Genomic DNA, 71,560 nt, shown 5'->3' with positions numbered 1-71,560 from the left:
ACTCGGTGCTTTCTTGTGCTTTTCGGGTTTAGGTGAATTCTTGTGAAAATGAAGGAGATGATGCTAAGGAGATGTTTTTAAGCTTTTTAGAAGTGTAAATGGATGCATAGCCCATCGAGTCAGCTTCGCAATGGTTCAAACGGCACTTAATTCCGAGTTGAAGCGAAGAAGTTATGGCCGTTTCGTAACGACGGCGTGAAAATGGTCTGCAGGGGTTTATTTATAATTATTGGCAGTCGGATGGGGACAAAGTGAAACGGAAGTTCGGATTTTAGGGACCTTAATGAAATTATCAGAAGTTACTTTACTGTACCGAAAGATTCCATTTGGAAGGCTCTGGACAGTCCAACTTCAACTTGAGATATCTTGGGCTCCCAACTCCGAATTGGATGAAATTTGGGTCTATTTTGTGTGATTTTTCCAAGGAACACAATGGTGAGACCTATATAAGCACCCCATGCTCCACGTTTTCTGAAGGACAGAATGGGTATTTTAGTTATTCTTGAAGGAATCCTAGTCATCACCCTTACTCTCTCTCTCCTCCAACTTCTCAAGGGCATTCGAAATTCTACTTGGGATAGATTTATATTTTCTCATCTATGGAAGGTTGAAAAATCAAAGATGCTTTGATTTTATTGCTTGGAGAAGATATCTACAAAGAAAAGGAAAGACTTAAAATTGGAAGTTTATTTTCAAATGAAGTTGTAAACAATCTTCTCTCTTCTTCTTTTATTTTTTTTTTTTCTTAGGATTCAGGCATTGTAAAGAGGAAAAGAGAAGAGAATATTCTCTTTTCTTAGGGAATATTTCTCCTACCTTCCATCTTCTCTCTTCTCCTCTCTTCCACCTATAAATACCCCCTACCTCTCTTGTAAAAATTGGCTCATTCACTTAGTGAAATTTCTTCTCTTCTTCTCCTTCTAATTTGTGATTTTTGGCTTTTCTAAGTTCTAGTTTGCTTTTATAATTTTTAGTTAATGCTTATAATAGGTTTAGTTTATGCTTTAATTTTAATTTAAGTCTTCAATTGGGTTGTAATTTCTTAATTCTAGTTTAGGTTTTAAGCCTTCAGTCTAAGTTCTTAAGTTGATGACAAGACTTGAAGATTTAGAAGAGGAGGCCATGGTAAGTTTATGCAAGTATTCAGCTTTTCATTTACATTCATGCAAGCACATCCAGGTTTTACTATCTAAACTCTCAATCTCATTCTCCATCTCCTCTATCTCTCTCTATCTTCTTCTTCTTCCCCCTCTATTTCTTTTATTTTAATTTTATATGGTTGTGGTTTATGGATGCATTTTTATTCCCTTATTTCTTTTTATGTGGTTAGTATGTGTGGCTGCATTTTTATTCCTTTCAATTCGCTTTAGTTCGATAGGTTAGATGCTCATGTGTTAGGACGCCGATTTAATCCCTTAATTTTGTTAGATGCTTATGAGTTAGGATGCATTGATTTTCGTTAGTTTAATTAGTTTAATTTAACAATTTAATTTGGTTCATTTTGCATTACTTTTAAGTTAGTTAAATAGAGTGGCGTATATCTCCTTGTGTTCGACCCGTAGCTACGATTGACCCGTACGCTTGCGGTTTTATTTTAACTCAAACAAGTACTTATTGGTAAAGTTGAGTTTTTCCTTACAATGGTTTGTATGTGTAGGAAAATATTATGTTGTAGACTCTGGGTATGCAAGTCAAGTTGGTTACTTAACTCCATTTCGAGGTGAGAGGTACCATATTCCAGACTACAAGGGAGCTGGGAGAAACCCAAAGACTGCTAAAGAGCTGTTCAACTACGACATTCCTCACTTCGAATGTAATTGAGCGTACATTTGGGGTTCGAAAAATAGGTTTAGAATATTAAGTCATATGACTAGTTACTCAATCGAGATCGACTTACATTGTGATGGCCTGTTGTGGGTTGCATAATTTTATTCGTGACGAACAAGAGGCGACAAAATATTTGCTTGGTTTAAGTGCCGATGACAAAGTAGTCATAGATCCACCGAATCCTGTACACTTGCCTTATGATACATCTATGTCTACTCTCAATCGAGAGAGAGTGCAAGAATCATGAATGGATTGCGGATAAACATTGCAAATGAATTGACCATAAGTTGTAGGATGGCGCAACTTACATGAGTTTCTTTTGTATTTGTTTGACCAAACTAGATATTCAATCAGAGAGACAATGCAAGAATGTGATTTGAATGAGTTTCTTTTGTATATGTTTGACCAAACTATGACTTGTTTATGTAACTTCTGTTGGATTTTATAGAGTGATAATTGCGGATGTGAATTTTTTCAATGGATAGAAGAAGGCATGACCTCATCTTCTAGCCAACAGACTAATGTATCGAGTGGTTTGTCCCTCGGCTCAACAGTATCCGCTCCGTCTTCTTCGAAATTTCCGAAGGTTATTGCAAGAGTGCAATTACATCCTCGGAGAATCATGCCAAGATGTTCAAAGACATCCTTAAAGGTCTTACCAAGTTAGACTTGAAGAAAGAAGAAAATTAAATCATGAGAGAGGTTGTCAAAGTTGTAATTTAATGACTTTAATTAACTATAAGTTGACATATTTTAATTATAGACATATTTTAAATTATGTTAAGTTTAGGAATTTATTAGATATTTTAATCTATGTTAAATAAGGAACTTATGAGACAATTTTAATTTATGTTTGTAGAGAAACATGTATTTTGAGGTAAGGATGGCATTATTGTAATTAACATCAAAACTGTTCGAACAAATTTTACCAAACACCATTTCCGTTTCGAGCAGCGTTCTGAGAACGTTACCAAATGGTTATTTTTGGTCTCGAACGCCGTTCCAGACGAAGAACGCAAAAGAACGTTCTTAGTCAAGAACGGGCGTTCTTTGTTCAGACCGTTACCAAACGCAGCCTAGGTTCTTAGCAACATGTAGAGGAAAGAGAAAAATTCACCAACCTAAAATTCAAAGAATTATCACTTAACATGAAACACTCTACCACATAAATGAGGATAACTGGGAATTCTTAAATCTCTAATTGGTTACAAAATGTAATGGGGAAATAAAAACAAGACATGCCTGGAATAATAGAGGTGTCTTCCATAACCCCAACTTCGATCGAAGCCGATTAAAGATTCAATTCGAAATCTCCTTTTTTTTTTTAGGCACAACCAGGGTTCTAAGATAAGGATGCTCCCCTTCATCAAGGAGACTCTCAAAACTTTGAACCTGTATCTTGATTAAAAATGGAAGTTCCCTTGTTAAAGAAAATCCCACTTCTACATAAATTGATTTGTTGGCTAAATAAATCTTCAAAAATGTTCCTAATAGCTTTGATAGACTTAACATCATTCTCTATTACTCTACAAAAAAATACGAGTATCATTGGCAAAAAGAAAGTAGAGAAAGAGAAAGAGAATTTTTAAGGCTTCCCTCCCAATTTTAATTCTCTTAAACAATTAAGATTCCTATGAACCTTGAGGACCCTAGACAAACCTTCCATAGCTAAAATAAATAAATTTTATGATTCAAGTTGGACTTAGAATCACCCTAGACAAATAAAAAAAATTAGTGTTTCTAAGCGTCACTATGCCTAGTGAAGTATAACGGTTCACTATTTTCCATTTGACAAGACATGGGTTAGTCCATGTGATAGAGAACACATATATTTCAATGACCAATTTTAATCCAAAGGAAGTAAAGAAAGTTGCTCAACTCCTACTCAAAGTTGTATTAAATTACCAATATACCATCAAATTTAGATGAATATAAAATACGAGTGGCATATTTTGTGATTTTAGCTACTTCCTCTACTCGTTTTAAGCTTAAATTATACAAATGAGATGCTTTCTTCGTCCTCTATCACATAGATTAACCCATATACTGTCATGTGGCAATAGTGAAGCGCTATACTTCACTAGACATGAATAAGGTTTAGCTAAAATGAATAAATTTGATCCAGTGATCAGGGAGGAAGAGAGAGAGAGAGAGAGAATTTGGCACCTCTTGCATCCACCAAAACCCCCTTTCTAGCTTACTATCGCTTCCCTTGTACCCTCACGTCCAGGGTTTTAAAACAGAACTGCGGATCAAATTGGGCAATACCGAGTCTAATTGGAATTGGATCGGATTCGACCTAAATCGGTCAGATCCAATTGATTCTCAACCATTTATGGGGTGAAAAAGGAATCAACTTAGGAATTGAGAATCGCTTTAGGAATCGGTTTGATTCAAGTTAGAATACGAAGAAAATGACTAAAGAATGGCTGACCCGATTCCAATTCAAGCACTAATGATTAAGATGGGTGGGAATCAAAATCGGTGTCAGTCGGTTCTGATCCAATTCATGATTCTTGAAAACCATGCTCACATCACCCGCATAATTATCACCTCCAATTCGCGGGCACCTCCAATTCCTCTAATAGGAGTGGACCCCACCTTGGGCAATGTTTTTGGGCAAAGGGTACGATGGTCAATTCTACCTCCATATGAGGGATTGGAGGAATTGGAGGGGGCAGCGAATTGGAGGGGATAACGATTCTACATCACCCCCTTTTGTTCAATGGCGAAAAAATAAGAGTTCAACGGCAAAGGTTTCCAGCAACAAAGACATGTAGCAAGGGCATAATTGACTTGCAAACTTGCCAGTGTCCTTTCTTTTTTTTCTTTTTTTTTTTTTTTTTTTTTTTTTTTTTTTTTTTTGATAAAGCAAACTTGCCAGTGTTCACTAATGTGATAAACATTATTAGGACCCTTTTAAAAAAAAAATAAATTGGGCAATTACTACCACTCCTCTACACTTGGCCTATAATATATACTAAAACTCTCCTACCTTAAACTTCTTTTCTGATACTTCCCTACTTTTTTTACATCTCCTTCTCCCCTCATGTTTTTAAATACTTAGATTACCCTTCTTTATCACCTGCTAATCTATTTATCCATTCTTGGTGAGTGGCTCACAAGTTGTTTTTACCGAATCAAGAAAGAACCAACCAGTTAACAAAATTTTAACAAGTTTGTTTTTACCCAACCAAGAAAGAACCAACCGGTTAACAAAATAATAGGGGAGAAGATGTCAAAAGACGTGTGGCAAGAGAAAAATACGATGATGTATCAGTATTGGTTAGGGATGAGACTAATTTGATATTGATTTTTATCATTTCTTCATTATTTTTTAGGGATAAAGAACGCCAACCGGTCAAGGGGGTGCGTCGATATTTCGTTCACGACTGTGTCTGGGCGCAGGTGCACGCCGCGCTATGCGACCAAGTGGCGTTCCTTTTCCCTATCTTTTAATCCCTAAAACCTCTTATTGCTACCTTATTAAATGTACCACCGATCCCATCCCAATACGGTTGAGACCGATACTGATCCCATCCCAATGCCGATCCTGCCATCGATTACTAAATCCATGATAATGGATGAGACAAAAGGAAAAAAAAAGAAGATAAATTGACGTATGTCCTTAAGTAAGTACTAATGCATTTAAATACAATTCAACCAAAAAAATAATAAATTAATCACATTAAAATACATAAGGGGAAGAACTACTTCGTTAGTTGGAGGAGTGTTAAAAATTTGTTAACCGGTTAGTTCTTTCTTGGTTCAGTAAAAGCACCTTATGAACCACTCACTAAGATTGGATAAATAGATTAACAGGTTATTAGGTAAAAAGGAAGGGCAATTTGGGTATTTAAAAACATGAAGGGAGAAGGAGATGTAAAAGTTTAAAAGCAGGGGAGTATTAGAAAAGAAATTTATGGTAAGAGAGTTTTAGTAAATATAGGTTAAATGTAGGGGAGTGATAGTAATTGCCCCTACAAAAATTAATTCTTTTCAATATTTTTCAAAATTTCCTTGTGGTACACATGGTATTTTGAAATATTTCTTCCCAATAATTTTCAAAATTTCCTTGTGCCATACATGGTAGATTGGTTGGGGCCAAGATTTAAGATAGCACCAACCTCTCTTGCTCATGTGTCAAATTTTGGCCCTAAAGATACTGCAAGGAAAACTTGGGACTATCAAGGTAGGGAGGTTTCGTGGTCTAAATGGACCACCATGATTTATCGAGAATAGTAACCACATGGTAGGTTGAATGTAGCCCAAATTTCGAGCAGAGGTAACCCCCAAGGGTTTCATGTTCGCATGTGGGTTAAATATAATTGCCAGGTGCTAAAATTAAGCATTTGAAAAGTTGAAAACTGGGAAGAGAATCCATGGACATGCATGTGAGAGTAGGTAATTACACAGGAAAGTAAATGATAAAATTAGGGACTAAAATTTGATATATGATCAAGGGTTTTCAAATTCAAAATATATTAGAGGGAAGTAGTTTTCTGCCCGGGAGTGTAGCCTATGCCAGCACTCCCATGTGTCTATCTCTCTCCTTCTCAAAATAAGGGGGTAGAGGTGTCTTTTCCAATGGGGAGGAGAGAGATAGACTCATGGGAGTGCTGGCATAGGCCACACTCCCGAACAGAGAATTTTCTCCCTACATTATATATCTAATAGTAGAATTACTACATCATCCAATGTGGCACAAGTAAATTAGTTGATAATAAAGTCGTAGACTATCACATAGGGAAAATCTTGTTGTAACTAAGGGTGTCAAAATTAAACCGAAATTGAATCAAACCGTTTAAATTGAAATTGGCAGATTGTTTGGTTAAATGGTCTGGTTATGGTTTTAGAAATGACACTGGTTATTTAATCGATTTGGTTCGGTTTAGGTCAATTAATTCAACGATTTCAAACCATGTAATCCAATTAAAACCGACTATAACCAAACCATCTAACCCTTTTAAAACTTAACAAAAACAAATTTTAAAAAAAATAAAAAGTCAAAACCTAACAAGTAGCAACTACTAAGCAGTGATGTTTATTCATTAATGATTTATTTTTTTCAAAAAGAAAAAGCTAATAACTAGGTAAGTAATAAGTATTAACTATTAATTAATAATTAGTATAAATAAATAGAATAGAAAATGTGTATAGACCCGTCTAACCAAAACCGTGTAAAATCGTGTAGAACCATTTAATCGAAACTGTTTAAAAATCGTTTAGCCGAAACCGTTTACCAAATGGTCTAGGTTTTGATTATGAGACTATTTAGTTAAATGGTCTGGTTACAGTTTCTACCCTCAAACAGTCAAAACCAAATGGAACCGAACCGTTTAATTGAAACTGGATAATTTAACACCCTTAGTTGTAACTATGATTTATTACGACAAGAGTGTAACCTTAATTTTTGTACTTATCTTATTCTTAAAAGTTACTTTAATTAGTGTTAGATAAGAGTTTTCAAAATAAATTGAAAATGACTTATCATTATATAAATTTCAAAAGTTGTCATTGTCCATGTGAAATGATAAGATTACTCCAAAATTAATTAATTTTTAAGGATAAAAAAAAGACAAAAAATAAGATTACAACTTCATAAGTCACTTACCTAGTGACAACAAATTGCATTCTTACATACGTCAATGTAGATCACGAAACCTTTCGTCAATGTGTAATAGATGGTTGATCACTTGATCATGAGTAACAACATCAACTTTTTGTCACCTAACACCATTCCATAGTGTCGTCTTCATCTTCTATCCCAATGGGTCATATTCTCCAAATGGACCTACCACATGGCAGAAATCAAAGGTGTCGGACCTGCTCTCCCAATGCAAACCTACCTTCTGCCCAATTAAATTAATTTGCTAAATATTTTTTGTATGTTAAGGGAATCTCGAGTTGGGCCTTAGTTGAGTTAAGAGAACTTAAGGTTAGGCTGGGATTTAAAAACCCCGCTCAATCCTATTTTTATTTTAGGACAATTTCTTTGACCGTAGTGAAGGAAAATCCATCATTATAGAGTCTTAAAACATCCCTCTATTTATGAATGGTTAAACATAATCCCCTAGGTTATGCAACACCCTATTGATACTAATCAAACATACTGGTTAATGGATGGTTGAAGGAAAACTCGATCTTTTATTTTATACAATATTTCAAAACCATAGCAATAAGTTGCATATAAAAAAACCATAATAGCAAAGAGAGATTTTTTTCAACCACCCAATATATTTTTGGAGAATCAGTGGAGAATAAAGTAATGGTTACTCACTGACTCCACTCATGTAGTATGAAGTGTCCAGAATGTTCTAAGTACAGTTTAGATTCTATCTTACATATATAAACATTCTCCTCTCTAACTATATGGATCTCTCTTGTTTATTAATTGTGAGACACTTCTTCTAGTGCTCATTGACTTAATATAGAAGATGCCAATACACATGAGCAACCGGTAAATCTCTCTCCCATTACACATGCCACCTGTGATCTGAGAATTTTGGCCTTGATGATTGATCAAAGATGATCCAGTCAGAGAGGCAGGTGAGTCTACAAATAACTCACCATGCAACCTTGTCACACTTCATTAGCTCACTTGGACCCACTAGGAAGCTTTTCCAACTCGGGTCATCTAAGTCGATTTGAGCGGGAACCCATGACCCATCGGGTGGTGGGTCCCACATTAAGAAGATGTGCCTCTCACAACTCACATTTATATATTTATTCTATCTATGGTAAATATAACCACCCCACATTACCATAAAAAAATAGAAAACAGACTCCCTTGTATTGTATGGCTGGAATCAAGAAATGTTGTAGTATTGCATCGTAAATGGGTCATTATTGGTCACCCGGGGTTTCTCAACCCATTCATCATATATGACAAGAAGGTCATGCAACACATGTCAAAGGCATCTAAATGAGTCATTGGCTTGGTCCTCATAGGGCCAACCCCACTAAAATAGTAAAAATCCCCAAAACAGGGGTGATCTGGGTTCCTCCGTCGGACTCGATGGGTCACAGCCAATTTGGTTGTCGGGTTCATCGGCCACACTTAATTATGCAGCCCTATATGTAAGTAAACAGGAATGGCAAACAACCGTTAGCTCGTTTAGCTGGCGGCATTGCAAGTTGGTGCATGCCCCCTAGGAGGTTAAGGGTTCGACTCTCCTGAATTGCATTTGTGCAAAAAAACGGCACATTTCTCCCCCTTCCCCACTAGTTGTAGATTGTGGCTTGTCTTAGCCTTTCCATTAATTTGTAGTTGGTTGGTTTGATCCAATTTTGATTGGATTGAACCGGTTTTTGGGTTGAAAATAGGTCAAATCAAAATCAAATCGTTAAGTCAAAAGTCGATTTTGGCTGTTTTAGTTTTGGTTCGTTTTTAAAAGTTAAGTTATTTTATATATTATTTATTTTATTATTATTTTTATTTATAATTCACTTTCTAATTTTTATTATGTTGACTTATTTTTTGCGATCTATTTCAATTGATTTGATTGATTCGGGCTGAAAATTGATATACCTAGCGTGAAGGATAGAAAGCTCACCAATGTGGGGTCTAATACACGGTCATCGTTGATTGATGTTCCATTCTAGAGTCTCCAGACTCCTGGTTTGTAATCTTGGATCGGATTGGTATCGATTGAGATTGATTCTGTATACCTGTACAGACAAGGATAAAAGGGTAAAACAATATTGTACAAAAAAGGGGCAAATGCATCATATCCAGCCCGATTATGAGCGATACCAATCCGATATCGATACGGATCTGATACAGAGATTAAAAACAAGTTGAGAGTTGAGACTGACAATAATAAACCCATTTACTACTTTGTGCTTTTAAAATCCCAAAGAAGGGTCAAACCGCAGCTACTTGAGTTGGGGAAGCCGAAGGAGGCCTGGAACTAGAGGAGGCATCGAATCGTGGGTCGTGGCCTGCGTGATAGAGATGTGCGAGAGTGACCATCACGATCTCTCCACCTCGATTGATCTCCAATTCTTATATTTGTATCACCACATTACCATTTCCCACTTTCTTCAAACTTCCTCAACAACCCCTCTCTCTCTCTAGCTTCAGGTTTATCAGAGCTTGAGGAACAATTACTATTTTCTTTTGTGGGTCTCTATCTTTGTCTGTGGGTTTTTCTGATTTTTGGTTTTTGAGGGTTGGGAAGAGAGGATTGTTGTTACCTCTATACTATTCATTGACCAGAGAGGTCTTTATCTTTTGTAAAGTACCTGTTTGTGTTTTTGTTTGACTGGTTTCTCCCGCCTGTTTGGGTTTGTTCTCACCCAGAGAAGAGACTCTTCTCACGAAGCTTTTGGTTTATTCCTTCGTGGGATTTTGTTTCTCTCATTGTTGGGTGAAGTGGGTTTTGGGTTTTACTGGTTTTGGTTGAACTGTTCATGAATTGTTGATGTCTTTGGTTATTGGAGTTGCTTCAAGTTCCAAGAACATGGGTTTTGATGAAAGAAAAGATGGTGAGGAGGAGAATCGTTTACCACCACCATCTCCAACGCCGACTGAAGAAGCTCTCGGAGGAGGAGAAAAGTACAATAGACAGATGAGTGAAACTTCTCTTTATGGTACTGAGGAAGAAGATGAAGAAGAAGGTAAAATAGAGTTGGGTCCTCAATACACATTGAAGGCGCAGATTGAGAAGGATCAGGTTGGTAAATCATATTGTAAGCAAACTAATCTGTTTTTCTTTTCTTGTTCATGAATATTTGTTCCTCAAAACTCAAAAGCAAGCATTTCTATGTTCTTTGATGAATTTTGTGGCTCAGGGAGACGAGAGTCTGCGGAGGTGGAAGGAACAACTTCTCGGGAGAGTGGATTTGGATTCCGTTGCAGGTAATCATTTTCTTCTCCTCTCAAGAATAGAAAATTTTTCTTAACAAAATTTTAATCTTCAAGAAAGAATTGTCATTCTTATTTTGTAATTTTACTCGCTACCCATTACTCCAATCGTTAAAAGATATGAATTAGTACAAGATTATCTTCCATTAGACTGATTCTCAGTGATGGAAAGCTTGAATTTTGACTGGTTTCTATCTCTCTGCCCTTTTCACTTCATGTTTGTGTTATCTTCCAATAAAAAACTGTGATTCTCTCTTCTTTTTTTGGTTATTGCTGTTTACTTTCTGAAAAGACGATATCAGTCTTTTGTGTTTTACATTTTCTTGTTTTTCCTTTGGTGTAGAAACTTTGGAAGCAGATGTTAAGATCCTAAGCTTTTATATCATCTCCCCTGGAAGACCTGAACTTGTTCTTCCGATTCCTGAGGGTGGAAATCCGAAGGGTCTATGGTTTACTTTAAAAGAGGGTAGCCGTTACAGCCTAAAAATCTCCTTCAAGGTCAGCAACAACATTGTCTCTGGCCTAAAATACACCAATGCAGTATGGAAAACTGGAATCAAAGGTAAGCTTTTCCTCCTCTTCCCCATTTCCATCTTCGTCTGAAACAACTTAGATCATTACCAATCTTTCACAATTTGGGTTTCAGTTTGTATAGTAATCTGTTGTTATACTTCTTTGAATGGATTAAAACATGTCCTCTTTCCCTCACAAATAGTTTGATTTCAGTGGACAGCACAAAAGAGATGCTTGGAACCTTCAGTCCACAGGCAGAGCCTTACACACATGAGATGCCAGAAGAGACCACCCCCTCTGGCATTTTTGCTAGAGGGTCATATTCAGCAAGAACAAGGGTAGGATCAACCACTTGACAATTCTTTTTCTCAGTTTATGATATTTGTTGATTTTATGGGAATGTAAAATTAGACACAATGCTTAATTTTATGTTAGTTGAGTAATTTGGCCCCATAACTGGACATTAGACCAAGGTTATTAAAATTGGATTCGACCCGTGCAGATTTCGATCTGGATCGGATCAGAATCTGCCGGAATCGGTTCCCAAAACCCTAGAATCAGCCGTCAGATATGAAAAGCCAGCGATCCAGTGACCAAAACCTTAGAATCGGCAGTAATTGGGATCGGTCTTGGCTAATTCCAACTTGGATCGGCTCAGAATCTGCCAGAATTGGTTCCAAAATCCCTAGAATCGGCCATCAGATATGAAAAGCCAGTTATCCAGTGACCAAAACCCCAGATTTGGCAGGAATCGAGATCGGTCTCCGCTGTTTCCAATCCGAATTGGCCATATCCAATCTGGATTGGCCCAATTTGACCGATTCGATTCTGATTTTTGAAACAATGCATTGGACACAATTGCCGGTTTCTCTGTTTAAGCTCAGATGATTGTCATTGTTTTCTGATCACCTTCATGTTTGGTTTCAGTTTGTTGATGATGACGACAAATACTACTTGGAACTCAACTACACCTTTGACATCAGGAAAGAATGGCCTTCCACTTAGCTGATTATTTTTCATTCTGCAACAGCAGCTTAGGCTCATTCAATTGCATTCTAATTAACCTCCCCACTCCCCTTCTTATTTTTCCTTCCAAATAGAAATTCAAAGAAGAAAAGGCCATAAATACATTGGTGAATATCTCCCTTTAATAAGAGAGAGGTTTTTCTTTCTTCTCTCCTTATTCTGATCGAGTCTTAAGCTTCATTTCTGTATCATGAGCTTGTTCACCATTTGTATAGGACTCTTTAAAAATGAAAGCATTTCAGGTGATGGGTTTGCTGAATAGCTGTTTCTTTTGGCTCCTTACTACTAAATCCGAGTCAATAACCATTTTTTTCAAGGGACCGAATTTCCCTCCACCCACGGTGCGGGAGAGGGCGGAAAGGGGGTATCGAGAGTGTATTTTGGAACATACTAAACCCCTAGGAGGGGTTTGTGAACCCTAGGATGGTGGGTGAACCCAAAACTTTGTCCTTTTTCAAGTTAGATCAAGCATTCTTTAACTTTTTTTTATCCCTTTTGGTAATCTTCATTTACTAAGATGAATGGCTACTTTCCTTTTGTCTGTTGAGTTCTCGCCTTTTCTTTTTTTACTTTTGGTTGCATACCCACATGAATCTTTGTTGTCTGTGACAAAATAGGATTTAATGTAGACACTTTCCTGTGAGGAATTTTATGTGACTAAAGGTTGTAGAGGGACCTGTTCGATAACTTTCGTTAATCACATGCCTCACACCTGCTCACAAGGATTCACATAAAGAGGCCACGATATCACGGTCAGTCCTAGTCGGTTTTGCTCGAGCCTGATTGGGCCACCTCAGTTCTATCACTCGCACCGTGATCACCCGTTTAGTTAATCAGCCCTGTATTGGAGAGACATGGTTCCATTTATCACGAGTCTTTAATCGGGCTAAACGGGCCTTAAACAAGCTTTTGCACTTTTATCTCTAAATGGGCTACTGAGCCTTTTATCTCTAAATGGGCCATGCCTGAAAATGAGCTATTGAGCAATTTTTCTACTTTCACCTCAGAACAGGCTCTAAATGGGCCATGTTTTTAAGAAATAGTTTCCTTCTTCATGATATAGTATTTTTCCAACTTCTATGCTTTTTAACCATAAAGTGGATTTTAATGATAGTAGATATATCGGTTAGGGGCCCTTTCGGTTTGGGACTTGCCTTTTGGGTTTGGGTTTAGATTAGGAAATTTAAAGGGACTGTTGGGCAGCACCCTTGCACCGGGAACGACTGGATGTTAGTCAGGCACTTAGGCCGAGCTTGAGCTCAACATGTTTAATAAATGAGCCAGGCTGATTTTGGGTTTTACTGGTCAGACTACCCAATGCGGGCCTAGAATTGACACCCCTAGTGGGGTACACTTTGTCCTATTTCGGGGGAAGATGGAATATATGATATGGGAAAAAGTTCTCTGTTTGGGAGTGCGGCCTACGCCGGCACTCCCATGAGTCTAGACGGGTGGTTAATTTCGAGATATGCCAATGTTATTGCAATTGAGCAAGTTTTGTGCTGGGTTGCTTACTTGCTTTATGATAAGATTTTGCCTTTCTTGAGATTCCATTGTTTCCTGTTACTTTCTTTGTTGTTATTTATCTAAAGGCTGCTTAAACACAATTCGGTGTGCCGGATCAAGATTCGGCATGGTGGATTATAATTCACTTTGGACGAAGGGTATTTTGGTCCTAAAAAATCCATGACAACGGCACAGTATCACTATTAACCCCCTCTGTTATAGGTCTGTAATGGTGGGGGTCAGTTAGTTATTAGTTTGCAATAGGAGAGGGTAGCAGTTGTTTGAAAGTTTTTGAAGGGGTAATAACAAATATGAAAGTTTTTGGGGTGGTAATTGTAAAAACCCCTAAAAAATAAATTTAAAAAGTTGAAAAAGTGTGAAACAATAAAAATATAAAGAAAGCTGCGTGATTGTGTGGTTCCTACACCCAGACACAGGTGCGTGTAATTACCATCCCACTCCCCTGTGAAATCAAAATTTACATTCATGTTGATGCTCTCCATGCTTTTATTGGCCCGGACTGATGCAAGGACCATGCAATAAGGCAGCGATCTCTTGCCCGTTAGTAAATTAACAAAAAAAGATACTTGCTTTAGCTCAAGCACCCAAAATCCTTAATTTGCATTAATGGCAGGAAGAAACCTTGATTGGGACTCAATTAGGGCTCCTCAACCTACCTTTAAAAACTTCTACTTTGCCATTGTATCACACATCGTGGAACTATGGAAGTGAATGCCAAGCAACTAGTTAGACTCTGATAATTTGATTCAAAGTCCCAATGACATGAATGAAACAAATATACTCACCGATAGAGTTGACATTATTGTGATCGGAAGTTGCTGATACTTGTGGAAAGGCACTGTCCCTTGCATGTTACTTCGCCTCCTCTACCGGTGTAAATAAGTTTCTCGGTATTACACTCCTCAAGGATTCAAAAAGGTAACCATTACATCGCCCCTTTACTATATGCTACCAGTGAATCCTGGAGTAGTGTGCCAAGAAACTTGTTGATAATTCTAGTTAGAGTATCGGGGGAGGTGAAATAACATGCAATGGCAGTGCCTTTCAACTCACATCAGATATTCAACCTATAGAGAATACAAAGTACTAGTTGAAATACTAGTAAAAGAGAAGCTGAGAAGAATGTTGCAGTTCATCCCCTTTATATAGAGAACCTTCGGATATACAATGAATGAAACATAATCAGAAAAAATCTTCAATAAATGATTAGATCTTTCCAAAAAACAAATTATTAAACTTAATAAATCTTTCTAAATATGTATTTCAAACCAATGGAAAGAAAATGGTAAAAAATATATATAAAAGGAAAAATAAAAACAAATAAATAAAAATCAAATCAGATCTCCAATCAGTGAATATATATGGACATTATAAATCCAACTTTATGAAAATGATCAAATATTTAAAACGAGGATAAGCATGAAGGATCTGGATTTTGGATCAATGACCCACACCAATTTCCACAACCTTGTCCATGCAATTAACATGTGTTTTAATAAACCAATGTTAACAAATTATATGAAAGGAAAAAAATAAACGAATATAAAAAAAATCGAACAAGATCTCCAATCATTGCACGATTAGATTCTTTTCAATATAGATGGATGTTGTAAATCTAACGTTATAAAAATGGTCAAAATATTTAAAACGAGGAAAGTTAGGGTAAGCATGGAAATTCTGAGTTTTGGATCAAAAGACCTGCACCGATTGCCATAGCCTTTGTTCACACAAGTTAACATGTGTTTAAAACCGACTGTAAAAAAAATTGTATGAATGAAAAAAAATAAAATAAATAATCAAAATCGAATCAAGTATCCTTTTAGTTAATGATTAGATTTTTTTTGGGTAAGATATATTAACATTATAAATCTAATGTTGTGGAAATGGTAAATATTTAAAACGAGGAAAGGTAAGGTAAGCATGGAAGATATGGGTTTTGGATCCAAGACCTACATGATTGCCACAGCCTTATCAACGCAATCAACATGTGGTTCAAACCAAAAGTAAGAAAATGATAAAATCTTGAAAGGGAAAAGAATAAATCAAATAAACAAAATCATATCAAATATCAGTGCATGATTAGATTTTTCTAAGATATATGAACATTATAAATCCAACATTATGAAAATTATCAAATATTTAAAATGAAGAAAGATAGGGTAAAGGCATGGAGGATCTAAGATTTGTATCAAAGACTCACACCGATTGTGACAAACTTGTCAATGCAAATTAACAGGTGTTTTATCCAGCGGTAAGAAAATGATATAAAATTATTAAAAGAAAAAGAATAAATAAATAAAAATCGAATCAAATCTCAAATTTAATAAAAAAAAGAATTAGATTTCATATCAATGCTGGATTAGATTTTTCCAATATATATGAATAATTTAAATCCAATGGTATGGAAAGGGTCAAATATTTAAAACGAGGAAAGGTACTCTAAGAACGGAGGATCTGGGATTTTGATCAAACACCCATATCGATTGTCATAGCTTTTTCCACATGAATTGAACAAAGTTTTCCTAGAATATTTACTATGTATTTCAAAAGATAGTAGTGTTCACAAAAAAAAAAAGAAAAAAGAACCAAAGCATGAAAGCCAGGATCTTTCAGAAAATGGATTCCTATTCGAAGAGTGCATAACCGCATGGATAAGCTCAAAAAAAGATTGTGTTTCTTATCGACGTTGAGTGAACAAGGATCACAATACTCTCTCTTTCTCTCTCCCTCATAAGGATTACAAACCTTTTGCCTGAAAAGTGCCAAAGATTGTTTTTCCAATTTATAATTATTCTGGCGAATTTTATTAAAAAGTGCCTCATTTAACGCTATGATTCGCCAAAAAGTGTTTTTCCCATTCTTTCAGAATTTTTGGACTTTGCCAAAGAGTGCTAACTTTTCCAATTCATTATTTTTGTAGATGTAACCAAAGAGTGCCTTATTTACTGTTGGAATTGCCAAAGACTACTTATCGTCTTATCCCATTCTTTCAGGATTTTTAGACTTTGCAAAGAATGCTTGGATAGTCTACAATTGCCAAAAAATTGTAAAAAATTTGCACCGCTGAAAACACAAGGGTTAGAGTCGAATACGTGGTGGACCCTACAGTACAGATGTACCTCTAAATTTGATATTTTTGCGAATCTGAAGGATAACTAGTCTATCCAATGATCTGAGTGACCTAAGCAGCCTTGCAAGTTGTAGGAAATAGTTTCCAAGTGTTGAAATTTTTTCCCTTAATTTACCATAAGGGAAGCAGTTTTCTATACAGGAGTGTGGACTTCTCTCCTCCTTAAAACAACGGGGCAGAGATGTCTCTTCACATAAGGAGGAGAGAGATAGACTCATGGGAGTACTGACGTAGGCCACACTCCCAGACAAAGATCTTTTTCCCTTACTATATATATATTTTTTTTTCAGATATTGAAAACAAGGATAAATGCTTTTGTGGATTACTCTGTTTTGGTTTTTCTTTTTTCTTTTTTTTTTTCCCTTTAATTCGCCTTGTTCTTACTTTTCAGGAACTTCTCATTCTCCTATAAAGGTTTGTACACATTGGTGATTTCCTTAATTACAAAAGACAAAAAATAAAAAAAAGAGATGGTGGACAAGCAGCCTAGGCAAGGAGTGATGCGACTAAGGATATGTCATTGATTGCCTCTTCTCTCTTCATGTAAACTTGATTAAATAACCGTTAGCTCGGTTGATTGGTGGCATTGCAAGTTGGTGCATGCCCCCTAAGAGATCAAGGGTTCGACTCTCCTGGTTTGCATTTGTGCCCAAAAAAGGCACCTTTATTCCCATCCCCCCCCTCCCCCTTAGTTGTAGATTATGGGCTTGTCTTAGGCTTCCCCTTAGCTTGTAGTTGGCCTCTGGGCCCTTGAGTAGGATAGACCAAAAAAAAAAAAAAAAAAACGTGATTAAATATATAGTTGATACTGTTCTTCTAAAAGGCAGGCTGGGGTCTATGCCCTACCTATGTGAGGCCGCACAATGGCTCGGCTGCCCGGCCATAGAAACATGAAATTGAAAGGGATTGAAAATAAACGGATAACAACTTAGGAAGGTGGTGGAATTCAAATAACTCCTAGGTTTACTGAAATGGGCAGCCCATTTGTAAATGTATCAAATCATACACTTTAGAGTTTGTAATTACCAAACTATGCTTACATGCTCTCCTGACAGTCAAATAAGAACTCATGTTTGGAATGTAGTTTCTCAATTTTTATATGATTTTCTTATTGACACTCCTTAAAGTGTCAAATAATTTTTCACTCTATTTTTTTTTTTCAATGAAAGTAAATCCTGGCATTTCACATGTATAATCGAAAAATGCAAAAAAATAATGATAGATTTTGATAATGACGTAATGATAAGTCATTTGTGAGGTGTCAAATTCTAAATACACCTATAGATATCTCATTTAGATAATTCATTTTTATATAAGGGCTTTTCTTATTTATACCCATCCTGGTAGCCAATAACTTGTAACTTTACTTTTTTGCCCTTATAGATCGTCCCTTTATATAAGCAAAACCTACTTGCTCTTTCATTACTCCAATAAGGTAGAATCTTCTTTTCATCGGCAAAAGGCAAGATGAGGAATAAGAAATTATCTAAATATGGAGATCAAAGATTTGTTGAACTTCGTATTTCGCATATCCTTAGTGCATAATTTGGTAAAAATTAGGATGGAATCAAATAAAATCAAATAAATACAAACCCACAAGCATCAACCTCTTTCTCATGCCTATTGTCGGTTATCTTCTGGTGGCGACACTAAATGATTCACTCACGATTTTCATTATAAATCACATTCCTTTTATGTACATGAAATCTCTCTTTCAAATAAGCTTTGTCGTTTGGCATGAACTAGTTAAGTGTCTAAGTTCTTATTTCAGATAATGTGGAAACCATGGTTGGTGAAAAAAAATTGTGACCTTACTTTTTTACACTTTTAGGATAATAAACAAAAATCCTCTCATTTAACATGCCTATTCGAAAAATGTGCAGTTTTTAATAATTAAAAACTATTTTTTAAATAAAAATCCTAAAATAATTTGAGAAATTATCTTCTTATATGTGGAGATCACACAACTTTACATGGTAGTTGTGCCACATCGAATAATGTTTTGAAAATTTTGACCATTGGATGTCTAGAGAATGGTTTGGATTGGTCATGTGTCAAATTTCAACTTTAAATTCAATTATTTACCCTTGTATGTTCATGCACCCTTTTAGTTGTCCTAGATTTTTTTCAATAGTTTGCTTTGCCACTTGGTAAACTTCATTTACACTGAAACCTACATATGAGCATGGACTTTGAACCTACTAGCATGCAAAACTTGGCTCCCATCTAAATCATAGTTTTAGGTACCTGGATCAGATCGGTCGTGGACGGTATCAACACTTGACCGATATGGGTTGATGGTATCAGTAGAAAATTTGATAATTTTGAGATCGCTGCCTAGGCCTCTAGAGCCTGCATGTGCGCTGGCCAATGGGTACGTGCGTGCAAGCATCACTCTAGGCAGAATTTTTGCCTTTCCATGGAGTAGTGCGGTACTTTTGCACGCTTTTGTGTCTAGGCGCAGAAGCCATGCGGGCCACATGACCAGGTAGTATTCTTTTACCCGAAAAGATAACTGCCAAATTATTGTTCAGACCACATGGAGCCGTTGGATGAGGAAAATCCTGGCCGTCCATCTCCCAGTGTACGCTCCCAATATGCCACGTTTATGGTTCGCACACTGCTTTGTGGGCTCAGTGTGTAAAAATTCAAATCCCATATCCATAAGTTAGTTACTTATGGGCCTTCCGCCAATGCTTAGCTTGCCAACTAGGAATATAGCCCAACTTATTAAAAGATAAATCTTCTCAAAATCCTTCTTCTTTCTCTCTCGTTGTAGGGGGGCATGGTTTTAAGTATCAGTATTGGCATCGAATCGATCAATACATTGGTATCAGCTAGTGGCCGATGCATCGGTATCGGCTGGTGACCAATACCGCATTAATGATTAGGGTAAAATGGTAAAAAAGGTTAGGTGTCAGTCTTTTGAGGAACAAAACTGTCCGATCCGACCCAAATGGCCGATCCATATCAATATTAGTATCGATATCAGTATTGGTATCGGCAATGATTGATACCGGTACCAACCGTGAGCTAAATTCCTGGTTGGGGGGGATTGATAGAGAAATTTGGTTTATATATTACGGTAAGGGTAGAGTGCAAGGTCGGCCACTAAAAGTGAAAGAAAAAGAAACTAATAAGTTGGGGGGTTTTGATTTAGAAAGCCCACCTTACATGGTGGTCTTCCCTTTACATGTTTCCTATTCACTTACCCTTCATTTTCTTCTACTACAAAGAAATACCACATTTAGCAAAGGAAAAAGAATCTGCTAGAACTCTCCCCCAACCAAACGGGGCCTTAGAGTAATCTGCCTCTGTACCCACCTCTATTCACCCTTCACCAGCTTCAACACCCAATCTCATGGTTTTTTGCACCATTCTTCCCATTCCTCCTGTCTTTTATATAATCTCTCACATTTCAAATCTTTCTTGTCATTTAATAGTCTTCCATGTTTCAGTCCTTCTTGTAGTTCCTGTCCAATCTCTCTCTCTCTCTCTCTGAATTCCTCTGTCAGGTTGGTAGTCTCCCATTCTCTCTCTCTCTCTCTCTCTCTCTCTCACATGTATCTTTCTGGTTCATTTATGGGCTCTTCTTAAGTTCTCTTTAAATGAACTTTTTTTCTTTTTTCTTTCCTTTTGTGTTTATGGTAATGGCATTTGCTTAATTGTCAGTTCTGTTTTAGTGATCAAGATCTGATCTTTTTATTGGCTGGTATTGTTCTTACTGTGTAATGATTTAATCAGTTTTTCTTTCACCATCTTTCTGGTTGTTCTTGCAGTAATTGGGTAAGTTGGGTTCTCTAAAAGAACCTTCCTGCTACTATTGCATATCGTCACTAATGTGGAACCAATGAAGAATGATAGAAAAGATGGATCTTGATCTAATTTTGTTATTATGAATTTGTTTTCTATAGCTGTTTGTGCAGAGAAATAGAAATCAGAAAACATTTTCCCTGTGAAATGCACCTAGAACAGAGAATTTGAGTCCTGTTGGCATTCTTTCTGTGGAGCATTAGTCACTTTTACTCAGTTTGAAATGTAATTATTCTGTGGGTGGTTGGGTTGTTGCAGGTTTTTGGTGAAAGAGAGAGAGATTACATAGAAGAGTAAGGAAAAACGAAAAACCAAAAAGGGAAAGAAGAACAATGGCAGTTACCATGATTTTCACGGTTACCAGTGTACTAATCCTGTTGAGTTCTTCATTTACAAGTGCTCAGTTGGTTGCATCTCCGGCATTCTCTCCAACTCTGGCACCGGCACCGGCACCAGCACCGGCAACGGATTACGTCAACCTCGTGGATCTATTGACTGTTGCTGGACCATTCCACACTTTCCTCAACTTACTTGAATCAACCAAAGTGATTCAAACATTCCAAGACCAAGCCAACAACACTAAACAGGGAATAACCATCTTTATTCCTAAAGACAGTGCCTTCTCATCTCTTAAAAAGCCTCCTCTGTCAAATCTAACTCAAGATCAGCAAAAGTCACTTATCCTCTTCCATGGATTATCCCAATATTATACTCTATCTGATTTCAATAGCTTGAGCCAATCAAGCCCTGTAACCACAATGGCAGGTGGGCAGTACACTTTGAATTTCACAGATGTCTCAGGAACTGTTCACCTTAACTCAGGCTGGACCAACACCAAGGTGAGCAGCAGTGTACATTCTACAAACCCTGTTTCATTGTTTCAGGTTGATAAGGTCCTTCTTCCTGAAGCAATCTTTGGTGAAGCCCCTCCTCCAGCTCCGGCGCCGGCACCATCTCCTGAGATTGCTCCAACCGCCGATAGTCCTCCAAGCTTAACCGAACAGGGATCTTCTCCCTTATCTTCATCTTCCTCTTCTCACAGGATCATCTGCTGGGGTGCCTTGCATTACTTGGCTCTGGCAATATCAGGTGGATTGATCTTAATCTTCTAAGAGGATCAGCTGGTGCTTCATTATGTGGATTACTGGAGTGTCTAGTGTCTTAATTTATATTGAGATGAGAGGAGTTTAGTCATCTTTGATCTTTCAGTTCAGTCCATTTTTTTTAAAACATAATAATTTGTATATTGAAATTAAGTTGGAGGATATGGTTCCCTTCTTTTGTCATATATTGTTCTTCAGTTCAAAATCCAATCTTGGACTGTTAGATTCTGTGTGAATCAAAATTTGGACAGTGGAAGCTAGTTTATTCCTTTTAGGTCTATTATAAAGTTGTTTTGAAAAGGAAATGATTGTTCTGGTTCATGTTTTGTGCTTGTCAAAGAGAATTCTGTTTGAAAAATTCATTATATAAGTACTGGAATGTGATTTTTGGGCTAGATCTGGCAAAAAGATTAGAGGAAATTGCAATTTAATATAAGTTTAGCTTACAAGTCAAGCATCAGTTTAGTTGGTTTGTGTTGTAGGTTATGATTAATAGCTTCACACCTCAAAACTGAAAAAAAAAAATGTATTCTTGACAATTAACAAAACAGCAACAATATTTTTAACATTGAATCCGAAAAATAGGTTAAACTGATATTTTACCAGAGTCTTGACTGGGACTTAAATTAGTAGTTTGGACACAAAACGAAATCATCTGATCATATGATACTTTGGAAACAATATGTTTAGAATGAATGATCAGAAACATCATCTTAGAGGGCAGACATCGGCACAACGGTAAGGTTACTCCATTACGACCTAGTGGATTTATGCTACAGACCACGATGTTAGTTAGCTGATTGTCATGCCCCCTCTCACAATAAAAAGGTTGAAATGACCAAATGGCCCCTATTTGATGCTTCGTAACCCAAGGTTTCGAGCGTTGGGCCCCTCTGTAGCGTGATAGGGAGTGTAGTGCACATCCAACAACGGTCCATAGTGCACGTGCATGCAGCCCAACACACAGGTGCGGGCCATCGGATGGTGAGCTACAAACCCTGTCACACCATAGAAGACCCAAATCCAAGTTTCGGCAATATAAAATTTATTTAACATGAGGTATCCAAATATAATATTTATGAAACTTAACAGTACCTCAAACATAATCCTGCATGGTCAGGTTTGTAGGTTCCTCTTATAGGGGGCCGGAAATGACGACCAACCCCTGCCTGAACACACTGCCTGGGTGGGATGAGGTCGTCATTTCGGCCATCCCCATGAGTGGAACCTACGAACCTGGCCGGGCAGGGAACTGAGAGGAGAAAAATTCAATAAATTAACCCTGGCTTGCTCTTTCTCTCTCTAACAAAGTCGAAATCTTCTTCAACCCCACCATTGATGCACAGCAACTCCGACGTCCCTCAACCTTCCATAGAGAGCCAAGCACTCCCAATAGGCCCTGTTGCTCTTGCTCTTGCTCCTCCTCCCTCCCAAGCCTTGGTGTTCGCACTCTAGAAAAAGCTCATCCACCAAACAGATAGCTCTGCTCTTCATCATCTCCTCCACTATCTCTGCTTCTGCCTTCATCACCACGTAGTCCTCTTCTCTTAGATTTTTCGTCACCCAGTCCGACATTCTCATCTGTGGTTCCATTTCATCCAACACCTCTTCGTTTATAGTCTTTATCTTGTACATCTCAAAATCTCGGTTCCTTGTTGGGTAATTCTGTGCAAACCATGTCGGTCCGCCATAGTCGTTCTTTTCTGGTGAGCCAACATCGATGAATAGGCGACGAGGGTACTCTTCTAAAGAATCACCCATTAAGTCAGGGAGGTATTTGGTCCTCTTCAAGTATTTGTTATTTTGCTTCACTAAAGAAGCTTGTGGTGGTTCAAGCAGCACATCCTCCAAGCCATTCAATGCTGCCCTCTTTGCTATCGATGAAAATGGGCAAAGGCATCTCTTCGTCGGTGACTTTATCTCAGCAGGTCCGATCTTCTTCATCGCCCAGACAGTGAATTCGAATTGCCTGAGATACACAATTTTGTAATTCGATGGTTTGTGGAAGGCATCCGATGCGTCATTGCTCAATTGAATGGCGACAATTCCGCCGGTCTTGAGGCTTCTATCGATGAACTCGCCGGCAAGGAAGCCAGTCGCGAAGACGAAATCAAATGTGTCATCTGGGATCGAGAGATGTCGCTCGGCATCAGATTCAGAGACGATGTCATAGGCGTTCAAGATTTGGGCACCATGAGCTATCTCTTCATCGCCATCGCCGTGTCGGTTCACGAACAGGGATTTGTCGTCCGATTTCAAGAGACCCTCGCGGATTAAATCACGAAGAAGCATAGGCAACAATGATTCACTATGGATGGGTGCCTCATCGGCTACAGGACTGTAAGATAAGGAAGGGTCCCAAATGACAAGTGATCCAAGCCAGGAAGATGTGATAATGGCAAAGGCCAAAAGTACCGATCGAGCGGTAACCTTCAGAACATTTGAATTGGGTAGCTTAATTATGAGCTGATTCTCAGGATTCACGGTGATCCCAGTTCTGTGCCGGTGCTTGGTCCTATACTGCGGCTTTTCAGGTCGAAATCCTGGAGCTAACACCATTTTTTTTTCCATCAAATTTAATTTCTACCTTGAAGTTGTTGAGGATTCTATCTGAATTCAGGTGAGGGAGGGAAGAAAGAGAGATGGACGCAGGTTTTTTTCTGGTAATGGGTTGTTTTTTTTTTGTTTTGGTTTTACAGACGACGACAAAGTCAGAGAAAGAAAGAAAGCAAGGACACAGATGAGGAGGGGGAGAGGAGAGGAGCAGCGAAGGAGGGGCAACTAGCGAGTGCAAAACCTGGCAGCGGTGTGGTTTCCACCCACGAGGGCCACACGGGTGCTTATGATTCTTGACCAAACGAGCATCAACTGCCTAAGCCTCTGCGCTTCCATTTTTAAACAGCCCCAGATTGACGAATGGGTTTTTGTCCTCAGCACTCAACTTGTGTTTGATTCTTCCTTTCTAATGGGACATCATTAGAGAGGAGAAGAAGAAGAAGAACATGCGAGGCTGAGGGGTTGGAGGCTTTTTTTCTTCTTGTCTGGTTGTTATTTGATTTGGAACGGAGGTTCATTTCAAAGGTGATTTATTGATTGCCCCAATGGAATTCAGTTGAAATTGAGAAGGGAAAGGTGAGCTGTTTGAATTGGGGAATGGGAGACGAGTGAAGGAGAGACATTGGCTGATTAACGGATCCTCGAGAAATAAGTTCCTCCCTAGTTCTTGTTTCTTTTGCAAGTCTGGTGGCCTTGTAAAATTAAGCAAATTGATCATTCAAACAGTGAAACTTGTTATGATCTAGATCCTCTACTGCCGCTGCCCGTCCTGCACAGACACAGCAAGGTGCGCAATTACCACCTTACCCCCATTCGGGCAAGACGTTTGGGCAGGGGTAAGGCTATAATTGCACGTCTTGCTGTGTATGCACAGTACAGCGCAGGACGGGCAGGTGGCTGGATCCAAATTGAACTTGTTATTACCCAAGTACTCTATTCAAAAAAAAAAATTATTGCCTAAGTAAAGAGTTGTAATGTTACTATTGATAAAGGGTAAATTACAAGTCACCTTCTAGTTTTCAAACAAAACTCAGGTCATCCCCTGTTTTTTGAAAAAACTCCAATCACCCCCTCTATAGTAACGGTGTTAGTTTGCTGTTTGTTATTGGTGTGAAAGGACTATTTTACCTTTGTACTAAAACATTAGAATTAAATTTACAATACTACCCTTCCTTCATCTTCAACATTGGTCAAGGGTAGTTTAGAGATTTAAATTTATTTAACTGGCTGACATCATCACTTAACAACATAAAACTAATGGTAGGGACTAATTTGCCATATTAGGGTTTAAATCAGGAGGTGATTTGAGTTTTTTCAAAAACCAAGGGGTGATTTGAGTTTTGTTTGAAAACCAGGGGGTGACGTGTAATTTACCCTTAATAAAAAGGAAAAAAAGAAAGTGAACGCTACCTGGCACGTGTGGTGCGCTGCCCCTAGGCTCAGACACAGGAGCACATAAAATGACCGTCGTATCCTCATGGCAAGGTGGAAAATTCCGGAGTTGTGGCGGTCATTTTGCGTGCCCTTGGGCGCAGGGGCAACGCTAGCATTCGTTCTCTCCCCCTCCCCTAAACTAAAAAAAAAAACTAAAAGAGTTGTAATTGGGAGTGCAAGTTTAGCCCTATTGGCCTGTTGGAAATTTCTGGCCTTGAGTCGGGGTTGAGTTGAGCCAAGATTGAGGCCTCAGGCCCTAGCTGAGATACCCTGACCATGAGGACAGGTTAGGATTGAGGCCTCAGGCTAAGCCTGGCCCGACCCGACCCTGTCTTCTTCTTTTTCTTCTCGACCTCACCCCTACATCTTCTAAAGATAATTTTGGTTGATTTATCACTATGACAATCTAAAATTGGCTGATTTCATGTAATTCCACGCAAAATAATAGATAAAGTAGTACTTTAATGGGAAGGTAGTACAGTAGTAGTCAATGGTGTCTTAGATTTAAAAAAGATAGAGTTTTAAATCATGTGGTTAAAATGCCTTACCCTAAAGGTCAGCCTAGTAAACATTAAAATTACGAAATAGCTTGATATTAACTAAAAGTATCCAAATAATTGAAAAAAGAAAGGAACATACCACCATAAGTGTCATGTCTTATGGTTAGGGCCAATCAAGGTTTGCCTGGCACGATCCTGAGAACAAGTTAGGATTGGATTTTTCAGGCCCTAAGTCATGGTCGGTCCGTGCTTGGGCCCATCTCAGTTGGGCTAGAGTTTTTTAAAAGCTTGGCCCAACCCAACCCTATTGTAGCCCTAGTTGTAATCTTATTTTTCTTTTAATTGTTCTATGTTTTATTTTTAAAAGTTATTTTAATGTAGTATTTAATGATTTTCAAAAAATTGAAAAATTTTTAATGCAGTGTCAATGTGAAATGACAGGAATTATCCTCAATAAATAAAGAATTGTAGAACCATTGTGACGCATACATTTAATGCATTTGGATATTTTAGCTGTGAAAAAAAACTGTATAAAATGTATGCAAGTGAGGGTTTCTTTGTTTTGGATAATTTAACGGGAAAATTACACCTGGGGTCATGATTTTGAATCTCGGATCGGATCGGCTGATATCGATCGAGGCTGATCCTGAGATTAAACCGATACAACAAGGTTTGACTAGATCATTCCCTGGATCGACTACCTCGGTTGGATCAATCGATCCAATTTGATCATTGATCTATTTGATTGAATTTTTTTTTTTTTTTTTCAAAGTTTTTAAGGGTTTTTTTTTTTTTTTTTGGTATTATCTTGACAATCCGATCTGGATAATATCGGCCGATCCAATCCCGAGATCAAAATACCCACCAACTTTGGCTAATACATTACCCAATCCATAAAAAATGATTTTGGCGGGGGGGGGGGGGGGGAGGGGTTTGACTTATCCTGAGCGATTTGTACCGATCTAATCCCGATCCTGAAAGGTTTTGGCAACGATCGATACCTGGATTTTGAACCTTGCCTGGGGTATATATCGTTTGGAGAAATTACATATGGGGTAGCTCACGTTTGATATATTTTGTTTAGGGTACTTTTCATATGTCTAACTTTCTCCATACTACCACCCTCCAAAACTTCCCCCAAACCCTGCAACCCCAACTTTGCCCTCTAATCCTCTCGCAAAATATCAAATACTTGAAGAGGATCAAACTCTCGTACAATTTCCTTAGGTTCTTTCTATATTTCGTTCTGATTCGTTGACAGGTCGAAAGCATGCAAGATCTATGAAAAATTAAGGCAATACCAACTAGAGGAAGTATAACCTCATTTCTGGTTGCTTCCTTATATCCAAGTTCTTTTGTTACTTTTGAATTGTGTTTCGTTGCTGTTTCTATTGGCCTTTCTACGTAAAGCTCCGTCTTAAAATTTGGTTTCACTATTCTTCTTTTTTTCTGTTTTCTATGACTGCATTTATATTGATCACTTAATTAAATACCAAGTAACCAGGTTTGTATGATAGTATAGACTTGCACTTGAGCTGTTACTCATATAACATTAAAGCTGCTTCCAACTTAATCATTTTGCAGGTCTAGGAATGGCCTGCTGGAAATGGAATGTTCCTCTTCTTTTTTTCTTTTTATTTTGCATGTATCTATGCTTCAGGACATATAATTAAGGGTAATTTACACATATCACCCCTTAGGTTTAACGAAAGTATAATTTTACCCCCCAATTTTGGATAATTCTACGTGCCCCCTGAGGTTTACAAACATTAACATATACACCCATTCCATCAATTCATGACTAACAGTGTTAAAATCAAGGGGTAAAGTTACAAAAATGACTCTTCAAGAAAAAAAAAAAAAAAAAAACAACCTACAACTCATCTTTCCCAAATAGTTTAGAGTTTGAAAAAGGGGAAGATCAGCTGCTGGGTATTTTGGGTTGTTGGTGTTGTTAATTACTTGGTTTTCATATTGATGAGTCATAAATCTCCTAACCAACCAGAGGTCGCCACGTGGATGTGCTAAGACCAAATCCCAGGTCCAAGCCGAGCAATCCGAGGCCAAGCCGAACCGTTCACCCGGAGAGAGGTGGCATTCCATTTCTCGCCTGGCCGAGCACCCAATGAGAGCACTACACCGGGCACGGAGCAAGAAAACGATCTCCCCCAACGTGGCCAAGTTCCGTGGCTGAGGCTCAGGCCTGCCGAGCCCACACAAGTCGGCCATAGACAGAGTGCCATGACTCGGCAGAACTCCTCGAAGGGTGGGTGTTGGCGAATCAGATCGAGCGAGGTCAGCTCGTTCTCATTCAGAGGCAATGCCCTATTGACATAGCCCAGATGAATTTCCTTCCACTCGGTTTGGAAGGGGCAGTCTGGGATGGAAGTGAAGAAGAATCGAGGCTTCCAGTGCTTGTTGGAGGTCGGCACCCCGACCAGAAACTTGTGGCTGCTCAGAGCCAAACCCTTCTTGGTTCAACGGGTGAAGTAATACCACCCCTTCTCCAAGGACTTCTTCAGATAGTAGAGCCGAGAGAAGAGGGCCACGCGCGGCTCGGCCCATCTCGCAGAAGAAGACGTGGAAGCCGTACAACAACAGCCACGCATTCGGTGTCAGCTGACCCGGAGAGAGGTGAGAGTGGTCCAGGATTTGGTCCACCAATCCGAGCACTGGGAACCTAAGAGCGTACCTGAACGCTATCTTGTACAGGGCCACCTCGTCGGGCCGGATGAAGCAGGCCATCTCCCCAGGGCTGGGGGCTCGGAGGTGGATGTCCTTGGGAACGACATATGTAACCCTCAGGCATTGGAGGTCGGCCTCGGTGACCGAGCTCTCCACCATGCCGACGCTTCCCTCTTCCGTCTCAGGAATGTCAGTGGTGGAGTCGACCGAGCCGACCCCATCTTCGAAAGATCGCTCTTCGCTCGACTCTTCATCGTCTGATGAGGACGATCCCGAGCTCTCAGTTCTGTCTTCAAGAATTGGCTGGGCCTCATGGCCGGACTCCAGGGGCAGTGGGACCTCGACAACATCGGCCTAGCGGGACTCTAACGCGACGGGCTCGTCCGAGGTCTAGCCCAACAAGCCTATGGTGGGAGAACGGGTGGCGAGCTCTCGGCTCGGACCCACGATCTCACCCACTCTGGCGAGCACTTCGCCCTCGTGACCACTACCGACTGACATGCTAGGTGAAGAGAACTTACTGGTTTAAAGAAGCTTGAGGGACGAGCTGAATGTGAACTAGAGAGATGAAGGTGCCGAGCACTTGACGAGCTGAAGACTCCGAGCTAGCCGAGCATTCCAAGATTTGAAATAGTGAAGAATAAGAGAAGAAGGGTCGCCTATTTATAGCCTCTGAGTCACCAAGATCCAACGACCGAGAAGAACTCAGCAAAATTCAATGGACCAGATCAAAAGATGGTTCGAATTCCCGAGCGCCATAATGGCGCCGAGTGACGTGGCACTGACGTCCCAACTGTCAGTCCATACAGCATCAAATCGCCAAAGAAAAAGAGAGCTCAGGCTCGGCCTCGGAAGAGAATCGTCAGCAAATGGAGAGGTTCTACTCATCAAGGCCGAATCAACCCTTGATGAGTGGGGGGCCTATGATGAGTCATAAATCTCCTAACCAACCAGAGGTCGCCACGTGGATGTGCTGAGACCAAATCACAGGTCTGAGCTGAGCAATCCGAGGCCGGGATGAACCATTCATCCGGAGAGAGGCGGCATTCCATTTCTTGCCTGGCCGAGCACCTAGGCTGAGCACCTGGTGCGCGGCGTTACACCGGGTACGGAGCAAGAAAACGATCTCCCCCAACGTGGCCAAGTTCGGTGGCAGAGGCTCAGGCCTCCCGAGCCCTGAGCCGAGCCCACACAAGTCAGCCATAGACAGAGTGCCATGACTCGACCGAGCTCCCGTATGACTGGAGGAAATTTACATGCCATGTACGCCAAGGCCGAGGTCGATCACTGAGGCCCCGACCGCCAGAGGCCGAGCACTGAGGCCTCGACCCCCAGAGGTCGAGCACTGAGGCCCTGGCCTCCAGAGGCCGAGCACTTAGGCCACGGCTGTCCGAGGCCGAGCCCTCTCCAGAAACCTCAATAGCGGTGCTCCGAAGATCACGGCACCACATCAGCATGTCCCTACAATCATGGGATACGAATCGGGTCGTAATCCCGCACGGATTCGAATCACTCTCCCATAAGGACTCTTACCTTACTGAGAGACCGACTCCGAAAATAACTCTCCACTCTACTGCGCATGGAAGAGCCCTATCAACAGAGGACTCTTACCATACAAGGACTCCTCCAACCGCCTCATCTCATCCTATAAATACCCAAGTATGGAGCTCAAACGCTCATCTCACTTTTTACTAGCTGTTACGTTGTTGCACTGGAGACCTGACTTGAGCGTCGGAGAATCCTAGGCCGGAGCCACACCGGCTCTCTCGCACTTACTCGGTTTTTTGCAGGCTCATCCGTGGGCGAACCGGGCGACAGAGGTTTTCACACGCAACAGATATGACAAAAATTGCCCTTGTAAGAAAAAAAAAACTGCAACTTATAAACTGACGTAGTACCAAATTCAAATCCAATAAAAAATTGAAGCAATTCATGTAGCAACCAATCAATTAGAACCGTTTTAAAATGAAAGAGAAAAAAAATACCAAAAATCATCTGCAAATCCTAATTCTTCAAGTCTCCTATGCGAAAAAACTCTTCTAAGATAGAAAGCAGAAGAGGGTTTTCAAAATGGAACCAGAAGGAAATAAGATAGAAATCTATTTAAACTACACATTGATTGCTAATGATTTACTAACAAATGCACTCACAATCCCAAACTCTAAACTCAAAAGATGAGAGACCCGAAACCCTAGTCATTTCAACAATATGGAGCCACAAATGGGCATCTACAGAAACCCACTAGCGAATTTGATCCATTAAATGCTGAAATACTTCATTTGAAAACCAATCGATGAGAAGCACTGCTTAAAAATGCATCAAAAGAAGAAGAACAAGTACCCAATGTCATCTCCAAATCCCTATTTCTCAAATATCTGGACAACCCATTTACAAAGGAAGAGGAGAAATAAAATAGGCACCAAGAGAGAAATTAGGTAGAAAACAAGAGATTCTCATTGCTCATAATTTGCTTCGTAGATACACCAACTAGTTCCAACCCCAAACCTACAAGCTAAGGAATCCAAAACATCAACCATTTCACGAACTAGACGCTGAAAGGGCAGTTTTCGGATCAAAAGCTCAATACTATTCAGATACTTTCTTATCTCACGAAGCGCCATTGTTCCCGGCCTAAATCAGTGGGGCTTCTTCACTCCTCCGGTTGTTGGGGTAGACTTACGAGCTGCCTTGGTTGCAAGCTGCTTACAGGGAGAGCTTTTCCTCCAATGACTTTTCTTGTTGTTTGTTTCGTTCTCGCCATTTCAATCTCACAGTAAAAGGAAAATAAATTGCAGAGAGCGGAAGAAACCAAGAAAGCTATAAGACATATTTGCAAGTGTTCGAGGAAGGCGAGAAGGATTATATAGATTTTGAATTCCTTGAGGAAGACTTTATGGCCGTTCGAGTGGATAAATTTGATTAGGAAGTCATACATCGTTACATCTTCAATTAATAGGGGAATTTTCACATACCAGCAAGAAGAAGAAAGATGAAGAAAAAATTGGGCTGACGATGACGATCTTGATCCGACGAAGATGAAGGGACAAAGTTCCACTAGCACATCCAAGACTCAAGGATACCTGCAACTCATCTTCCCCAATCGATTTGGGAAAGATGAGTTGCAGGTTGTTTTTTTTTTCTCTTGAAGGGGCATTTTTGTCACTGTACCCCTTGATTTTAACACTGTTAGTCATGAACTGACGGAATGGGTGTATTTGTTAATGTTTGTAAACCTCAGGGAGGTACACAGAATTATCCAAAACTGGGGGTAAAATTATACTTTCGTTAAACCTCAGGGGTGGTATGTATAAATTACCCTATAATTAATAACTCTTTAAGTTCTAATGAGTTGATTTTTTTTTTTTTTTTTTTTTTTTTTGTAAAAAGAGATCTATTGATTAGAGCATGAAAAACGCATAGAGTCAATATTACAAATATCAACAATCCATGGAGTGGATAGTGGCCAGGATGTCATGCACGCAAGTGACACGGTCTTCCTAACCAAGGTATTAGCAGCATTGTTGAGGGACCTTGGAATAAAAGCAAAGGAGTAGCTAGAGAAAAGAGACACAAGATGAGTAATGTCCTTGAGAAACGACATGATGCATGTTGGCAAAGAGCTGGGAGATTGCAACTGGCCGATTAGCTCTTGGCAATCCGATTCAAGCAGGATATGCCTGTGACCTTCACCAAAAGCATGAACAAGCCCCGTCCAAATCGCTACTACCTCACCTTGAAGACAATTAGGCACAGAGGTTAGGTCAGAGAGGGCAGATAAACAGTTGCCTTGCAAATATCTATTGATCACACCAATGCCCACTGGCTCAGATGAGGAAGAGAAGGAGGCATTGCAATTGATCTTAACTGAACCTTGAGGAGGGAGGTTCCAGGTTGAGGTTGGAGAATGAGGGGACGTGGCTGATCTAGAAGCTTTATTGCTAATAGCCTAGAATTCTTCAAAGGCACCTATAGATAGATTGCAAGTTTCCATAGGAGAGATCGAGCTTTTATCAAGGTGAGATGCATTCCTTGCTTTCCAAATGTACCAACAGAGGAAGGCATACAGACTTTCCAATTTCCTGCTATGCACTTTGTCTGTTGAGAGAGAGGCTATCCAACCAGCTAGCCAGGAAGGGAAGGAGGAGGTAACATTGTTGATCCTTAGATTCAGGGGACTTCCAAACCAGATTGCCTGAGCATAGGGGCAATTTAGGAAAATATGATCAATGGTTTCATGTGCCCCACATCTATGACATTGTAGATCCAGCTGAATTTTACAACGTCTAAAGCCATCACCAGTAGCAACTCCTCCAGCACACGCCCTGTTATACCCGTACCCCGGGATATAATTAAATATCATTTCTTCTCGTGACGTGTAGATACCGCTGCCATGTATGCTGGTGACCTGTTCTCCATGATGGTCAAACCTAGCTACAAAATCGTTGACCACAGCACGGGTTTGCCTGTGGAGGAAAGATTCCTCAACCGCCAGTGGGGAAAGTTCGTTGACGGCGACTTCGTCGATTACCCTCCAAGTACCAGCCCGGGAAGCGAGGAGTTCAGGAGAGAGCATCCTGGACCGTCACCTCAGTTGGATATTTCGTTCGGTGATGAGCTTAGCATTGCCGTGGCGAAGCTATTCGGGGTCATGGGTAATAAACCATGACAGGGGGAAAGGTAAGTTCTAGCCTCAAGTCTTATTAATTATTCTTCCCTTGGTAACCTCGAAGTACGGGTCCGGGCTTGAACCGCTCGAGCTATTTCATGAGAGAAGGGAATAATTTAAGTGCGGGTCCCGCGTACCTTTAGGAAGTACATTGGGGACTTATACCCATCTCATATGAACCCATCTAAGAATGGGCTTTTCCCTAATTGAGGTTGTGGGCAGGCCCATTTAACCTATTGACCCAATGATGGGTTATTCCATCCACTTACCCACATAGGACTAATGGGTTGACCCATTAGGCCTCATGACCCATTTGACTAGAGGTACCCATATACCCATTTATTATAAATGAGTCCATGAGGGAGAGAGAGAACATCACTTCTCCTTCATCACCCTCTTCTACCCTAAATCGTGGAGGAGAGAAAGAGGAGAGAAAGAGGAGAGAAAGAGGAGAGGAAGAGAAAGAGGAAGGAGAGAGAGGCTTGGAGGAAGGTGGAGACCCCATCTCTTGGGCCATAAATCGTGGAGCTCTCATCTTGGGGGAAGGTAAGCTATTGAACCTTCTTCCTTCTTCTATTTTGGATTTTAAAAGGGGTTGGGTAATGGGAGAGATTGACCTAGATCTCTCTTGGAACCTAGGGAGTAGATGGAGCTTTAAAGCCAAGCTATGGTGGAGTTAGTTCACTCCATTATGAGCTCTAATGTGAGGGTTCTCATTGCCATTTGGGAGGTTTAAGGTTGGACCCTAATGAGCTTAGGATGGAGTTTTCTAGAAGTCCTTGTGCTTTAAAACCACTTGAAATGGGGTCCTTGGAGGGGAATCCTTCGGATTTTGGACCTGAAGGTGTGAGGGTTTACAGGTGGTTTCAGACCTGCAAGAAACCACCCTGAAATTACCTTCCCGAGAAGGATTCTGTGAAGGTCGGATTTACACTCGGTTTCAGTTTTCTGAAACCACATCTGCATCCGACCTTGACTAAAGCTGTCCCGAACCCCCGGTTTCCTAGGATTTACATGTGGTTGCGGAATTTGGGCATGAAACCACTCCTGCAACCACTTCGTCTCTGAAACCTTATACTTAAGTGTTTATGGGAGACCTTTTGGGGATCCGTTCCTTTCGCTCGTGTAACCTTATTCCACTCTTTGTATAGGTTAATATATTCACTTTTGTGGCTTATTGCTTGATCGAGGCGACAACTGATAATCGTGGTGCTTGGCGTATACGTTGTGAGTGGGTTTGGTTGTTTGGGCTTGTTATTATTATTGCACTATATATTATGTACTCAGTATAATTAATAAGCATGTTTGCGCATATTGCATAATTTTATATCTATTTGTTATAATGTTGATTGGTAATGTTGTATCTTGATGGGTCTCGGTGCCGGTGGGTACCGGTGCCGGAACCCCGAACTCTATAAACCTTTATGAAGAAATTATGTTGAATGTCATGTTGAACTGTATGCGCCGTGCCGTGCTGGTAACCGGGCACTAAACCAGATGAAAAGTTGATGCGCCCGGATTACCTCTCGGGACGATAGGACTTGCATGTAGTATATTGTGGCTAGGATTTCACACCCTTATGCTACGACCCTTACCAACAGGGGTTTAGGTGTTGGGTAATCGACACCGGATTCGTGGAGGTGGGAGAGGCCAGTCATGGTAGTATTGGTTATCAGGGGTCTGCCACTGAGTGGTCTTGGAGGCTTCGATCGGCGTAGGTCCCACGTGATAATTGAGGTTTCATTGTGGCGATAAGTTAAGTGACCCACAGTGTCTCCCGAGTTGTCACAGTAGCATATGCCATTGACTTAGTTTGTTTGTTAGGTGGAAAAATGGACTTAACATGTGCATGCATCATTGGACTATGTGAATTGCGTGTTTGTGCATCCCCATCCCCTCACTGGCTCAGTGGAGCTAACCCCCTCGTGCGCACACTTTTTAGATTATGGTGCAGGTGACGGATATCTCGCAGGACTTGGAGTTCAGCCCTCGGGATACGATGAGATCGGTGAGGAGGAACCGGAGGCCGTGTTTGAGGAACATGGCGACGGGTGTCCTTGCGATGATTGTGCCTACGGGCCGTGAGGATATTCGGGACTCGATCCCTTTTTGATCACTTTTGAGGCTAAGGCCTATGGTGAAATACTTACTGTAATACCATTTTTGATAGTTATTAGATGGTCATTGGAAATGTAACTAATTACTGTATTTATCATCTAGCCTTGAACATCTTGTAACTATTCGATTTATACGCTTCCGCAATACTACTGATCCTTGGAATGTAATATTCCTCTTTTCTGCATTCTAATATTATATTATGTTAATATTGGATATGACTGTGCGTTGGGACACTGTGTCAGTGATCCGGGCGGTTTAGTAGGATGACACGCGTCGTCCTAGTCACCCTTTATATGATATTATATTCCTTGTCTGGAATAGGGGCGTGACACGCCCTTCACAGAAAGTTCCAGACTTTGGGGAGAGTATTGCATCAACTGATTGTCTTCCAAGTAGTTGGAGGGATGACAGGAGCTGAATGATGAGATGAGGACAGTCGATTCTGGAGCTTAATCCATTGTTGATTACTTAGAAGGTGATAGGCTGTTTTCGCACTGAAAACACCATTCTTTGCTACACCCCACACCTGAGCGTCCTCCCTAGGAAACATTTGAAGCTGAATCTGGAAAATGACTTGTCTATCTGTTGGATGGAATAAATTATCAATGATGTTCTTGTCCCATGTCAAGTTCTCTTCATTAATCAGTTGCGAGACCCAAATATAGTTGCACTCTAACGACTTTGGAGTATGAATCTTGAAATCGACAGACGATGATAGCCAATTGTCTTCCCAGTTATTCATCTCTTGGCCATTGCCTATAATCCAAAGCAAACCATCACAAAGCACTTTCCTTCCTTCTAGCCATGATACTCTTCCAAGCCCAAGAAGGGGATGAACCCAATTTTGCTTTTAAAAAGGATGAGGAAGGGAAGTAGACCTGCTTCATAAACTTTCTCCAGTGCGAACCAAGGTTGCTCCATAAGCGCTAGGCCATTTTCGAAAGAAGGGCCAAATTCTGAAGGTGTGGATCTCGCAAACCAAGACCACCAATATCCTTCGTTTGACAGAGTTTCTTCCAAGCAATCCACTTAATCTTTGGTATCTCATCCTAAGTACCCCAGAAAAAATTTGAAGCCTCTTTCCTAATTCGATCATGGTGAGTAACTGGGAGTTTAAAGTGCAATGTTGTGAATGAATTCATAGCAAGACCGATTGACTTCAAGAGGACTTCTTTGCCTGTCTAGGATAAAAGGGAATTTTTCCACCTCTGGAATCGGTTAGTAGTCTTCTTCCCAATCTCGCGGAAAGCTTCCACCTTTGAGAGCCCGAATTTTGTAGGAAGGCCGAAATATTTCTTTGGAGCACTGCCATATTTCACGTTTAGAATGCGGGAGAACCACCGTTGAATTCTATCAACACTGCCATATTTCACCTTTAGAATGTGGGATAACAACCGTTGAATTATCATGAACTTCCTGTAGATTCACTTTAGTAAACAAGACACAATCATCAACAAACAAAAGGTGAGAAATCTGATCAGCTCGGTTGTGCACCTTCATTCCTCCAATTAGATTACCTTCTTCAGCTCTATTGAGGACAGAACTAAGCGCCTGAGCACAAAGAATAAAAATAGAGGGAGACAGGGGTTCCCCTTTCCAAATCCCCCGTGAAGGTGTGACACTTCCACTGATCGAGCCATTAACCAGAAGTTCATGCTTAACTGTGGTTAGGCATTTCATAATCATTTCCACCCATTGAGCAACAAAGCCGAAAGCCCTAAGTGTCCTATCAATAAAAATCCAGTCCATGTGGTCTTAGGCTTTTCGCATATCAAGTTTAATTGCCATGAGTTTGTTTTTTCCTTTCTTGCGGTGGTTAATGTAATGGTATAACTCGTGGGCTGTGTAAATGTTATCGAAGATGAGGCGAGATGGAACGAAAGCTGACTGATATGGCGAGATAATTAAGTTGATTAAGGATATATTTGATACGCAAGGTTTAAATCTTTGTAATCACCTTCATTGTAACGCAGCAAAGACTTTTTGGTCGATAGCTATCAACCGATTCAGCCTTTGAGGTTTTGGGAATAAGGTAGACCAGGGTGTCATTGGAATTTGGGGCCAAGTGACCATATTTGAAAAAATCAGTCACAAATCTGGTAAGGTCCAGATTGGTAATGTCCCAAAATTTGTGTTAGAAAATGGGTGGCAAACCACTAATCCCGACACCTATAGATGGGACATCGAAAACAAAGATTTCCTGATTTCATCAACTTGAGGAATAGAGCATTGAAAATCATTAGTTGCAATGAGTTGAAAATGTAAGGGGAGATTGCATGGAAGCTACCCAGAGATAAAATACTAAATGGGCACAAGACTTTAATTTAAAAATGAGATAATTCCCTCCTGAGATTTGCCTGTTAGAAGCACATAAACTTATGGACAAAGACAGGGTACCTTTAAAGCAGAATGGATGCTTAAAATTATGTGATTCTGATTTGATTTGTCAAATATTTTTACAAAGAGAAAATTCATCTTTGCTTAAGTAATATTTATTGAACAGTACCCAATCCTCATATTCATCATGTATGGTATCCATGTACTCTGTTTTTGCGAGCTCTAATTAGGGCCTGATCCTTCGTTGTCACAGCCTTAGTATTACACCCTTCATTCCCATTTTCTTTAGGAGCAAATGGTTCTTTCTTTGGGAAGAGGCTATCAAGCATTCTGAGTTAGCTTTAGTCAGATTCCAAATTGGCTGTGGACTTGTTAAATGGAAAAATTAAAGGTCTTTGGGTATTACAATGGTTGCAGAGCGAAATCCACCATTTGAGTGCCTCTCTTTCTTCAGTGGAATATAAGTATGTGTGGAAGGAGGTGGAGGTGAATCAACCAGCAGATTACATTGCCTCCTTATCTACGGGTGATGTGGAGAATATTCTCCAACTGGTTGACTTCCCAGAAGAACTTTGTAAATTGGTTATGGGGATGCTGATTTCTGTATTTACTATCAGTTGTAACTTTTGTTTTTGGCACTTTGGTTGATACGGGCCTGTCCCGTTTTAGTTAGAGGCCTCCCATTTCCATCTTTAAATATTTTAAAGAGGTTCTAGGTGGTTTCCTGTTTTTTTGTATATCTTTTTTTTTTTTTTTTTTCTTTTTTTGATATAATTTACTTATAAAAAAAAAAACCATTCTGGATTAGGGTTTTCATTATGCAGAACTAACAACCCGAAGGGAGGATGAAGAGGAGTGGTTTTTCTCCCAAATGAGTCGCAGCTGAGAGGGTCGCAGGTATGCTGAGTGGAGGAAGAAGGGACAAATAGAGTCGCAGCCTGCCAGGTGTCGACGCCCCAGGTATCCCTGGGAGATGCACTCCCTGGAGACGACCCGAATCCCTAACCAAAGTCGAAATCTTCTTCAACCCCACCATTGATGCACAGCAACTCCTTCGTCCCTCAACCTTCCATAGAGAGCCAAACACTCCCAATACGCCCTCTTGCTCTTGCTCTTCCTCCCTCCCAAGCCCTGGTGTTCGCACTCTAAAAAAAGCTCGTCCACCAAACATATAGCTCTGCTATTCATCATCTCCTCCACTACCTCTGCTTGTGCCTTCATTACCACGTAGTCCTCTTCTCTTAGATTATTCGTCACCCAGTCCGACATTCTCATCTGTGGTTCCGCTTCATCCAACACCTCTTCGTTTACAGTCTCTATCTTATACATCTCAAAATCTCGGTTCCTTGTTGGGTAATTCTGTGCGAACCATGTCGGTCCGCCATTGTCGTTCTTGTCCGGTGAGCCAACATCGATGAATAGGCGACGAGGGTACTCTTTTAAAGAATCACCCATTAAGTCAGGGAGGTATTTGGTCCTCTTCAAGTATTTGTTATTTTGCTTCACTGAAGAAGCTTGTGGTGGTTCAAGCAGCACATCCTCCAAGCCATTCAATGCTGCCCTCTTTGCTTCCGATGAAAATGGGCAAAGGCATCTCTTCGCCGGTGACTTTATCTCAGCAGGTCCGGTCTTCTTCATCGCCAAGACAGTGAATTCGAATTGCCTGAGGTACACAATTTTGTAATTTGATGGTTTGTGGAAGGCATTCGATGCGTCATTGCTCAATTGAATGGCGACAATTCCGCCGGTCTTGATGCTTCTATCGATGAACTCGCCGGCAACGAAGCCAGACGTGAAGACGAAATCAAATGTGTCATCTTGGATCGAGCTCTGTCGCTCGGCATCAGATTCAGAGACGATGTCGTAGGCGTTCAAGATTTGGGCACCATGAGCTATCTCTTCATCGCCATCGTCGTGTCGGTTCACGAACAGGGATTTGTCGTCCGATTTCAAGAGACCCTCGCGGATTAAATCACGAAGGAGCATAGGCAACAATGATTCACCATGGATGGGTGCCTCATCGGCTACAGGACTGTAAGATAAGGAAGGGTCCCAAATGACAAGTGATCCAAACCAGGAAGAAATGATAATGGCCAAGGCCAAAAGCACCGATCGAGCGGTAGCCTTCAGAACATTTGAATTGGGTAGCTTAATTATGAGCTGATTCTCAGGAGTCAGGGTGATACCACTTCTGTGCCGGCACTTGATCCTATACTGGGGCTTTTCGGGTCGAAATCCTGTAGTTAACACCATTTTTCTTTCCATCAAATTTATTTTCTACCTAGAAATTGTGGAGGATTCTATCTGAAATCAGGTGAGGGAGGGAATAAAGAGAGATTGACGCAGGTTTTTTCTGGTAATGGGTTGTTTTTTTTGGTTTTACAGACGACAAAGTCAGAGAAAGGAATTCATCCAAAAAAAAAAAGTCAGAGAAAGGAAGAAAGCAAGGACAGGGATGAGGAGGGGAGAGGGGAAGAGAGGAGCGGAGAGGGAGAGGAAATTAGCGAGTGCTAAACCTGGCAGCGGTGTGGTTTCCACCCACTAGGGCCGCACGGGTGCTTATGGTTCTTGACCAAACGAGCATCAACTGCCTAAGCCTCTGCGCTTCCATTTTTAAACCCACCCAAATTGACGAATGGGTTTTGTCCTCAGCACTCAGTTTGTGTTTGTTTCTTCCTTTTTAACGGGACATCATCAGAGAGGAGAAGAAGAAGAAGAAGAACATGCGAGGCTGAGGCTGAGGGGTTGCAGGCTTTTTTTCTGGCTGTTGTTTGTTTGGAACGAAGGTTCGTTTCAAAGGTGATTTATTGATTGCGCTAATGGAATTCAGTTTAATTGGGAAGGAGGGAAAGGTGAGCTTTTTGGGTTGGGGAACGGTAGACGAGTGAAGGAGAGACATTGGTTGAGTAACGGATCCTCGAGAAATAAGTTCCTCCCTAGTTCTTGTTTCTTTTCCAAGTCTGGTCGCCTCGCCAATGTCATGGACTCGTGGTGGACTACTTAAGTTAGGCAAAACGATCATTCAAACGGTGCAACTTGTTAGTGAGAATGGAAGAGGAACATGTGAGAACCAATCACTTGTCTTATTTTTGCCATTTACAAGGGAAGGAGGGGATTTCATGGAAACAAAATTAAAATGTGATTGGCTCTCACATGTAAGTTCACCTGGAGAGGAACAGAAAGTAAAGAGTTGTAATGTTACCACCCAACCCACCCACCCACCCCTAAAAAAAAGAAAGAAAGAGAGAATGCTACTTGGACGCCTGTGGTGCGCTGACCCTACAACGAGACACAGGGCATGCGAAATGAACCCTCATGATAAGGCTGAAAATCCTAGGGGTGTGGCGTTCATTTCGTGCACCTTTGGATGCAAGGGTAGCGCACTGCACATGCCAAGTAGCATTCTTTCTCCCTCCCCCCCCCCCCCCCCAAAAAAAAAAAAAAAAAAAAAACAAAAGAGTTGCAATTAGGACTGCAAGTTTGACCCTGTCAGCCCATCTTGGCCCGTCTTGAGCCCAGACTGAGATACCCAGACCATGAGGATGGGTCAGGGTTGAAAATTTCTGACCTTGAGTCTGGGCTGAGCCGAGCTAGGAGTGAGGCCTCAGGCCCGGGTTGAGATACCCTGACCATGAGGCGGGACAAGGTTGAGGCCTCAGGCTAATTCTAGTTGATTTATCACTATGACAACCTGAAATTGGATGATTTCATGCAGCTCCACGCATAATAATAGATACAATAGTACTTTAGTGGGAAGGTTCTTATATCATACATTAGTAGCCAATAGTGTGTTAGATAAAAATCATTATAATTTCAAATCATGTGGTTAAAATAGCTTATCCTAAAGGTCAGCTTAGTGAACATTAAAATTGTGAAGAAGCTTGATATGAACTAAAAATATCCAAACCAAAAAAAAAAAGAATCATAATTGTCATGGCCCATGGTTAGGGCCAATCAGGGTTAGCCTGGCACGGCCCAGGGTTAGATTTTCCCAGCCCTAATTCTTCTAAATGACTCGCAACTAAAAGGCTTTCAGAAATGTTATTCAGTTGTGGTCATGGTTCCAGATTAATGCTATGATTCGTGAGAAAAGAATGTGAGGATAAAATAAAATGAAGGGTTCAACTTGGGGTTTGAGAAATGGATGAAGAAGGATAACGGAAGAAGAAGAAGAAGAACAGAAGGAGAGGAGGATCGGATTTTGCTTACCTAATATTTTATACCCACACCTTGAATTACTCTAATAATTTCATTTCTTTGTATTAATAATTGGAAAATATTTCTATCATATAAAAAAAATATTTGATCATCTACCTCAGCAAGATAGGAAAATTGGGTAGTGATTTGATCCCCGTGGACATGTTTTTGTACTGAATTCCTTTTTTTAATATAAACGATCTTTTTATTGCTTATGTTGTGATATCCATCTCTTTTTTTATATCTATTTTCTACTTCATGAATTTAGCAAACTTCAATTAAGATAACAGATCTGTGGGTTTTGCTTATTTGAACCGTGCTTGGATTTTTTAGACATGTTCTACAGTTACACTACGTTTCTTTTGAATATCCACATACCTGAGGTGATTTAGAACAACAACTTTGGCCACTTAAGATGTTTGGCCAACTTTGTAGTTCGTTCTAGTGATAGTGGCTAAGGACGGTACTTATTTGTATAAGTAAGGTGATCTGAGGACCATAAACCCAACAAAGAAGAAGGACTCATAGATGGATGAACATGTGATTGTTCCCAAGGTTGTTTGTATCTAAAATCCCAATTGATTGTTTTTTAGTTAATAATAGTTGTGTTATTGTAGTGATGGTTGTTTGGTTAATGTACTATTTAGGTTGAATACTTGATTAATCTTTTTTCTTTTTTTTTTTGTCTATTAAAAGAATTTTATTTTTTTTTTATTCTTTTCTATGTCAACCAAACAACAAGCAAAGAAAAAAATATATATTTTCTATTCTTTTCTAGGTTTTTTTTTTCTATCCAACCAAATGCAGCAATAGATATACAATGGCAATAGAAAACTACGAAACTAAAGACAAAAATTCCTCTACAACAATTCTAGACGTCCAATCTAAAGACACAAAAGGATCATTAATAGCATTTACAACTACTAAGCAATCAGAAAATAAAATCAAAGCATTCAAATTCAAACACAGAGCCAACAGAAGTCCATCTCACCTTATGCTCCCTTGCAAATTCATCTAATCATTCCAAGCACCATCATAGTAGATACTATAGTGCTCAAGGCACATAATAGACAAGCTGGGAGAGTCAGTGGGCAAAAAATGAATCTGATTGGTAGGAAATCTGGCTCAAGTAAATGCGGTTTTTTTCAACAGGATTTGGGTCCTCTGTAGCGCGACATGGTGTGTAGCGCACCATTCATGCACAATGGTATCCTCTTTTTAATTACATAAAGAGAAAACCGGATTAGGAGAAAGTTTCCTATTAAAAAACAGGAAGATGCTTTTGGTCTGAGAACATGGCTCCTACGCTTGCACGAGAGCTAATCAAGGCCCCCCATTCGGTTCAATCCATAGGTGGCAGAGAGGTCATTTTTTAGGAAGCGACGGAGAGATACAAACACAAGGGAGTGGCACAAGAGCTACACTCTTGTACAAAAACCATTTTCCCTAAAAAAAAAAAGGGTTTTTTACAATTACCACCCCAAAATCTTTACTATCTATTATTACCCTTCCAAAAACTTTCAAACAACTGTTACCCCCCTCTATTGCATATTAATAACTAACTGACCCCCACCGTTACATTTCTGTAACGGAGAGGGTTAGTCGTGACAGTGTGCCGTTGTCACGGATTTTTTAGGACCAAAATACCCTTTTGGGGTTTTGGGGTGGTAATTGTGTAAAAAAAAAAAAAAAAAAAAAAAAAAAAAAAACCATCACCCTCCCTTCTCCTCCTCCTTCTTCTTCCTCCTCTGCATAAAACCATTTTCACTGGATCAGATTCTTTCTAGAACAACCTTTACAGAAATCAAATAACAAAAATATGGAAAGAGAAATCTCTCTCCCTCTCCCTCTCCCTCTCGTTTAAATGATGAGATTTCGTTTAATTTCTTTTAACTCTCATGAAAAAGTAGACCTAGCTACCAAATCCCATTCAGCATTGAGCATCTCTTTTCTGATCCTATCTTGTAACTACTCGTCTTCCTCACTAAGTCGGTCAAATGCCCACGAAAGGGTTCGACTCAATTGGTACTCAAGAGTTTCTTCCTCATATAAATCCTCTCGTTCCTTTGTTCCAGTACTCCTTTCCATAAATCCTCTCTCTCTCTAATTAAAAGGGCACAAAACACATAAAAGAAGCAGCAGCAGAACACATAGAAGAGAGATAGACAGATGGGTCGTTCTCCTTGCTGTGAGAAAGCCCACACCAACAAAGGTGCATGGACCAAAGAAGAAGATCAGCGCCTCATCAACTACAACAGAGCCCATGGCGAGGGCTGCTGGAGATCTCTCCCCAGAGCCGCAGGTAACCCATTTAGGATTAACCTAACCCAAATCAGCCAAGCTAGAGAAAACCCATGTCGTTACTTCTTCTCTAACTCTCTTTCTCTCCATTTATGTGTGTTTCAGGTTTGCTGCGTTGTGGAAAGAGTTGCAGATTAAGATGGATAAATTACCTGAGGCCTGATCTCAAAAGAGGCAATTTTACTGAAGAAGAAGACGAGCTCATCATCAAACTCCATAGTTTACTTGGAAACAAGTAAGCCCCCTTCTCTTTCCTTCTCATCAATTCTTTTCGATTACACATTTAATTGAGAATCTGAAAGCACTTTCAGTATGAACTCATTTGGGACTTTTTTCAAATATTTAGATGGTCTCTAATTGCTGGTAGATTACCCGGAAGAACGGACAATGAAATCAAGAACTATTGGAATACCCACATCAGGGTACTCCAGACGCCACTTATAGTGGGTGAGAATTTAATTGGGTTTTTCAAATGGGCCTGAAAAAAACCTGAATTTTCTATCGGTCCAAGGTTTTTGATTTTGGTTTGATGGCAGCCACATTTTGGGGTTGGGGTTGCAGAGGAGGAAGAGGAGGATGAAGAAGAAGAAGAAGGAGAAGGAGGAGGAGAAGGGACGGTGATGGGTTTTTTTTATTTTTATTTTTTTTACAATTACCACCCCAAAAGGGTATTTTGGCCTTAAAAAATCCGTGACAACGGCAAACTGTCACAACTAACCCTCTCCGTTACGAAAATGTAACGGTGGGGTCAGTTTGTTATTAGCATGCAACAGAGGGGGGTAACAATTATTTGAAAGTTTTTGGGGGATAATAGTAGATAATAAAGATTTTGGGATGGTAATTGTAAAAAACCCAAAAAAAAAATAAAATTGCCAACAACTAACAAGTTAGTAGTGCATCTCCAAAGAGAAAGTAATTCAATCTTAAAGATAATATTTACGCCCCAAAGTTTCACCCAATATGGATCATGAGAAAAAGAAACAAGACTAGTAAATTGAAAGTAGTATAGAAAGCAGATTTTACCAAGAACTTACCAGAATTGGCTGAGGCCCAAAGCCAATTGTCTTCCTTCACTGTGAGAAAACAGAGGGACTTGGAGAATGGCCTATGATTTTGAAAGTGAGAAAAGAGATTTAAATTTTATTTTTTTTTTGTTGGTAAATGAAAAGTGATTTAATCAGAGATACATTTCATTGATGGGAGGTTCAAGAATAAGGTTATATACCTTTGTTGGAATTTTAAATAATTTAAATTTATGGATTCAAAATATTATTATATTTTATAAAATGTATGTTAGAGGATTGCGTCCTTTCTTAATAGACACCTAAATACTCAATGGGTGTGCCTATTGGAAGTATTATTTGAATGGCTAACAAACAAGCCTTGTGGGAAAATACACATGTTTTGGGGCATATCTTTTGGAGACACCTCTTGGAAGTATCTCTTCTTCTCTTATATAAAGAGAGGAGGTCTTGCCATTTCTCTAACATGGCTTAGAAAACATTCTTATTTTGTTGTCTTCTCTATCATTGTGTCTGTATCAATGAACTAATGAGTATTACCTTCGGATACTCCGTATCGTAATCACACTTAAGGTGCTGTCATTTGTGATTGGAGTTGTTTTATCTTGGAGGTGCGAACGTAAGGTCAACCGATCGACACATATTCGGGGCATTAAAATACCTTAAGGAAAGTACGTTAGTACGACTCAACTCAAAGTACAGGTTTGTTGATTCAACTGATACAAAAGGATGATATTAGTGCTATCAATCTCTTTTCCGATTTCTGTAGGGATATTTTGGTGACTATACAATCTGTCATACAAGACAGATACGTCTTATACTTCTGCCCTTGTTATGTTTCTAACAATCTTAAGGTATTTGAATCAAGTATAAAATTGTAGATTTAGTTTTATTTGCGATTCTGATTACTTATCTGGCAAATTCGTTGCAGGGTTGTACACAATGAAATGAGTGTTCTTGCCATAAGAAACTCAGTCCATGTATTGTGTATTTGAATTGTTTAAAGGCAAGTCACGTTTTTTTAAATATTTTTAATACAATAAATATATATAAATTAGTAAAAAATTCAGAAAAAATATGGGGAAAAATCAGATAAAATAATGAATTACATATCAATGCATTTTGTGTTTATACCATTAAACAAGAGAAGCGAGTCAAAGAGTTGAGGGTTTCTTAATGTTTTAGAATACGGATTTACTATTTTACTCCACTCAAATTCTAAGTGAACTAGCTTTATGGTTTTTTTCTAGAGTAAATTACTCAGACCTCCCCTAACCTTTTTGACAAATAGTCAAATACGCGAACCACCCTTGCGTTTCTAACAATTACTCAAACCACTCCTACTTTTCAAACTTTGTTGCACTTAACCCCAGTCTGTTAATGGTGTTAGCAAAAACCCTGTTGTGACAAAAAATACCCTTACCTATAAAGACCAAATCTTTCTTTCATTATCCACATCATTTCAAACGAGTAGAGGAGAGTGGAGAGGGGTTGAAGAACAAGAGGAGACTACAACTTCACCTCCGACGACTGAAACTTCTCTCAATCCATCACCGGCCAAGAACTAATCACGCCGGCGACTTCAACTTCACCTCCAGTGAATATCTCTCCCTTCTACTACCTACTGCTACTTATTCAAGAAAAACTTCAACCATCAGGGAGAATATCACTCCCTACTTCAAATTTGCACATTTATTTTGCTCATACCTGCACTCTCTAGCATTCCAGCAAGCTTCAACCCATTTTGTGAATTTCATATTTCAAGCTTGCATTTCCTAATTAGTTATATAACTAGGTTTTTTTATCCCTTTTTTTTTGCAAAATTCCTTTTACATTGTACATTGTATGATTTCTATTAGTTAAGTTGAATCAGGTTACCCTGATCTGATTTGCTTGATTTATGTAGGTTAGCTATCAACCTCTAGTGTGAATGATAGCAGGAATAGGCAGTTGAAGTTTGTAAACATCAAATACAAGTGTAAAATAAGAGCTGTAGTGAAGATCTCAGAGTCAGCTCAGAACCCAAACAAGCTTTACTATCTATGTCCAGATGACATATATGGATCTGCATCATGGTGTGTGCCCATTGATGCACCAGGGGAATATGATTTGACTATGGATGCACCAAGGGAATATGGTTTTACCATGAATGCACCAAGAAATGTGGGAGAAGTTACTCTAGATGATTCTAAAAGTCTAAAGAGAAAAGTAAAAAAGCTGGAGAAGTTCAATGAAACATTGAAGATTTTTTGGAAGATCATGTTAGTTTTGTTTATTGTTATGTTTGTTGTCATTATTGTAAAGATTTGCAATAGGAAAGATGGAAATCTTGGTGGAACTTTTGTTTGTTGTTAGTTTTATTATCTTTGTTGTGGTTTTAGGTATATAAGAACCTTTAATTTCTTAATGCAATGGTTCCTTGGTTGTGGTTAAAGAGTAATTTACTCTTAGTTTTATTTCTTACTTATTCTACTTGTGAATGAATGGTGAGATCCACTGAATAGTTATACATAAGTATAGCCAATGTACCAAAGATATGAATCACAAGAAAATTACTAAGTTAAAAGATATACCAAGAAGATAATCCAAGGATCTTAAACAGTGTTGCGATATATTAAGGAGATAAAACTTGGTGTTATATACCAAGGACATAAATTAAGGGGCAAAAATACTTGTTGTGATATATTAAGCTTATGAACCCCGGTATTATACACCAAGGACATGAATCAAGGGCTTAATAATTACAAATCAAGGATATTGGATACCTGTGATATATTAAGAACATTAAACTTGTTGTACTAATGGATGAAGCACATGAATTTGTTGGTAATATTCACAAATCAAATAAAAATTGGACATTTGCTATAATGACACTATATTTTAACATCCACATTTCATAAAGGACATTATATGAAGTAAAGACACTTTTGCAGAAAAGCATTTTAAGTTCTTCAAATACAACTTCAAAGCCATAAACAAAACATCTAAGTCAAATACACATCATCAACTTCTTACTGTTCCATAACAAACCATACAAGACCTATTGTTTCAAATACACACCAACACTTGTCTAATACACACCATCATTTCTCAAATCCACACCAACATTACTTCAATGTTCCCTTGTTTCAACTATAACAGCATAACTCAAAAAGAAAAAAAAACAAGTAGTTTGGGAGTAGTAGCACCATCACCACCAACACAACAACAATAGCACCCTTAACACAAAGATAGCCAACAACACCCTTAACATAACAACAACTAGCAGCACTACCACCAACACAACAACAAAACCCGTAACACAACAGCAACACCACCAACACAACAGCAGCCAGCAGAAGCACCTCCAACACAGCATAATGAAGTTAGTAAGGTCCAGGCTCATGAGGATATTGCTGAGCCCTCCTTGCCTTCTTCTTTGCTAACTTGGCAACCATATTTGACAATCTCTTCTTTTGTGCAATGCAAACCTCTGTTAGCAAAAATGCGTTTAAAACGTCTTTTTTTTTACTGTTTTAAACACATTTTCTCGTATGTTTCCCAAGCATAAGAGAAAAATGACAAACGACAAGCATTCCCGTTTTAAACGCATTTAAAATACATTTCCTTTTTTTAAGCTTTTTTTAGTCCTTGGACTTGTTAAATAATGATTTACTTAACTGACCATATCTCTCTATCCCAAACTCTGATTGACTTGATATTTTCATCGACGTAAAGATGACTCAAAGGGCTACATTTCTCACGATATCACCTTCTACTCAAAGTCAATGGATGAACCTTGAAATTGAGCTACAAATTGATGCATCTACTAAAAATGATTTCTAAAGTTAATTTTGGATGTTATAGTTGTTTTAAACATTAAAAGCATGTATGTCAAATAAAATTTCCTCAATTTTTATGAGAGTAGGGTTTTTTTTTTTTTAAATATAAACGTTTAAAACTCCACACCATCCGTTTTCCATATTTTACGATTCTCTGCTTTTATTACCGTTTTATTTGATTGTTTGTTTGTAATTTTTGACCATTTAAAACCCGTACCGTTAGATTTCGTTTTTTTGCCGTTCCTGTTTTTGTTAACTATGGTGCAAACTAAGATTGTAGAAGATGTCTGTGACCTTGTTACCCTCTGGGATTAGCCGGTTTCACCATGTATTTTACTCTTTTTCTTTTCCTGCAAATGAAAACCAGAGCTTCCCATGAATAAAAATTGGTACAACAAAGAGAAAATCAAATATCAGAACATACGTTGCAAAAATCTCTTCATATGATATCGAGATTGCAGCATGGCCATGGGCATGCTATCAGTAATGGAGTCAGAAGGTTTCAAGCCAGACATAGAAGCCATTGGATCAGGATTGAAATCTGAAAAGCTATGAAAGATAAAAGTTCTGAATTCAGGAAAGGGAAAGGCAATTTGGTTCATCTAGCCAAGTTGTGGAGAAACAATTTATAAATAGGATTTATGGGTTTTCTGATTTAATTACAATTTTTATTTTTTCCATCATCTTGCTTTTGGTTTCAACAAGTTTAACAATAGGAATCCAGAAACTCGGTTTAGCAGGAAATGAGGGAAGGAAGAATGTGAAAGCTGTGGGGAGAGGAGAAAGCACATTCGATGAAGTAGGCTGAAAAGAAGGGAAAGATTAAGGACACGAAAGGAGTTCAACAAAGAGAGGAAAAAGAGATCCCTCGATGGAGGGAAACTCAAAAAGAGAACATTTTAAACTATCTCCTTCGACAAGGAAAACATAACACCGACACCTTTGTCAACCAAATTCTCTTTTTTATCTTCAATTATAGCATCAAAAACTCAGTTCTCATCCCAGCAAGGGAACTCTTTGCAGGGGTTTGTTTTTGCGAGGGCACTTTTGTTAGTTTACCCCTTGATTTTAACACTGTTAAACCTAAATTAATGGAATGGTGGCATGTATTAACTTGTAAGAACTTTTGGGGGCATTCAAAATTTTCCAAAATTGAAGAGTATTTTTGTAATTATGTGTTATCTCATGAGAAGTGCATAAAAATTTTCTTATTTTTATATAAGTAATTTTCTACCGGGAGCACAGAGCACTCCCATGTGTCTATCTCTCTCCTTCTCAAAACAAGGGGGCAGAGGTGTCTTTTCATATAGGGAGAAAAAGAGATAGACTCATGGGAGTGCTAGCGTAGCCCAGAACGTTCTCTCATTTTTCTTTTAGGGAGAATGTTTTCTGTGCCGTAGCGTAGGCTACGCCCAAACACATGGGCTTGACACTCAGGGGGCAGGATGGTCATTGCGCCCACCCCTATATGCATGGGTGCCGCCCGCGCTGCGGCACAGAGAACAGCACCCCTTTCTTTTATTATCAAAAAAAGAAAAAAGAAAAAAACGGTGGTCCCACTTCCCTCCCCGCTCCCTAACTCACCTGCCCGACCGACCCAACACGACCGAAGGAACCGACTAGAAGAGAAGATTTGGAAATTAATTGTTGACTTTTTCCATAAGTTAAGGATACCATATTTTCTAATGACGAAAGTGCAAAGTGCAAAATCGTCCCTCACTTTTCGGCATTTACAACTCATGATGATGATTGATGTGATTGTAAACCTCCGATTAGATGCACTTGTCATTATTAACCCCTCATTCATTTATTAATCTCAAAACCAAAATCTATTCTTCTTTACGCTTCCGCCTTAATATACCAACCACCATACCACCCCACATTGTTTTGTGCATGCATCAGCCCTCCTAGATCCTCATCACCACACGTTACATTGACCTACATCATCACCTCCCCATGAATATTAAGGTTTTCCAAATTAAACCAAAACCATTTATTGAAAACAAAACGACCCGATTAAATCGGACCGAACCATTTAACAAAAAAGACTGTTTAATATTCTTAGATGTACATAAATGTACCAAAATCAAACATAAATCGTTTATCGAAATCGAACCAAACCGTTTACTTAATGATTCGATAATGGCTTCAAAATTGAGACTCTTTAATTCGAATCGAACCATTTAACACCCTTACGGCCATGATTATTCTTCTAAGCAAAAAGAGATTATACAGTGCAATCCCGGCTTTACAAATCTTTTGTATTTGACTACTTCTTGAACCGGTCTTGGATCACATCAGTAGAGAGGCAACTGGATTATCGAATCAGAACCGTCTGATCGAATTAGTGAATCGTGATGATTTGCAGGTTTTTTTGTTTCTAGCTAACTAGTTTTGTAGTAGGACTTTTGTACTACTCTGGCATTGTGAAGTGGATTCCAAGTGGATGCATGTCTGCCACGTGTTTTGCTGAATGGGATATCAGGGCCAGTGGAAGGGGATGAGAACACCAAGTAAAACACCACATACACATGTGACTTGGGAAGATCGAAAATACCTGAAATGATGAACGGTGGGACCCATCTCACACCCTCCCCCCCTTCAAGACAATCTCCATCAATCTACATAGCAAAAAGCCAAAACTAAAATGTATAGTATGACCAGGTGGGAGGAAATTAATTCCATCCTATCATGTGAGAGAGAAGATTGAGAACTCTTACCTTGGAACCCAAAATCTGGAATTTAAAAAAAGGGTGTCAAAACAAAATTGAAACTGTTTATTGAAATCAAAACTAAGTTAGTAATATAATAATCATTAAATCGATTAATAAATGATTTGATTTTGGTTTAAAAAATGAAACTGTTTACTTAATGGTTCGATTTACTATCTTCCAAAAAAAAGTTAATAGATGGCAAGTTGAAGGCTTCTTCTATACAGCCACGGAAACCATAACATCTTATAATATACAAGCTCCCTTTTAACCCAAAAAAAAAAAGTTAGTTGTTCAATTTTAGTCTTAAATTTTGGTTTATATATTAAATTAGGGCAAGAGATTGTTGTCAGGTCGTGTACCACCTGCACTATTACAGGGGACCAATGAGAGCACATGCAAGGGGAACTACGTGAATAGAATCCATTTATTTTAATAGGGGTTGAATGGTAAATTCATTTTGTCCTATTTCTAGGCACGGGAACCATAACATCTTTCCAAATCTTCAACATTCCCATGGCCGCATTCAAGATTCAAAAAAATGTTATCGATTTATATTAAATAAGTATTTATGTTTTTTATGAGAATACTTCTATAATAATTTTTTTTTCTTTTGTTAAACAAAATTACTATTGAAGAACACGGATTACACTCCTGGGATTTGAGATTGAATCAACAAAAACACAAGGATCGGAATTAGGCCAAACTATCCAATTCATAAGAGATAGAGCCCTCCTGGTAAGGGAATCAGCCACAACATTGGTTTCCCTTGGAATATATTGAAATGAAACCTGGTCAAAATAAATAACCAGATGTTTAATATCAATGGCAATCGGTCTAATTGAGAGAGTCAGAATTTTCGTTAAATCACGGAGATAGGAGATAACCTCTTGGTTGTCACTTTCCACCACTAGCATATAGGTTCCTTCTAAAAGAGCCTCAAGTAATCCATCCTTATTAGTCATTGTCTCTCCAACCAAAATATTATTGAACATAGAAGGGGTTGCTACATCCACCCGAGACTCACCAAGATGATTTCAAATTAGAAAACCCAAACCACTTTGATTTTTGTTTGGGTTCCAAGAGGCATCACAGTTGAGCTTGAAACTATCAAGAAGGGGGCCGTCCAAGTTGAGACCATGGAGGTTGATGAAGGCAACGGAGTAATCGTCGACCTTGGAGGAGGCATGGAAGCTACGAGAAAATCAATGCATGCACAATGTGCTGATAGGATCACGTCATTAGGAGATTTAGCCTTAGATGAAAACAATAGAGCATTCTAGGCATATTAATTAATTGCTTATGACTTTTAGAGTAGATTTTTTATACAGCATTTCCTATGAGACTTTGTTTAAGAACAATATAATCATATAATAATTGGTTCGATTTTGGTTTCATTACATGGAGCCATTTAATAAACGGTTCGATTTTAATTTTTACTTTTGATACTGTGAATGGAATCGAATCTAACCAAACCGAACCAAATCACACCAACATCATTACTCTTAGGACAAGGAAAGAATGAAAGTTTCATATTGCCACCGGTCATGCCATTGACATTTTAAGCCTTCTCTCTCTCTCTCTCTCTCTCTCTCTCTCTGCCTTGCAAGGTCGCAAAGGACCGTCCTGCAAGTCTAAAGAGGATCTCAGAGCCAACAGTCTCTCTAGGTTGGCCCCCTCAGTCTTCGCGGGTCCGAAGGCAAAACGGTTTTCTCTCCTCTCACTTTGCCCATCGACGAAGGAAAATCGATCCCTTCTTTCTCTCTCTCTCTCTCTCTCTCTCTCTCTCTCTCTCTCTGTGTATCTGCATTCTCCATGTTCTAACAAGCACATCAAATGGAGAGAAGAAGAATATCTTAAGAATAGTCAAACCAACCTTCACAATCATATGGAAGGAAGAAAACACATCATCGCCTTCAACATCATTCGTTGATTTTTTACAGGTTTGTTCTCCTGGGTTCTCTCTGTTTCTCTGATACATGGTCTTGGTTTCCATTTTTTTCTCGCTTCATTGACTAAGTTCTTATAAACAACAGAGATTATTTTTGGTGGCAGCAATAGAAAGATGATGATAAGATTATTTTTGGTGGCAGCAATAGAAAGATGATGATGACATTGGAGATTCTCTCAATTGGGTTTTTCTCTGGTCGAGAATTTGGATCTAGATTCCTGCTTTGACTTGAGTGTTGTTTCCTATTGAATTCCATCGTTGGAGACTGAATTGAGTTCTGTTTGTTTACTGAGACTCTGATCATAAACTTAGTGATTCCTTCTTCCATACACCCCGTTTCCGATTAGCAACAGCCGCAAAGATGTCCAGTTTCGTGGGTGTTCATCTGTCCGATTCATCGCTCCAGAGCCAGTTCACTCAGGTCGAGCTTCGCGGGCTCAAATCCAAGGTGAGTATTTCCAAGTCTTCTTCTTTTGTTTCAGAAGTGGTGCATTATTCAAGTTCGGTATCAAATCTGATTACTCTGCGATTTGAGGTGATATATGAATTGGGTTATGTTTCTTTCTAGTTTGTATCGTTGAGGAGTCAATCGGGTAAAGTGGTTGTTGGAGATTTGCCGCCTGTAATGGCCAAATTGAAGGACTTTCATCAGATGTTCACTGAGGAGGAGATCTCTGTTATCTTGAGCGAGTCTTCTGATATGAACGATGATATCGATTTCGAAGCCTTCCTAAGGGTGAGACTATTTTTCTCCTTATTGGTTTGAGTTGAATGGATGAGGATGAACTGATGTTGATTTTCCTCTTCGAATTGGTAGGCATATTTGAATTTACGAGCCCGAGCTACAGCCAAATTGGGTGGCTCTAAGCACTCGTCAGCATTCCTCAAGGCCACGACCACCACTCTTCTCCACACCATTAGCGAATCAGAGCAGGCTTCTTATGTTGCCCACATCAATAGCTACCTTGGAGATGATCCATTTCTGAAGAATTTTCTTCCTATAGATACTAATGCTCTATTTGATCTTGCGAAAGATGGTGTTCTTCTCTGGTATATATGCAGGGTCTTTGTGACAATCTCCTGCACTGCTTCTATTTGCTTGTTGATTTAAGTAGCTCTTTTCTGATTGTTGATGCATCCAATGGCTTGTTACAGTAAGTTGATCAATGTTGCGGTGCCTGGGACAATAGATGAACGAGCTATTAACACCAAAAGAGTACTAAATCCTTGGGAAAGAAATGAAAACCATACCCTTTGCCTTAATTCTGCAAAGGCTATTGGCTGCACAGTGGTTAACATTGGAACACAGGACTTGGTTGAAGGAAGGGTTAGTTTTGCCATTTCGAACTACACATTTGAGTTTCGTCAGCATTGTGTTAGCAGTTTGAGGACTCCTCAGTTTTGGTTTTGTTGTTGAAATTCCTTTCTTTCCTTTTTTCTTCTCTTTCTTTGCAGCCACACCTCATACTTGGGTTAATTTCTCAAATCATAAAGGTAAGAACCTGAACTTATTCTGCATTGACAATACGAAAATAATCTTTCTAGGACACCAAAGCAAAATGGGATATTGGAAAGGTTAACAATCCAAAATCAACTGTAGAAAACTCAATGATTTAGTTGATATAGATTTCTTTTTACAATTGTAACTTACTAATGTTAGCGCACTGTGTTTGATGATATCAGATCCAACTGTTAGCGGACCTCAACCTTAAGAAGACACCTCAACTGGTGGAATTGGTGGATGACAGCAATGTAAATATACATTGATGCCCCTCTCTTTGTTTCTGAATCTGGAAGTGCATAAGTTTTTTTTTTTCAATATTTTACATATTTCTTGAGAGGAAAAATTACTATATGTTCTTTATTGATGTTGAATGACCAGGAGGTGGAGGAGCTTATGAGTTTGAGCCCAGAAAAAATCTTACTACGTTGGATGAACTTCCATCTCAAAAAAGCAGGGTACAAGAAACCTATTACAAATTTTTCATCTGATGTAAAGGTAAGGAAAGTATTCGCTGATTTTCAACTTTTAAATTAGCAAGGGCATCATTAAGATGACACACTCAAAATCTGAGTAATCAGAACTATTGAAACTTTGGTTGCATGCTGTCACCCTGATACCTTTGGAAGGGGAATCTGATCTCTTGTCCATGGGAGAGTTAGAGCAGCAGAGAATTCCTCCTATCTTCAGTAGTGCCCTCTAGCTGGATTAGGAGTGGAATGTGAGCAGACTGTCAAAGGAACCATAAGAGTCTCAAATCCAGGCCAAAGTCATTCATAAATAGGTTATCCAAATTCCAAAGAGGAAATGTGTGGGCATGTGAGCTGTTTGGACACTCATTACATTAATTGGTGCATAGCTTGTTCTAGGATAATTTGGTTTCATTTTCTCTTACATTAAATCCTATAGGTGATAATACGTTTCCAAAGGAGAATGAAGCAGAAGAGAATGGAAATTGGATCTTAGTTACCGGAAGTATTTCTTAAAATGATCCTCAAGCTACTTTGGAATACTCCGTAGTAACGTTTCTACCTCCTAAAGACCTTGTGTTCATATAACCAGACCTCATAATTTTGCTTCCCCATAACTTGTACCACTTCATTCAGGACTTCCTTAAAAGTCAAACATATGAAATTTCCTCATTGTCTTTTTTGTTGACTTTGGGCTTTACGTATTCCAAACTTCTTAAATCTTACTGTTAAATTTTATCAAGGTACTTCCTTTCCTTTGACCAGCGAATCTCATTAAATCAAGCTGGTCTGTTGGTTGAATACTCACTTTATTGAGTAGCATTGTTCTAACCACTTTTATCGGATAAGATGTAGAATAACTTCTCTTATGAATGATATAATTTATTAGCATGGGTTTATGCATGTACAGGATGGGGAGGCTTATGCTTACCTTCTCAATGTTCTCGCCCCTGAGCACTGTAGCCCTGGTACATTGGATATTAAGGATCCGACTGAAAGAGCAAAATTGGTACTTGAGCATGCAGAACGGATGGACTGTAAAAGATACCTAACACCAAAGGACATCGTTGAAGGCTCGGCAAATCTGAATCTCACATTTGTTGCACAAATCTTCCATCATAGGTGACAAAGAACATTGTCTTCCATCCTTTTCATATGCTTTGTTATTACTTTTGCTTATCACCTTTCCCTTAAACCAGGACGGCTATGGTCCTTGAAAATTAAGTAATAGAATCTAGGTATAAAATTTTTAGTATAGGACAGTTACATTTTCCTAAAAAGTGCCAAGTTATTAGACTGAATTGCTTCTTCAATATGGTTGCTTTGCATGGGGAAAAGTTCGATTACCTTGCTACATTTGTTCGATATGCTAAATATTTATGTTATCATATCTGTTTTCTGTACTATATGGGTTCTATCTTTTAGGTAGAAACAATATCAGTACCTGAGAGCGAGAGAGAGAGAGAGAGAGAGAGAGGAATCTATGAGGGAAGAGAACTGGGAGACTGACAATGTAATCCATCGTCCAGCCCCTAAGCTTTATGTATAAAAGTAAAAAACAGAATTACAAAGAGAATAGGAAACTTACAACCAACCTAAGTATAAAGCATAAACACAATAGGAAAACTTAATAGCCTAATTCTAAGCTACTAAACAAGGAAACATAACCCCACGGTATGGAGGTCAATGAACATCCATGGACCTCCAACCATACAAATGTATTCTAACACTCCCCCTCCAACTGGAGTGTATATATCTTGCATACCCAGCTTGGAATAACTTTCAAAAAATGTCGGGCGAAACAGCGCCTTGGTAAACATATCATCAAGTTGATTGCCGGTGTTAAGACAAACAGAGTGGAGATGATCTTCTGCATAACAACATTCTGCACAAAGTGACAATGGACCTCAATGTGCTTGGTACTTTCATGAAAAACAGGATTGCTAGCAATGTAAATTGTAGCTTGATCATCACAATACATCTCTATTGGTTTAGAAGCTACGAACCCCAACTCTCACAGGAGAGACTTTAACCACATCAACTTAGCTGCAGTATGAGTCATATTTTTATACTCAGCCTCTACACTCGACCTAGCCACATTAGTCTGCTTCTTACTCCTCCAAGAAACAAGATTACCACCAACAAATGTACAATATCCAGTAGTCGATTGATGATTGTTGGCAGCTCCAGCCCAATCAGCATCAAAATATCCCACAATATTAGTGTGACCATGACTTCGATAAGTGAGACCTATGCCAAGAGCACCTTTAAGATACCTTAGAATAGACAAACAACATCCCAATGAGCATGTTTGGGAATTTTCATAAATTGACTAATGATACCAACAACAAAGGAAATATTTGGACGAGTGATGGTCAGATAAATGACTTTCCCAACAAGTCTTCTAAATTGAAATTTATCCTTAAGGTCGTTTTCCATCACTCACCCCAAGTTTCAGATTTGGATCCATAGGATTGTCGGCTTACAAGAGTTACAGCCTAACATACCATTTTCGGATACAAGGTCCAGAACGTACTTTCTCTGAGACAAATTGACACATATCTTGCAACAAACAACTTCCTAACTCGGAAAATTCCTGAGTACTCCCAGGTCCTTCATCTGAAAATGCTGATGGAGATACGCCTCTACATCTTCAATACCATAAGACTATAGGAGTCATTACCTGAAATTATGATATCGTCAGCATACACAACAAGGATCCCCGACGACGTACGAACACAGAGTGATCAGAAAAACATAGAGAAAATCCATATCCATTAATAACTTTACTGAATTAAAACAACACACGCGGAGACTGTTTCAACCTGAATATAGTCTTAAGAAGATGACAAACCTTTGGCACATTCTTTCCCTGAGCAACATACATTGGAGGTTGCTCCATATAAATCTTTTTGTCAATATCACCATAAAGAAATGCATTTTTTATATCAAGCTGAAATAGAGGCCAGTCAAGGTTCATGGCTAAGGAGATAAACTGTGCCACGGGTGAGAAGGTCTCAAAATAATCAACTCCATAAGTCTGAATAAAGCAAGTGGGGATAATTTATCAAGTCCAGGGCGAAGGTTGTGAACAAAGCAAACACAACCAAACACCCGTGGAGGTAAACTGAACTGAGTAACATCAAGAAAGACAACAGAGAAAGGAGATTGATTACCAAGAACAGTGGATGGCATACGATTAATTAAATAGCAAGCACTCAGAATGGCGTCATTCCACAAATATTTGGGAACATGCATGTGAAACATCAAGGTACGAGCAACCTCAAGTAGGTGCCCGTTTTCCTGTTCAGCTATACCATTCTGTTGAGGAGTATAAAAGTAACTAGTTTGATGTATCATGCCATGCACAGAGCAAAAATCAGATATGCCACGTTGAGTATATTCTAAAGCATTATCTGACCAAAAAAATATTAATTGACAGACCAAACTGAATTTTTAACTTCAGAATAGAACTGCTTTAAAAAATTAAAAAAAAAATTCAGTACGATCCTTCAACATATATAATCATGTTATACGAGAGTGATTGTCAACAAAGGTAACAAAATAAGCAAACCCTAACGGACTCTTAACATGACATGGACCCCACACATCAGAGTGAACTTTAAAAAAAAAAAGGGGAAGAACTACGAGGAACATCACGAGATGGGAATGGAGTACGGTGATGCTTCCTAAGCTTACAGGCTTCACATTCCAAACAAGAAATCTTCATGCAATTGGGAACCATTTGTTGAAGCTTGGAAAGGGAAAGATGTCCCAATCAGACTCCTTTGGCAGTGGGTTGAAACATTAAGTTTGCAACAATAGCTTGATCCATGCTATTCCACAGCCATATAAGTAGCGTATCATTCTCTCGCATCCATTCCTCATATGCTTTTATTCCAGCAGGTTCTTTGGAATCAGCACATGGAGGATCAGATTGGAGGTACTTCAACTTTCTGTTTGCAGTAGTGTAAACCTCGACTGTTTGAGCCCATAACAAGGTATTTGGAATTCCCCATAGTTTAATAGCTGTAATCTGGAGATTCACATTGTTCGTTGTAGGTTTTGGGTCAGCAATGATGTATCAAATAGATCAAATGAGAGATGCAAACAACCACAAATAATTCTCCAAATCTGAGAGATGATAAACCAGCAATTGGATATAAAAACCCTGCAGACGATACTGATATAAGAAGAATCTGATGTAACCGCAGGCACAAAACTGCAAATCTGGAATATAAAACCCAGATATTTGGTCATATTGACCCCAAATATGGATCGAGTTATGTCCCAGATAAGAGTACAAGACCCCAAAACACTGGGTTGATCTGCAGGTTAGATCAGGAGCAAAACCAGAAGTCGATCTCAACAAAAAAAACAAGAAAACAGACAAGCTATGTTTGGGTTTTCAAATGGAACCACAATCAGTGGTTCAAAACTCCTCAAAATAGCAATCAAGTGTACCTCCAAAGGAATTTAAATAAACCCTCAAAATTTCAGAGAAAACTGCTAGGTAGATAAAACTAATTAGAGAATCAAGTTTCTGAAAAAACTACTCTAAAACAGAGTACCGCATGGAGCTTTTGTGAGCAGCAAAGACATATGATCAGCAGGGCTGATCAGCTTCAAACCAAGGTCGAGTGGCCTTCCTGTATGGGAGAATAATTCTTGAAAACTTGGAAGATAATCTGATGGGTGGATATAAAATAATTGAATATCTTGATATCCCTCAAAAACCTTGAATTCCAGAACTGCTGTAACTTTGAATCTGAAGATAACTGTATTCAAATGACTTCCCACTCCATGCAAATCAATAAGAAGATAGTAGAGACCCTAGTATATCATCATATCATCACCAACTAGGGCCTACAATGGTATTACACAGCATAGGTTGCTGCAACCTTCAACTGAAACCATTGTTGACCTTCAAAACCAGAATAGAAGATTAACCCAGGTTGTCAAGAGAACTCTGATGCCAAGAAACGATATCAGTACCTTGGAGAACCAGGAGAGAGAGGAATCGATGGAACTAAGCTTTATTTATAAAGTAAAACAGAATTACAAAGAGAATATGAAACTTACAACCGAGCTAAGTATAAAGCATAAACACACTAGGAAAACTCAGTAGCCTAAATCTAAACTACTTAACAAGGGAATATAACCCCACAGTATGGAGGTCCATAAACATCCATGGACCCCCAACCAATACACATGTATTCTAACAAGGTATAATTGCATTTTGTTGCATTTTTTTTGGACTGTCAAATGGTAGACATCTCTATGTCACTGATATTGGTAGGGTCGTTCCTTCCCTTCGTGTGACATGAACGTCATCTTTTCAGGGTTCCCAACACACTGAAAGCATTTCACTATACGACACATCACCTTCTCTCGACAAAGGGGTCGGGGGGTTGGGGGAAAGGCATATTGTAAAAGTGAAAAGCAAAAATGAACAAACAGGGGTGGGGGGGAGCATAATTGATTTTTAGGGTATTGACAATTAGTTTAAAACCTAGAGGATCACATGGTGTGGTGGTGATAAAAATTAAGAAGAAAAAAAACGATTTCAGTATGGGGCCTGCTGAAAAGAGGATTTTAAATCCCCTGCATATACACCACTTAATTACATTTATTCTTCAATCCTTATGCATACTCTCAAACTTTTTGTATTCTGAGGAACTTAGGTGACAATTGGTTAGCAAACCCCCTACTCACTTGTAATTTTTAGCGAGAGATTCACAATATAAATATTTTACAAGAACAGAGAACAGATGGAAGTTGCTTTCACCCCACACCACCTTCTTCTGCTTCTGTTTGGATCCTAACCCTATGCATTGGGGATGCTTCAGTGTTTCCTTTCCTTGATTAGTGCCTTTATTGTACTGATCCTTGGGTAGTGTATGCCTGTCCATCAATATCAAAATCAGATATCTCCTCCTCTCTGACTTGTGTCAAATGGATCTTGTTCTCTTACAGTAAGTTTGGGAATTTATATTAATTAGGGTTGGGTCTCTTTTGCAGAAATGGCCTGTCATTGGATGACAAAAAAATCTCCTTCGCAGAGATGATGACGGATGATGTGCAAGTATCTAGGGAAGAGAGATGCTTCCGACTGTGGATTAATAGTCTTGGAATTACTTCATATGTCAATAATGTGTTTGAGGATGTCAGAAATGGGTGAGCTTGTATTTTCTAGGCATGTAAAATTGGAAGCATCTGTGGATCCTGCTTGATGGGGATCATTTCTTATACTTGCAGATGGGTCCTTTTGGAAGTACTTGATAAGGTGTCTCCAGGATCAGTTAACTGGAAGCAGGCAACAAAACCTCCCATTAAGATGCCATTTAGAAAAGTAGAGAATTGCAACCAAGTTATCAGGATCGGGAAACAAATGAAATTCTCCCTAGTCAATGTAGCTGGAAATGATTTTGTACAAGGAAATAAGAAGCTCACACTCGGTATGCTTCTTCTTCTCAAACATTTTTGTCAGGAGAATTAACTCAACTATTTCTGACTTACTCATATCTGCCTGATTTGATCCAGCTTTTTATTTTGCTTTGTTCAGTATTGTTATTTGGTAAAGTACTGTCAAGTGCAAGATTAGATAGCAGGGAGCTAGCCCCCATATATGAGTGTTGCAGTCACTTATACTGATGGTGCAAATAAAACACAGAAGTGGGTTTATTTAGTGGAAAAAAGCCTTGTGTTGGGTTCTACACATGTTGTGCCTATGGCCCAATGGGTTTTTATTGTAATAGGTCACTTTAATGATTCTAAAATACAGGTGGGAGGAATTAATACAGGATTTCCTTTATTAGTTAGTTTAGTTAGAGATTTATTTCTTTATTTTATTTGTTATGATGTGTTTTAGTTTTGTTCAAATAGGTGTCTATGATTCCAGCCTTATTTCAGCCTCTTTCCTTTGTTATTTTAGTTCCTAGTTAGTTTAAGTTACCTAATCAGTTCAACATTGGTTTAGGTATTTCCTTTTGAGTTTGAGTTTGCTTTTAAGTCTTCTATTTAAGTTTGTGAGGGGCTACAGCCTTGTACATGAATTTGAGTATGTCCTTTGGTTCTATTGTAATTCAGAACGCTCCCTACTGTGGTGATTCAGTAGGCTCCATGGTGGTGATTCCAAGGTTGGGTATTGGTGATGATTCCAGCCCTGTAGATCAGGTGGTGATTCCTGAACATATCTGCTCTATCTTCTTTTATTTCTATTCAGTTTGAGTCTCAGTTTCAAAATCTCACAAACATCCTTTCTTTCCCATCGAATTCTAGTTTCCTACTCCCTCCAAATCTCTTGTTTTAAAATTAATCTCCGAATTCTGATTTCAGTTCCCTATTATGATGTTAGTTCTGAATCTTGTCATGGCTTCAAAATGGCAAAATCTCTGAATTCTTATTTCAGTTCCCTATTATGATGTTAGTTCTGAATCTTGTCATGGCTTCAAAATGGCAAAATCTCTGAATTCTTATTTCAGTTCCCTATTATGCTGTTAGTTCTGAATCTTGTCATGGTTTCAAAATGACAAAATCTGAACTTTCCAATTAAAATCTGAAATCCTACTGTAAGTACGATTCAAACAATTTTCAGATTTCTGGTTCTATTTTGGAAATTCTGTTTTTATATTTTGTTACTGTTCAATCAGCTATTTGAACCTTAATTGATATCTGTTTAGGGCCCCAATTCTGTCCATTGATTCTGCAGTTGTAGAGCTGTCCTTCCCAAGTAGGATTACTCCATAAGTGTGAATCTGGCCATTAGATTTTGATTACACATTGCAAAAATCTTACACTAAAATCAAGTCCTTTAAATTGATTATTGGCCAAATTAGACCAACTACAACTCTGTTAAAAGTTTTCTTTTCAAATCTGGTTTGTCTTTTTTCTCCTGCAATCTTGTCGCAAGCTGATCTCCTACTGGATTTCACTGGTTTGGGATTAGCACTCCATTAACTGAGCCTCACATAAAAGTCTGTAACACACTAGCGTTAGATTTCACACCGACCCCACACAAATTGGCCAGACAATATGATGACCACAATACAATGAAACTTCTGAGTGTTGCTTTTATTGCTATCGTTATGTTTTGTGGTCTGGGTCTCTGAGATGAACCATGGGTTCTCAATTGAAAGTGGAAGAAAGATGAAGCAAAGTGGTGTGACCTAAACCTAGATTTCAAGTGTACGTGTTTGCTAGAATGTTTTCCTTTCATTGATGGCTGACTTCGGGTGCACAAATGTTAAATTTTATCCAACACACTACTTTGTAAAATCATCCACCCATCTCTTTGAAGTGTTCAATGTTAGTAAGCCTTCCCTAGGATGGATGGCAGTAGAAAAACCACAGTGACATTGAAACCATTTCTCCATAAGTCAATGCTTCTCATGATCACATTTGTGGTGTTCCCATTTCCATGTGGGAGGCTTTTCCCACTAACCAAGCATAGTAATCTAGTTTGGATTCATTTCCTGTTTCCATTAATTGTATCATTTCTCCTACTATTTCTGTTTGGGGTAACTTCGGTAAAACTATGTCAGATAACCATATTAACTAACCATTTGAGTGCAAGATATGGGCATATAAATTTAGTGTTTATATACCATCCAGGAGGATCCCAATTGAACTGTCCCAGTTGACACATAGTGAGGCCATTTCCCTCAATTTTCCTGAGGTACAAGTAACTTTTTTTCCCTCACTAACACAAGTACTTTCCCTTTTAGGGTCTTTTTGGTATCATTTTTCATTTTGTTTTTGGCCTAAGCAAAAAAAAATCATTACTGAAAACCATTTTCGATCAAAAAAGGAAAACTGTTTGGTAACTACTAACATAATTGATTGTAGAATGAAAAATAGGTTTGATATGCGATGAATAGAATAATTTAAGTGCTGGATGAAGCGATTCCGCCTTCACCCATCTTCCAACTCAAATCCTTCACAAAATCGTTAATAAAGTCTGTTGCATCATAAGAACACAGCTCAACGAAACATGAGTTGACGACAAAACCCAAAAGGTCTGATAGCCAATTACAAAACAATTCAGAACAGAAAGGTCCTTCGGCAACCTTCTTTTATATATAGAATTTCAGTAAATGATCAAAAATGATTTTTAATTATACAACAATGCAGAGAGAGGAGGCTGCATTTCTAATTATAAAAGTAAATTACTATTTTACCCCTCACTTTTAAGACTTATGAGCATGTGCTCATTAAAGTGTCCGAGAAAATGATCAAAAATGGTTTCTGGGCAAAATACATAATAGGGTCTTGACTTTATTCTGGTTTATTTTAAATAAAAATAGGGTAAAAAAATTATACTAAATACCTGTAAAAATGTTTGTGTCAGAAAAATAAAATGAAAAGTGATACCAAAAAGACCCTTAAAGACTACTTGGATAAAAAGTGAGTCAAGTGACACTTTTGGGCACCCAAAAAAAGGAGGGGGGGGGTAGTAATGCATTCACCTGTTAACATTTTTCTTCCTCTTCTTTTGAGTTATGAGATAACCTGTCTGCTAACAGGTTAAGTTTCCTGCATCCTCTGCTCTATGGATAATCTGTCTACTAACAGGTTAAGTTTCCTGCATCCCCTTCTCTATTCAGAATTTCCTTTTTCTTATTTCCAGTTCTATAAATACTGTTACTTTGTTTCATGTCACGAACTCAGATATTTTGAAAGTTCATTAGTCTTTCAGGAAGACCCAATCATTAGTAAACTGCATCAACTAGTTTGATGGAAGATTTCTCTATAATATATATATATATATATATTTTTTATTTTTATTTTTTTTTTTTTTTTATTTTATTTTATTTTATTTTATTTTATTTTAATTTAAATCTAGAGTTATCAGAAGAAGAATAATGTTACTGTGTCTATTTATCTAAGCATTACAGTGGTTGTTAGAGAAAGAACAATATCTATGGAGGGATTATCATAGTGACCTCCCAGGATATTTCTTATGGATCGGCACCTAACACTCTGTGCAGATGATGGTGCTGAAATTTTCTGAGTTACGTAGACTCCAAGTCCCCTACTCACATGTCAAGTTTCAGCTCTAACAGGTTGCATGGGCATTCATGTGAGTGTAAATGATTGAATTTGAGGTTGAATTTTGACACATGGCAATTCAGATCATTCCCTAGATATCCAATGGTCAGAACCGCCATATTAGCCTTCCACATGGATAACTGTTATCAGCACCCATGAAACCTTATGCAATTCTTAAAAAAATGATGCTGAGAGAGTCTGATGTTGCTGTGGGTGAACCTTTTCTTTGTTGTACCTCTACATATTACTGTATTAGAGGTGCCTTTTTATCCATCATCTGCTGTTCTATAAACTAAAGTATTGGTGATGCAGATAACAGGTACCTAAACAAATACCATCACAGGGTAAAACCAGGCCACAAAAGGGGCTTGTGGTTTTGAGCCATTTTCTGATTCAAAACTGAGCCACGGTTCAGTACTGGTTCACCCCAATCGTGGGGTTTAGTATGGGTTAGTTTTGTTTGTTTTTTATCAATATTATCAGTTCCCTTGTAAAGGCTGGATTAATCCCTATAAAATCTCAGCCTTTCAACTTGGCTTGCTATATTCTTAGATAGGTAATGATTTTTACTATGGCTTGCGTATGGGAGAGCTGTTTCCTCATTCATTTTTTTTTTTTGGAGAGGGTTCTTTGAGCAAACAGCATTGGGGAGCGCACCAATGAGGTGTGACAAAATGATATCATATATAGGAGCGCAGCGAGATCATTTCATGTGAGGAGAGATAGATACAGAGGTGTTAGTGCACCCCACCCCGCTGGCTCAGAGAACCTTTTCCCCTTTTTTTTCATGTTCTGTGAAAGATTGTTTCCTATTGGCTGCTGGATATCCTATGGTCAGTATGCTACATCCTGTCTAGTTTCTATCGATTGATGTAAAAGCCAAAGAGCCTCCTCCCGATTACAGTAATGAAGCTGGTTTCTACCTCTATGTTCTGTGAAATTCAGAATAATTGATGTGAGATGCATTAGTACCCTTAGTGAGAAACTGAGATGCTAAGGCAAGGCTGGTGGGATTCCAGTCTAGGGCCAAGTGAGAAACTTGATTCATATCCTTCTTCCCTATTCTTCTTCATTATGTCTCCATCGGTTCCAAGTTAGTACCTGTACTTTCTATTTCCTGTACACCTTTCTTATTGACTTATATCTGATGCTTGATTGATTTATCTGAGTTCCTGAACTTCTGTTTACAATTCTGTTGAAGTTCTGATTCTGTTCATGCTTATCAATCCAATCTTTTTCTGGTTTCTTGAATTCCTACAACTAGGAATTTTCTGAAACTTCAAATCCAACCATTGGATTTCAGATCTGTTTTCACTAAAGGCCATCGGTTCTGTTCTTAAACTTCATACGGTTTCAAATTTCAATCTTTTGTCTGATTTCCTGCTTTCCTTCTAAAAGTTTGATTTCAGTTTGATCAATTTTTAATTTCTGTTTACTAAATCTGATATCATAATTCCTGGCTATCTTTAGGCTTGTTATTTCATACTGAAGTTGATCTCTAATCTCGTTTATCTGAATTTTTTATTGATTCTCAGATTTGAGAATTCCTTCTTCTAGTAGGAATCTTCAGATCCTAAGAATCTGACCATTGGATCAAGCCTGATTTCTGATATTATATTCGCACATCCAATTAGTCTTTCACTAGAATTTTGGCTGAATCTAATTCCTTGATTTTCTTTTATTTAAAATTTCCTGAAATCTGATTTCTTAACCTACTGTGGTTCTGGTTATTTCATTGGATTTCTGAGCATAGTCACCTAGGCTTCTAGGAACCCATCAACTGGACTCTAAAATTGACTCAAATCATAGTGCTTTTTATGTTTGGTTAAATTAGCCAAGATTAAAGGGTGTAACTGCAGATTTTGATTGATATTAAGCTGCAATGACATTCACAGTTTTCTGTCACAACATTTCTTTTGGCCATCGTATTGTATGAGCTACAGAATTCCATAAACAAACAACCATTATATTATGATGGTGGCTTTTCTCCAACACAAAGTTCATCAGAACCGGCATCAATATTTTTAAGCTGGCATTGGAATCTTCACAAAAATAGCTTCATGTCATAAATCAACATCTCAATTCATTATTAAACCAAGTTAGTTGTGTATTTAATAGAAAGTAAGGTTCTATGTTTCCTAATAAACTCTAGTTTTATAAGTTATCAATGCAACTTGGAAGCATCCAATAATGTTTGTCATAAGTATGTTTGGTGGTTCAATTTCACTGAAATTTTAGGTCTGTCTCAGCATTTCTATGGCAGTTGATGAGGTTTAATATGCTCCAACTCCTTAAAAACTTGAGATTCCATTCCCAAGGGAAGGAGATGACAGATGCTTACATCCTAAATTGGGCAAATGACAAGGTGAAGAAAACAGGCAGAACTTCTCAGATGGAGAGCTTCAAGGTAAAGAAGCGTTAACTTTTGTTTGATTAACCCCTAAATCCTGAACTGTGATTGATGATGAGTCTACTGCCATTCTTCTTCAGGATAAGAATCTATCAAATGGGATATTCTTCCTTGAACTTCTTAGTGCTGTAGAGCCAAGGGTAGTCAACTGGAACCTTGTTACAAAGGGTGAAGCTGGTATGATTTCCTGCGACTGGACTGGTTAATTTCCATTTTACTGAGAGCTGTTCCTATGATAAGTGATAACCTATCATCTTGGGAGTTGTAGGAGTTGAAGCCTTCTACAAGAGAATGAGGAATGCACCATTGTTTCCACATTTTAAATTTCTTGTAGCATGAAACAGGAAATATGTTTTGTATGTTAGGTAGAAAGAAATTTCCCATCTTGATAAATAATAAACAATAGATAAGTGAAAGTGGACGTGAAAGTGAAGGTGAAAATGAAAATTATTGACTGTTTTTCTGTTATAAAAATGCCAGATGACGAAAAGAAGTTGAATGCTACATACATAATCAGTGTTGCACGAAAGCTTGGGTGTTCCATTTTCTTATTGCCCGAGGACATCATGGAGGTAAAGAGCATATTTATGGTAGACTAGTGTATTTATTCCTCAAGCTACTTATTATTATTGTTATTATTCGCTTCTGGCTCCGATGCAAATGAGCTTTTCTTAGCGACCCATCTGATTCCGCCACATAACAAAATGATGTGGCAATTCTTTCCGTTGGATAGACAGTGGGCGGTCTGGGTAGGCTTGTCAAATTTCATACTCAAATTCAGCCATATAGCCCTGTGTATTGGCGTACATCTCCCTATATGTCCATGCGTGCCTACCCACTATTGTGCACTCTCCCGTGGTCCTGGATTTTTAAGCTCCATTTTTCCACTAGGCAAACACCATTGAGATGAAACTTGACAGGTTAGCAGGGGGGACCTAGTGGTCTACCTGTCTATAAAATTTAGACCCCATCCAATATGCCATGTGGTGGATTTTAGGCTGACTAGATAAGCATATCTAGTCGGACTGATCAGATGGGAGTTATTTATTGTTATTGTCATTGTTATTAAAAATATATTTTTTTTATCTTTTCTGTTTGAGTTGCAATCTTAGTGGACCTGTACACTAATTTTGGGTGGACAGAATTGCCTAGGTTTGATCTTTTTAAGTTCAACTGTCTCATATTCTGTTGGTCTGGCAGGTAAACCAGAAGATGATCCTCACTCTGACCGCCAGCATTATGTATTGGAGCCTACAAAAACCAGTAGAAGGATCAGATTTATCCCCCGCCGAAGCCTCTGCCTCTGCCTCAAACTCATCCCTAGCATCCTTAGTGGATGAAACAGATGGAGGGGTTTTAGCAGGTGAGATCTCACAGATGACCATGGACGATGCAGCCTCAGATACTGCATCTGTGACGTCTTTGCAGCTTGAAAGTGACACTGCTGCAATTGATGAATGACCCACAAATTCTAAATTAAAACAACCTTTTCTTTTTAATTTCTAGAAGATCAACAGAGATGAAAATTATTTTGCAGTAAAGAATTTTGGGATCACCTTTTTTTAAAGTGGGAAGGGATGCACAGTTATTTTTTAGTGTACTTGTGATTCTTAAAAAAGTCTTGTAAAATCATTCTTCTTTTCATTTGAGCAGGATTTAGGTTCCTTGCTAGGTTCCTCTTTCATTTTTTGTAATTAGAATTTGCAGTTGTGTAGGTGTATTCTTTTGACAATTTTTTATGTTCATGGTGTTGAATAGTGAAAATAAGAATACGAGAAGAAACTGCTCCCATTTACTCATTCTTGCTACTTGTTTGATGGTTTATTTCAGCACTACCGCTCAGATTTGGCTTCAAATTATTGTTCCTGGATTTATTGTAATTTTTACAGTCTTTTTTTTTCTGCCGTCTGATGTTGGGCCAAAATCAGTTTTGACCCTCACAATGACACTTCTATGAAATGGATTCACGGGATTTAGCCAATTGCCTCGATCGTGGGATATCATTGAGAAATAGGAATCAATGTTATCAAAGGATTCCCTGTGATTATTTGAAAGTCCGCGATACATGCAGTTGCGCTGCACCATACACACCCCGGGGGTTGGAAGTTGGTAACTTCCATTGAGTGGTCTGGTTTTTTTTCTTTCTCGGGTGGTATAGAATGGAATAGTGCCATCGTTCTCAATTTAGGCCAACTCCGACCCTTAAAGAGATGGGATAATATCCTTCTCATGTTCTCTGATGCTCTCCAAATGACTCTAAAAGGCGGAACGGTGAATTGGCCGATTTGGATCAGATTTGGTTGTGGCTGATCTGGTCGCCTCCCTCCGGTTTTTCAGTTTCTAACCGAGTTTGGCTAATCCTGATTGATTTCTGGCCGATTCAGATCAGAATCGACATTGGCCAATTCGATCCTCAATTCCGTGTTTTGAAACACTGGCACAGAACTGGGTTGGACAGCATGCTAGCCTTGTACAATAAAACCTAAACCATTTATGGATCATCATCTGTCACAACCAATTGGTTCTAAAGCACATGATAGATGATGATGTGGTAAATTTGAACCGTTGAAGAGGTAGCATTGAGGGATGTAATAGATAGTCGAAAATCCACATTCGATTTGTGTATGTATTTGTTTAGGACGAATCTGAATTCGAAAAATTGATTTTTGGAAACTATCCAATTCGGATGCGGATATAAATATTTCAGGTTTAAACCCCATATTATCCTATCCAATTAGGTCTGATTATAAAAATATAATTAAATAAATATTTTATAATATTAAATTACCCTTATCAAATTCATTATACAATACAAACAATTAAACAAGATATTAATAGAAAAAAAAATCATGAAAACATCTATGTAATTTCAGATATTGAAACTTCAACAACTCCCCTAGTGGAGGTCGGTCATCTTCTCGAATTTTTGTTTTCATTATTTCTCCGTCGCTCAACACAGACAATGAGACCGCCAATGTTGTTCTCCTTAGACTCATCATGACCCCACTCTCTAAGTCTCCAC

At 38.8% G+C, this 71,560-nt stretch overlaps 6 protein-coding genes across 6 annotated transcripts; 4 read left to right on the top strand and 2 right to left on the bottom strand.

The window, feature by feature from the left end:
• The first annotated feature begins 10,143 nt into the window (after positions 1–10,143).
• LOC122642528 (rho GDP-dissociation inhibitor 1-like) lies at positions 10,144–12,494 on the top strand. Its single transcript, XM_043836032.1, has 5 exons — positions 10,144–10,505; positions 10,624–10,690; positions 11,040–11,258; positions 11,423–11,547; positions 12,137–12,494. The coding sequence occupies exons 1-5, from the start codon at positions 10,254–10,256 to the stop codon at positions 12,212–12,214; spliced, it is 741 nt and encodes a 246-aa protein (XP_043691967.1). The 5' UTR covers positions 10,144–10,253; the 3' UTR covers positions 12,215–12,494.
• An 8,496-nt stretch (positions 12,495–20,990) lies between these two features.
• Positions 20,991–22,044, top strand: LOC122642527 (fasciclin-like arabinogalactan protein 7). Its single transcript, XM_043836031.1, has one exon. The coding sequence runs from the start codon at positions 21,038–21,040 to the stop codon at positions 21,815–21,817; it is 780 nt and encodes a 259-aa protein (XP_043691966.1). The 5' UTR covers positions 20,991–21,037; the 3' UTR covers positions 21,818–22,044.
• Positions 22,045–23,089: 1,045 nt separating this feature from the next.
• Positions 23,090–40,357, bottom strand: LOC122643648. Its single transcript, XM_043837253.1, has 2 exons — positions 39,111–40,357; positions 23,090–23,126 (listed from the first exon to the last, which is right to left on the bottom strand). Exon 1 carries the CDS (start codon positions 40,355–40,357, stop codon positions 39,128–39,130), a length of 1,230 nt encoding a protein of 409 aa, XP_043693188.1. The 3' UTR covers positions 23,090–23,126; positions 39,111–39,127.
• On the bottom strand, positions 23,132–24,367 carry LOC122643651. Its single transcript, XM_043837254.1, has one exon. It carries the CDS (start codon positions 24,365–24,367, stop codon positions 23,132–23,134), a length of 1,236 nt encoding a protein of 411 aa, XP_043693189.1.
• A 4,040-nt stretch (positions 40,358–44,397) lies between the features above and the next one.
• LOC122643647 (transcription factor MYB111-like) lies at positions 44,398–47,979 on the top strand. Its single transcript, XM_043837252.1, has 4 exons — positions 44,398–44,603; positions 44,708–44,837; positions 44,949–45,024; positions 47,536–47,979. The coding sequence occupies exons 1-4, from the start codon at positions 44,471–44,473 to the stop codon at positions 47,977–47,979; spliced, it is 783 nt and encodes a 260-aa protein (XP_043693187.1). The 5' UTR covers positions 44,398–44,470.
• A 6,256-nt stretch (positions 47,980–54,235) lies between these two features.
• Positions 54,236–70,179, top strand: LOC122644179 (fimbrin-5-like). Its single transcript, XM_043837794.1, has 14 exons — positions 54,236–54,555; positions 54,676–54,843; positions 54,925–55,157; positions 55,263–55,434; positions 55,563–55,601; positions 55,791–55,859; positions 55,990–56,106; positions 56,989–57,200; positions 62,100–62,255; positions 62,337–62,536; positions 68,378–68,535; positions 68,619–68,715; positions 69,019–69,110; positions 69,739–70,179. The coding sequence occupies exons 1-14, from the start codon at positions 54,469–54,471 to the stop codon at positions 69,997–69,999; spliced, it is 2,061 nt and encodes a 686-aa protein (XP_043693729.1). The 5' UTR covers positions 54,236–54,468; the 3' UTR covers positions 70,000–70,179.
• The last annotated feature ends 1,381 nt before the right edge of the window (positions 70,180–71,560 follow it).

Source organism: Telopea speciosissima, chromosome 10 (assembly GCF_018873765.1).
Source record: "Telopea speciosissima isolate NSW1024214 ecotype Mountain lineage chromosome 10, Tspe_v1, whole genome shotgun sequence".
Classification (NCBI taxonomy): Eukaryota; Viridiplantae; Streptophyta; class Magnoliopsida; order Proteales; family Proteaceae; genus Telopea; species Telopea speciosissima.
Note: the sequence above shows the minus strand (reverse complement) of the source record. Positions and strands in the feature narration are given on the sequence as shown.

Coding starts and splice junctions, on each gene's coding strand:
- LOC122642528 (XM_043836032.1), top strand. CDS start 10,254: ATGTCTTTGGTTATTGGAGTTGCTTCAAGTTCCAAGAACATGGGTTTT. Junction 11,259..11,422: donor ATGGAAAACTGGAATCAAAG/GTAAGCTTTTCC, acceptor GTTTGATTTCAG/TGGACAGCACAAAAGAGATG. Junction 11,548..12,136: donor CATATTCAGCAAGAACAAGG/GTAGGATCAACC, acceptor GTTTGGTTTCAG/TTTGTTGATGATGACGACAA.
- LOC122643651 (XM_043837254.1), bottom strand. CDS start 24,367: ATGGTGTTAGCTCCAGGATTTCGACCTGAAAAGCCGCAGTATAGGACC.
- LOC122643648 (XM_043837253.1), bottom strand. CDS start 40,357: ATGGTGTTAACTACAGGATTTCGACCCGAAAAGCCCCAGTATAGGATC.
- LOC122644179 (XM_043837794.1), top strand. CDS start 54,469: ATGTCCAGTTTCGTGGGTGTTCATCTGTCCGATTCATCGCTCCAGAGC. Junction 55,158..55,262: donor AAAGATGGTGTTCTTCTCTG/GTATATATGCAG, acceptor GGCTTGTTACAG/TAAGTTGATCAATGTTGCGG. Junction 55,435..55,562: donor AGGACTTGGTTGAAGGAAGG/GTTAGTTTTGCC, acceptor CTTTCTTTGCAG/CCACACCTCATACTTGGGTT.
- LOC122643647 (XM_043837252.1), top strand. CDS start 44,471: ATGGGTCGTTCTCCTTGCTGTGAGAAAGCCCACACCAACAAAGGTGCA. Junction 44,604..44,707: donor ATCTCTCCCCAGAGCCGCAG/GTAACCCATTTA, acceptor TGTGTGTTTCAG/GTTTGCTGCGTTGTGGAAAG. Junction 44,838..44,948: donor CATAGTTTACTTGGAAACAA/GTAAGCCCCCTT, acceptor TCAAATATTTAG/ATGGTCTCTAATTGCTGGTA.
- LOC122642527 (XM_043836031.1), top strand. CDS start 21,038: ATGGCAGTTACCATGATTTTCACGGTTACCAGTGTACTAATCCTGTTG.